The sequence below is a fragment of the Nicotiana attenuata genome, unplaced genomic scaffold, assembly GCF_001879085.1.
Source record: "Nicotiana attenuata strain UT unplaced genomic scaffold, NIATTr2, whole genome shotgun sequence".
Classification (NCBI taxonomy): domain Eukaryota; kingdom Viridiplantae; phylum Streptophyta; class Magnoliopsida; order Solanales; family Solanaceae; genus Nicotiana; species Nicotiana attenuata.
Window position 1 is genome coordinate 1 of NW_017671672.1, and position 58,504 is coordinate 58,504.

General features: G+C 42.1%; 2 protein-coding genes across 2 annotated transcripts in view; one reads left to right on the plus strand and one right to left on the minus strand.

Moving 5' to 3' along the window:
• Nucleotides 1–8,997: 8,997 nt before the first annotated feature.
• On the plus strand, nucleotides 8,998–12,377 carry LOC109209614 ((-)-germacrene D synthase-like). Its single transcript, XM_019372919.1, has 7 exons — nucleotides 8,998–9,170; nucleotides 9,638–9,917; nucleotides 10,001–10,373; nucleotides 10,457–10,678; nucleotides 10,796–10,937; nucleotides 11,238–11,486; nucleotides 11,824–12,377. The coding sequence occupies exons 1-7, from the start codon at nucleotides 9,078–9,080 to the stop codon at nucleotides 12,112–12,114; spliced, it is 1,650 nt and encodes a 549-aa protein (XP_019228464.1). The 5' UTR covers nucleotides 8,998–9,077; the 3' UTR covers nucleotides 12,115–12,377.
• Nucleotides 12,378–42,881: 30,504 nt separating this feature from the next.
• LOC109209615 overlaps nucleotides 42,882–58,504 on the minus strand; it is a 23,212-nt gene continuing 7,589 nt past the window's right edge. The window contains exon 4 of the mRNA XM_019372921.1: nucleotides 42,882–43,035. Coding sequence (XP_019228466.1) covers nucleotides 42,882–43,035 — 154 coding nt within the window. The remainder of the gene's footprint in view (nucleotides 43,036–58,504) is intronic.

The following is a 58,504-nucleotide window of genomic DNA, read 5'->3' on the forward strand; positions in this document are numbered from 1 at the left end:
TGGTACTTGTGCATGTTCACTCCCTTTGTAGCTTGTTTTGTACCAATTGTCACCTTTGGTACCAAACCCTGCAAACAAGTACAACATGTAAGCCTTTGGGACTATTTGTACACATTTTATTCAAAACTCAAGTAAGAAGGAGTGTAAATTGAACCATAATCCCTAGTTATCACCGCATTCGGAGGGAATGGCTTTTGTATGAACTTTTTGGCATCCAAACCTTTCAATACCGGGGGTGCTCCTAGTATTTGATCAACACGGGAGTTATAAGTCTCAACTTTCTTGTCATTATCTTCAATCTTCTTCTCCCCGGACTCGATTCTCTTGGTGAGTTCCTCGAGCATCCTCATAATCGTGGGGTCAGTCCCCGAGCCATTATCGTTTGATTTTTCTGGTATCGGCTCAATACGTCGAGTGCTTTCTGGTTTGACTACACTTGGAGTTTTGTGCTGACTTTGAAGCTGAGCGATAGCGACCTGTTGAGCTTGTGGCATTTCGAATATTACTTAGAGGTTGACTCCCCCGTCTCCTATACCCTGTGTTCCTTGGCCCCCAGATCGAGCTTTCCTACATACACTTCCTCTAGGGTCTGCGCTTATATCCGCATCCGAAGCAATGTGCGAACTAATATTGACTGGTTCCCTATTTGGCGCTTCCCTAGGGTTAATTGGTGGCACACCGACCCCTATATTATTATTTTTTTCCATGAAATCCAAGACCATCATCGCCGTGTACGGGTGCGTTTTGCGAGTTTGACATGTTTTATCCTGAGAACAAAAATTCTTGACAAGAACAAGTGTGAAAATAACGTGTGTTATCAGAATCAGTACTGAAATAATCACGATTATCTTTAGCCCCACGGTGGGCGCCAAATAGTTTACCTCGAAAATACAAGTAACAATTAATTTGATTTACGGTATTAAAGATATGTGATTTAGTTCAATACTAATTAATAACCAAGAAAACTAGCGTGTAAATGAAGGAAATAAGTAGAATCAAACCATCCGTGCGAGACAGTCTCGACCTCGAGCTAAGGTGGCCTCGAGGTTGGTTAAGAAAAATAAAGCAAGAACAATTAGGTAAAGAGATGATTCTGACGAAATATGAGCCAAAAAGTAAGAGAGTATATTCTTTGCCAAATGATTGATGGTCTTTACAAATGATTGGGTCCCCTTTATATAATGGGGGGAACCCTAAATAAGGTACATTTTTACTTACAGTAAAGAATCCTATTGGGACAACTATCTAACCGCCTAGTACGGATTCGTACAAGTAAACTCCGGAGTTTACGCCATGATCTTGGGGACGTGGCACGAATCTTGCTCATTCTGTTACAAACTTATAATGGCATCATCTTGAGGCTGGTCACGTTCAGCCTCGACATTCACCGGTCACTTTGGTCTTCGAACTTCGAACTCTGCCATCGGTCTCGAACCCACCAAACCAAGCATAGTTGATTTTGACCGTATATAATGGGGCTAGGGCGATGCGGTGCGAGGTAGTGGGTTGGGGTATTGGTAATAGGAAGAAGACAATCAGCGTGGAATATCATGTATGAAATTTAATTTGATTTCCCTACTTTCATCAAGAAAGTCATTTTTTAATTTAAGGAACATATTTCCTTTGTTCAAAATATTTTGATCAACCAAACATGGAAACTAAAAATATTTTCCATACCAACTGTAGCATTTCTGAAAATTTCAATAAGTTTTAAATACTTTACAACGCTCTAACACTGTTAAAATTATCGTTTTTGCATGCCAGGTAAAGTTATGAAGTATATAACAATGCTTGGAATTAAGTATAAATTATCCTATATAAGAATGTTTTGACTAAAATGAATACTTTTATACTAACAGAAGGTTCGATAGAATGGGAGCTGCCAGATATTTTGATGAAATGGATATCTTAGTTCCAAAGTGGAACTACATGTCATTTATATACAATCCATGTACAACCGGGTCAACGCAAATATAAAATACTAAACTGAAACTAAACATACATCATAACACTACAAATAATTTAAATACATGGCTCAATACTAGTCAAACACCCCCCCCCCCCCTCTCAAGTAGGAGGGTGATTAGCCACACCCAACTTGCCCAAAATAAACTTGTGAGTCATACTAGATAGGGGCTTGGTAAGCATATCTGCCAATTGCAACTTGCTGGGAACATAGGACAATGAGATTAGCCCATCATGAAGTTTTTCACGGACGAAATGACAATCTAGCTCGATATGTTTGATACGCTCGTGAAAGACAGGATTCCGTGCAATGTAAATGGTAGACTGAATATCGCAATGAACAAAAACTGGAACAATAGAAGTGACAGAAAGTTCATGAAGTAGGCTGGTAAGCCAGGCAAGCTCAGCTACCACTCTTCTCATGGATCGGTATTCAGCCTCAGCCAAAGATAAAGCAACAGTATGCTGTTTTTCGACTTCCAGGTAAGAAGAGAGCCACCAAGTAATACCAAATAACCACTCACAGACTTTCTAAAACTCGGACAAGCAGCCCAATCCGAGTCACAGTAGGCTTGGAGAGAAACATTAGAATCAGCATTCATGAAAATTCTTTGACCCAATATTCCTCTAACATACTTAAGAACATGATAAGCAGCAGATAGATGAGCCGAGGTGGGAGCATGCATGAATTGACTAAGGTATTGAACAGAAAAAGCCAAATCAAGTCTAGTATTAGTGAGAAAATTTAATTTTCCAACCAATTTCCGATAAAGAGCAGGATCTGATAGGGGCTCCCCAGCCTCTACTAAAGATGTCAGATTAGTGTCCAAAGGGCCGGTGACGGACTTGCAATCCAGGTGATCAAATTCAGACAAAAGATCCAGTGCAAACTTCCTTTGGCAAACTATGACACCACCAGATTCAGCCAGAATTTCCAGACCCAAAAAATAATGCAAGTGTCGTAAGTCTTTAATTTTAAACTGTTCATCTAGAAACAGTTTAAGGGCAGCCATTTCCTTATCATCATTTCCAGTTAAAAGAATATCGTCAACATAAACAGCAACAATCGTAAGATGACCAACATCAGATTTAATGAACAATGAGTAGTCATTTTTAGAGACTGTGTAGCCCAAAGAAATAAGAGAATTACTTAACTTGGAGTACCACTGTCTTGAGGCCTGTTTGAGGCCATATAAGGACTTTCTTAACTTGCAAACCATGTTATTCCCAGCCACCAGCATACCTTGAGGTATTTTCATGTACGCCTCCTCATCTAAATTCCCATGCAAAAAAGCATTATTAACATCTAATTGAAACATGTACCAACCTTTTTTGATTGCCACAGCTATAATAGATCTAATAGTCGTCATCTTAACAACCTGGGAGAAATTTTCATTATAGTCTATACGTTCGTGTTGTGTATCACCTCTTACAACTAACCGAGCTTTAAATCTGTCAATGATACCATCGGCCTTATGTTTTATTTTATACACCCATTTACAACCGATCGGTTTCTTCCTGGGGGTATAGGAACCACATCCCAAGTCCCATTAGCCTCAAGAGCCTCAAATTCTTTCAACATTGCCTCCTGCCAGGCTGGCTGCAAGGCTGCCTATTGATAAGTTAATGGCTCAAGTACAGTATCTAAGGTGTGAACTAAACTCTGATTACGTGAACTTAAGGTGCTGAAGCATACAGATCTTGGAGGCGGGGATAGAAGTTAAAGTGGGAGGAAAAGAAGAGGAAAAACTACAAAGGTAATCGTTCAAATATGTAGGAGGATGATGAATTCTGGAGGGATATCAAGTTGTTGGGACAGGAGAAGGGGAAGGGCCAGGTGAAACAGGTGAAAGATGAGATTCAGAAGAAGTAGAGGAAGGAGAAAGAGTAGAAGACGGTATAATAGAATCCTGAGGTGAAGAAGATGAACTGGAGGGAGGAAGAGAAGAATCTGAATCTATGTAAGGTGGCAGAGTTGGAAATAAAATTGTGGGAGTAGATGAAGCTGAATAAGGAAAGTTGTCCTCATGGAAGACGACATCGCTGGAAATAAGAATCTTTTTACCTGAAAGTTGTAGTAATTCATAAGCTTTCTTTCCAGGGGGGATAGCCTAATAATATGCAAGCACTAGATCTTGGTGAAAATTTATTTCTTAGGGATTTGGGAACCACTGCATAGCACAAGCAACCGAAACTTCTCAAATGACTGTAGGAAGGTTTTTGACCGAAAAGAAGCTCAAATGGGGTCTTCCCAGATAACACTGAACGGGGAAATCTATTGATCAAATATGTTGCAGTGAAAATACAATCACCCCAGAAATGAATGGGAAGTTTGGACTGATACAATAGGGCTCTTGCTGTTCCCAGCAAATGTTTGTGCTTTCTTTCGACAATGTCATTTTGTTGAGGTGTATAGGGACAAGAATTTTGGTGCATCACACCTTTGGAGAGGAAATATGTTGTGGCTTCACGACTGGTTCCATGTTCCAAGGCATTATCTGTTCTTATGGTTTTAATTTTGATGTTAAACTAGGTTTCAATCGTGCAAAAGAAAGATTTTAGGACAGACAATGCATTACTTTTGTGACTAAGAAGATGTGTCCATGTATATCTACTATAATCATCCACAATTGTCAGGAAATATTTATATGATTTTTGTGTTGCAGTATGATATGGTCCCCAAACATCCACATGAATAAGATCAAATAAACGAGAAGAATAAGATTCACTGTGAGAAAAAAGAAGTCTTTGTTGTCTAGCAAGAGGACAAATTTCACAAAGGAAAGGTTGTCTATTACATGTAGGAACATTCAGACATTCTATTCTCTGCAATTTTGAAAATGGAAGATGTCCCAATCTATGGTGCCGCAAAACATGGGACTTATTTACATTTATTATATTTACATGAACAGATATAGGAACATGAATAAAAGTTGAGGGAGAATATGATTCTGCAGTAGAAGAAGTTGAAGAAATTCTGGGATTGATCAAGTAGAGCCCTTCAGCCATCTTACCAAGTTCCAATGGCTTCTTCGGAGAAGGGCCCTGTAAGTAACATGCAAATTGTGTAAAATATACTAGAGAAGAAGTATTAATTAAAAGTTTGTGAACTGAAATAAGATTATACTTGAAAGTAGGCACATATAGAACTTTGGACAAAGTAACATGGGAATTGACTTGGACAGTGCCAATAGATGTGACTTTCACTTTATAGCCATTAGGTAAAGTGACAAGATATGAGATAGATAGGTTAGTTAAATTGGTGAGTAATGATTTGTTGGAGGTCATGTGATCTGATGCTCCAGAATCTAAAATTCAAGTATCAGAATTTAGCACACTACTTAAACAAGCATAACTCCTGTAGATTGAGAGAGAATAATAGGCAGGTATACCTGTAAAATTAGCTGCACTAGAGACGGACTGATTCTGATTCTGTGGATCATCAACCTGAACATTTTGAAAAATATTCATGATCTGCTTGTATTGTTCTGGAGTAATTGTATTTGGGGAAAGAGCAGTGTCAGGACCGCCATCAGATGTTGGATCAGCAGAAGAAAGCACATTAGCAACAATCCGCACATTCTTATTTCCAAACTTGAAATTTTGAGGAAAACCATGAAGTTTGTAGCATTTTCTATCACATGCCCATTTTTCTTGCAATACATGCAAAACAGCTTCTTAGGATCAACATAACCCTTTTGATTATTGAAATTCTGAGTAGTAGGATTGTTGAAATTCTGAGTTGTGCGGTTGTTGAAATTGTATCTCTGATTAGGATTGACAGATTGTGGTGCTTTTTGATTGTAGCTTGTCCCAACAGATAATGAGACAGAGTCAGATTGGAAAATAGGCACATTATTTATACCCCTTTGCTTCTCATCCTGAATAATCAGTGAGTAAGCTTTACTGATGTCTGGAAGAGACTCCATCATAAGAATGTTTCCCCGAGCATTACTCTATGCTTCATTTAAACTTTACTGATGTCTGGAAGAGACTCCATCATAAGAATGTTTCCCCGAGCATTACTCTATGCTTCATTTAAACCCATCAAACTGCATTAGTTTTTGATTTATATCCTAGGTTTTTTTTTTTTTTTTTGTGATTCCTCTGAAACATAGAAAATCAGAGAAATGAAGCTATGAAAACACAAAATCTATGCCGGATCATTAATAGAAAGCCCTGATACCATGTTGGATTTGATGAGATAATTGGAAATCATACATGAACAAGAGAGAACAGAAGGTTCGATAGAATGGGAGCTGCCAGATATTTTGATGAAATGGGTATCTTAGTTCCAAAGTGGAACTACATGTCATTTATATACAATTCATGTATAACCGGGTCAACCCAAATAGAAAATACTAAACTGAAACTAAACATACATCATGACACTACAAATAATTTAAATACATGGCTCAATACTAGTCCAACAATATTTTCAGAAGAAACGTTGTAGTACTAGATATATTTCGGCTAGGACCTAGAAAAATAAAAGGAGGAAAAAAGAAGATAAAGGAGGTCTCATCAGTCTCATGGTGAGACAAGAAGAGAAGATAATAATTTGACAATAACAAAAATGACGCTAAGGGATCAATTAGTTGCTCTTTATAATTGATATCTTGATGAAAGTAGACCGTAGAAGAACGTAAAAATAGCACGGCGTAGTCAGTTTTCGTATTGGTGATTCAAAAATAGCCAGCGTTTAAAAAATTATTGAAAAATACTCACTATTTTGCTGCAACACGGAAAATTCCAGCATAATATACTGGAGATGGGTGCACCTGTGTATGAACTTCCAGCATATTATGCTGGAACTCCAACACGCGGAAAAGTTCCAGTATAATATACTGGAGATTGGAGCACCGGTACTCCATTCTCCAGTATATTATGCTGGACCGGTATATTATACTGCAACTCCAGTATATTATACTGGAACTCCAGTATATTATACTTAAACTCCAATATATTATACTGGAGTATTTTTTCGGATTTTGAACAGTTTTTTCGTTCAGATTTATTTTTACGTAAAAAATAGCAAAATTTCGATTATTTTTCAAACTGTGACTATTTTTTAAATAACCACTTATAAATCTAACTATTTTTGAATTTTTACCTACGTGAAAAATAGCTAAATTTCGATTGTTTTTCAAACTGTGACTATTTTTTAAATAACCACTTATAAATCTAACTATTTTTGAATTTCTACCTAGAAGAACGGTTGGTTCGTATTTCTTTGTTTTGCATTGTGGGCCTGTTCTATTCTCACCTAGTACTTACTAAAATTAAAGGCATGCTGATAGGACAGGTGAACCAATTGCAATAGAAAAACGTGATATTTTGTCTATTTGAATAGTGCCGCTAAATAAGTAAAGGCAATCCCAATATATCATACTATATTAAAAGTAGGAACATTGTAAGTCAAAAATTAATTTATAAATTCACCCATAAAAAATTGAGTGATAATTTTGCCCATACAATCAAATACTATTTCAACAATACTTTTTCATTGCGCCATAAGTAAGGTAATGTATGTGCTCTAGGGTGTTTGCTTTTCTTTGGAACCCTAGCTTGCTACACTACTAAAGAAGGTTTCATGCTTGTAACTCTACTTTATCTTATTTTATTTCTTGAATCGTTTCCTTTAACATTAATCTTAAACCAGAACCAACTGAGCTTTGCCAATCGGATAGCCTTACCAGCAAAATCTCCCTAAACTAACGTTTTGAAATGTTTTAATAATATCGATGCATTTTAATATTAACAAATCATCACATTTTGAGCTTGTACGTTTCTCCTTCAAATCTCATTTTAACCTTCACACACATATTTTAAATTACCTAAATACCTATTTCATTAAACTAAATATCTTATATAATAAAAAATAAAATAAAATATGATTATGCGAAGGAAAGCCAACGCTTCAGCCTTCAAATGCAATTGTCAAAACGCTTCACATAAGAAACAATTTGTATCTTATAAAATCAAAAATAAGAAACAAAATTACATGTATCTAATTACACTTTGATTATTCATCTTCGTAGGTTAAAACAATATCCAATCATCTTGATCAAAACAAGTATCATGTGATAATCCACATGATAATTCAAAGAAACTTGAACATTATCCTTTTATGTGTAATTAATTATTTACTCAAAGTTTTATTTCTATTAACAACATTGTTTACTACAAGACTAAACATACATTCACAACGCACATGCCGAGAAACTAGTTAATATGATAAGTATCGATCGTAATCTAATCTGATATTTGAATAGTGCCACTAAATATAGGATATTTGAAAAATCTTTTTAGATTCGCAAATATTTAACCTTTTTATTAATTTAAATGCATCTCAATAAAAAGAGGAAGATTTTTAAAATTTGGCACCTTAAAAATACGGTAGCATTTGTGTGACTATAAAAGCTTCCATTAAAAAAAATAAGAATGTGCAATCTTTTTTAAACGATCTAATAAAAAAATAGCGGCAATCTTTTTAAGAAGGGATTACATATTTTTACAATAGAGGGATCAAGCGGCTGGACGCTAAATTGTCACCATAACTATTTAAAAGCTTTATAAATAGACCCATGTCTCTGTATACTACACAGTACTCGTACTTGAACAGAATTTCTTTGAGTAGTTCACTTCTTTTAGTTTCAACTACTGTTAGCAAAATACGACGAAAAATGGATATGGAGTTTAAGAAAGTGAGACAGACATTTGGATCTATAAGTTTAAATTATAAATGTGTGTAATGTGCTAAAATTATTCTTTGAAATTTGTGGTCTTTAATATTCATTTTATTCATATAAGAAAATTTTAAGAATTTTAGAATTAAAAATTTACCAAATATAAAAGTACCTTTCTTTTTTAACAAATAAAAAAATGAAGGTAAAAACACATAACGTGAAACATAAGGACCACTAATATTTTACATTAGACGATCACTCAACTGGCCCTTAAATTGTCATCACTAGTAGGAGTACAATTTTTAAAGCTTTATAAATAGACTCATGTCTATGTGAACTTCTAACTTGGACAGAATTTCTTAAAATTCACTTCTCTTAATTTCTAGTTTTCTAGCCAAGAACTCCGTTAAAAGAAGAAGAAAAATGGATAGGAATGCTGGAGAAGTTAAACGGCGGTGTGACGATCATCATCCTACTGTTTGGGGAGACCATTTTGTTGCCTATGCTCATCTCTCGGTAAATTTGTATTTTAAGAACTTCTTTTTTTTTTTTTTGCGCATATTCTTCTTGTTTTTAACACACTAGTAGCTATGTCTTTGCTCATTTATTTTCAGTTGACGCAATTCTATTGATCCATCTGTTTGTAAATGTTGAAGTATGTGACTAAATATTTCATCAAATACTTTAAACTGTTAGAGAGGGCATATTTTTATTTATTTAATTGTGTTTCAACATGCCCCTCAGGTGCGGTTTGATTCTTTTTCTTAGACCAAGAACGTGAAAATTCTTTTTCGTTAATGGATGTCAGTGAGACTTCAACTCAAGATGTCTCACTGTTATGATACCATGTTAAAATGTATAACCATCTCATCTAAAATCTTATACTGTTAGAGCGTTTACTTTTATTTACTTAATTGTGTCTCAACAATAAATAATTGAGAGCACAAAGATATAAAAAGTGTTATATTTATTTACTCGCACAGGGAGCCAATGAAGGGGAAAAGAAACAGCATGAGCACCTTAAGGAAGAAGTAAGAAAAATGCTAGTGATGGCTCCTTCCAAATCATTGCAAAACCTGAACCTGATAAACGCAATCCAATGTCTCGGAGTAGCGTACCATTTTGAACATGAGATTCAGGAGTCACTGGCCTGTATCTATAGCTGTTATGAAGAATTGAATGGTGAAGCTGATGAAACTGACCTTCATCTTGTTGCTCTGCGGTTTCGATTACTTAGGCAACACGGTTATTATGTCTCATCTGGTATGCAATAGTTACTCGAGTTTTTGTTGAAAAGAGTTTAAGTTCTAGACACTGACCTCATAAAATATGATGAATTGAATCAGATGCTTTTAGGAAGTTCACTGACGATCAAGGATATTACAAGAAAGCATTGGTTAGTGACGTGCAAGGATTGTTGAGCTTGTTTGAGGCAGCACAATTCAGAGTACACGGTGAAGAAATATTGGACGAAGCAGATAATTTCACCACCACTCATTTGAAGCTATTGTTGCCTACATTGAGCAATTCTCTCGCGACGCAAGTCAGGAATGCACTAAAGTATCCAATCAACTATACTATGGTGATAGTAGCAGCGAGGAAATACATATCGTTATACCAAGAAGATAAATCATGTGATGAAGTGTTACTAAATTTCGCAAAGTTGGACTTCAACATATTGCAGAAAATGCATAAAAGGGAACTATGTGATATCACAAGGTAATTTACTAATTAACATCACAACATTGAATTATTTCTAAAAGAATACATCAATTTTCAGATCAAACTTCACATTTTTTTAGGTGGTGGAAAGAATTGGACTTGGCAAAAGCATTACCTTTTGCAAGAGACAGAATAGTCGAGTTGTACGTCTGGAGTTTGGGTGTGTACAGCTTTGAGCCCCAGTATAGGGTTGGCAGAAACATACTTACCAAAATGTTATGCTTCGTTTCTATTACTGACGATATCTATGACACCTATGGAACACTAGATGAGCTTACTCTCCTCACGAATTCAATAGAAAGGTAGTACAATCTTTATTTTTATTTTTTTTTGTAACTTACTGCTTTAGTTTGCCATGTAATAACTTGTACAGTAATTAAGTATTTTACTAATAACCTCACCTTCCGATGTAAACGTAGGTGGAACATCGATGCTGCAGAACAGTTACCCTCATATATGAAGATTTTTTACCGTGCACTTCTAGATGTTTACAGTGAAGTGGAGAAAGAGTTGGCAAGTGATCATAACAAGTCATTTCGAGTCAACTATTCTATAACTGCGGTAATTAAGTGGCGAATAGCTAATAAGTAAATTAAACTTTTTAAGGATGATTCATGCAGGGCGTACACAGAAATTTTAATAAGCAATGTCTCAGTTAATTGATGCATGGCCAATGACCCAAAGGAGTTTGGGGAGATGGTGAAAATGAAAAGCCGAGTACAGTAGCATAAATAAAAATTGTAAATTCAAGAAGAGGGTTTTTCTTGATTGAGCGTTTATAAGATGTTAAATAAAATTGTTGTTGCCTTTTCCACCGTTCGATCTACGTTGTTCATGAGTTTTTACTCTTGTACCTTTCAGAAGAAAAAGTTGGCAAGGGCTTATTTTCAAGAAGCCGAATGGTATCATGGGAATAATGTCCCAACAATGGAACAGTATGTGAAGAATGGAATTCGAACTAGCACTGTCCCATGTCTTGCGACTCTCTCTTGGTTAGGCATTGGAAATGAAGCAACGAAGGAGGCATACGATTGGATTGCAAGTGAACCTCCAGTTCTCCTTGCTTCCTCTATCATTGGTAGATTATCGAATGATATTGTTTCCCATGAGGTATACTATATAAGTAGATTTTTTAATTCAACCTTAAATATTGGAATAACAAGCATAGTAGGAAATAATGTTTTCTAGTTTTTTTAGTTCAACCCTAAATATTAACAAATATATACTTATTCCTTGTAGTAGTACTTATGAGTTCATACTTCGAGGTTCACACTCTAATGGGTTTTGCACAAATAAATATAGGTCTAGACTAAAATATATGAGTTCAATTGAACGCACACCTATAATATTAGATACGACCCTTAAATCATAGTTCATACCATTTAGTTTACACAGCAATTTTAGCTCTTGTGTTCTAATAATTGTTGCTCTTTATATGGATATGCAGAGAGAAGTAGAAAGAGGAGATGTAACAGGTGTCGAGTGTTACATGAACGAATATGGTGTCACAAAGGAAGAAGCATGCAGGGAGATTAGGAAAATACTGAAGAATAAATGGAAGGATTTGAATCGAGGATGCCTAGAACCTACCGATGTACCAAAAGTTCTGCTAATGCCACTGCTCAACCTTGCTAGGATGTGTGAGTTCGTATATAAAGATGAAGATGCTTATACTGTTTCCAAAAATAACTTCAAAGACATCGTTTCTCTGGTGCTAGTTGATCCCATTACAATATGAGAACTTGAAAAGGAAAAACATAAAGAAAATGAAGGAAAAAAAAAACACTAAAATTGCAACTCTAGAATGCTTTTATATATATGTGTGTGCGCGCAAAAAGATTTGGGTTGCTGGTTCCAGGGCAAACAGACAATGCTTATATTTGGATAAGCTAAATGTACGTATTGGAATGAATATCATTTGGTTTCGTGTAATTTGTTTAGTTGTTGGAGTTGCTCTTTTGTAATACTTATAATAAGTTATATACATGACATCTTATCAAATTTTGGACTTTGTACTGTTTTACTATTTTTAATGTTTTTAGTATTAGGTTGGGATTGGGTGGGGGGTGTCACGACCCGGAATTTCCACCGTCAGGATCGTGATGGCGCCTAACATTTTCACTTGCTAGGCAAGCCAATATTAGAAAATTATTAAGCCAAACCTTAACCAATTCAGTAAACAACAGTAAATAGCTAAAGTGAAATAAAGCGAGTGCGGAATAATAAAATAACCTCATTATTTACTACTACCCGGATCTGGTGTCACAATTTCACGAACATTCTAGGATTTTCTAGAAGTAAAATTCTGAAAGAAATACAACTGTTTGAATGAAAGAAACAGTAAAACAAAAGAGATAGATGGGGACTTCAAGGTCTGTGAACGCCGACAGATCTACCTTTAGTCTCCGGTGGTCCGGTCCGAGCTGCTATGCCTCTCGATCAACAGGGACCAATGCGAAGATCTGCACAGAAGTGCAGTGTAGTATCAGTACAACCGACCTCATGTACTGGTAATTGTCGAACCTAACCTCGACAAAATAGTGACGAGGCTAAGGCAAGACACATGCATAATAAACTTGTGCAATTTAACAGTATATGTACAAAATAACGGCAAGTACAAGATAGACAGATAATACCGGGAGGAGGACATGGTGAGGGGATTATGAGATAGAAAATCACAGCAGTAATGAGAACCTGATGAACCGATATACCTTGAACAAATAAACAAGTAAGCCACTAAAAGAAAATGCACGGCATCATCCTTCGTGCTTTTACTCTCGACCTCACCATATGAATCAATAGAAACGACATCGCATCACCCTTCGTGCATTAACTCTCTCATAAAATGGCACGGCATCACTATTCGTGCATTAACACTCACAATATGGCACATCATCACCCTTCATGCATTAACACTCACAAAACATGGCACGGCATCGCCCTTGCATTATCACTCTCCCTCACATGCATTATCCCGTCTAAGTCAAGTTTTACTACCTGCAGATGTCGCAAATGCAGCCTGGGCTTTGCAAATGCGATGCCCGCAAATGCGAAGGAGCCATCGCAAATGCGAAGCCCTTCACACTTCTACTGCATTCGCAAATGCGAAGATAAGTTCGCAAATGCACACTTGAACTTCTACAAATGCGACTCAATGATCGCATTTGCGATCACTGCCCTCCCAGACTCACTTCGCAAATGCAAAGTATTTCTCGCAATTGCGATGACTGTATGGCCTAGCTACTCTTCGCATTTGCGATGAGTAGCTTGCAAATGAGAGACTGTCATGCTCGCAAATGCGAACTGTGATCTTGCAAATGCGAGATCAGAGGCCAGTTCCCAGAAACTGCAGACACCAGCAAAAAATATTCTAAGTCCAATTTCACCACGTAGCCTATCTGAAACTCACCCGAGCCCTCGGGGCTGTAAACCAAAAGTGCACACAACACTAAAAATATCATACGAACTTCCCCGCGCAATCAAATCGCCAAAATAACACCTAGAACTACGAATTGAACACCAAATCAAATGAAATTTTCAAGGAAACTTTGAAACTTCTATTTTCACAACTGGACGTCCGAATCACGTCAAACCAACTCTGTTTCTCACCAAATTTAACAGACAAGTCATAAATGTGATATTCGACCTATAACGGGTTCTGGAACCAAAATACGGACCCGATATCCAAAAAGTCAAACCTCGGTCAAACATTTCCATTTCATTAAATCTTTAACTTTCAAATTTTGACAAACTCCGATATCTCGGGCTAGGGACTTCCGATTTCGATTTCGGGCACCCTCAAGTCCCAAATCACAATACGGACCCATCGAGACCATCAAAACATGTATCAGGGTCCGTATATCAAAAATGTTAACCGAAGTCAGCTCAAATGAAGTTTTTAGGCAAAATTTCTTATTTTTATCAACTTTTAACATAAAAGCTTTCCGAAAACACGCCGGGAGAGTGCACGCAAATCGAGGAGGGTAAAAATGAGATTTTAAGGCTTAAAAGCGCAGAATTGAGTTCTAAAATATAAGATGACCTTTCGGGTCATCACATTCTCCACCTCTAAGATAACCGTTCGTCCTCGAACGGACATAGAAAAGTACCTGAACGGGTGAAAAGGTGGGGATATCTACTCCGCATGTTCGACTCGGACTCCCAAGTAGTTGCCTCGACGGGCTGACTCCTCCACTGCACTCGAACTGAAGGATAACTCTTTGATCTCAACTGATGAACCTGCTGGGCTAGAATAGCCACCAGCTCCTCCTCATAGGTCAAATCCTTGTCCAACTAGACAGAGCTGGAATATAACACGTGGGACGGATCATCGTGATACTTCCGAAGTATGGACACATGGAACACTAGATGGACCGCTCATAAACCAGGTGACAACGCAAGTCTGTAAGCCACTTCTCCCACTCGCTCAAGAATCTCAAAAGGTCCGATGTATCTAGGGCTCAACTTTCCCTTCTTTCCAAACCTCATTACACCCTTCATGAGTGACACACGGAGCAACACTCTCTCTCCGACCATGAATGCAACATCACGGACTTAAGTCGGCATAACTCTTCTGCCTGGACTGAGTTGTGCGAAGTCTATCCCGAATGATCTTAACCTTATCCAAGGCATCCTGTACCCAATAACCGAGCCTCCCCCGGCTCAAACTTTCTAACCGGCGATCGACACCGCCTACCATATAATGCCTCACAGGGAGCCATCTGGATGCTCGATTGATAGCTATTATTGTAGGCAAACCCCGCTAGTGGAAAGAACTGATTCCACGAACCTCCGAAGTCTATAACATAAGCGCGAAACATATCCTCTAATATCCGAATAGTGCGCTCGGACTGTCCGTCCATCTGAGGATGAATGCTGTGCTCAACTCGACCTCCGTGCCCAACTCACGCTGCACTGCCTTCCAGAAATGGGAGGTGAACTACGTACCTCGATTAGAAATGATAGACACGGGCACACTATTGAGACGAACGATCTCGCGGATATAAATCTCTGCCAACCGCTCTGAAGAATAGGTAACTGCCATAGGAATGAAATGCGTTGACTAGGTCAGTCTATCCACAATGACCTAAACTGCATCTAACTTCCTCTAAGTCCGTGGGAGTCTAACAACAAAATCCATAGTAATACTCTGCCAGTTCCACTCAGGAATGTCTATCTTCTGAAGTAAACCACCAGGTTTCCTATGTTCGTACTTTACTTGCTGACATTTTAGACACCGAGCTACATCTGCCACTATATCCTTCTTTATTCTCCTCCACCATTAATGCTGCCGCAAGTCCTGATACATCTTGGTGGCGCCCGGATGGATAGAATACCGGGAACTGTGGGCCTCCTCCAGAATCAACTCACGATGTCCATCCACATTAGGTACACAAATACGACCCTGCATCCTCAAAACTCCATCATCTTCAACTGTAACCTGCTTGGAATTACCGTGCCGCACTGTGTCTGTAAGGCCCCGTGAAATTTGTACTCAAGGCATAACACTTCGTCGAATCAAAATTTCCGTATATGTGTTGAGAATATGTAATATTTTACTGATTTTGCACTTAAAAACCGAGAGTCAAAATTTTCCAGAAAATTGCCATTATGCAGTCTAGAATGATGTCGCAGATCAGTTATGCGGACAGCATTTCTGCCGCAGAGTGAAACAGAAGAATTTTCAATATTGATGTTGAAGATGCGGTCCATTATGCGATCGCATAACCAATATGCGGACCGCAGAATCGTCGCATAAATTCCTCAAGGATTTGTGGAGGCCAGTTCTGCGGTGCAAAATGCAACCGCATAACAGGAATGCGGACCGCATTCCTGTCGCAGACCCAAACAGACCCTTCGGAGTTTTGGGGGCACTTCTACGGTCCAATTTGCGGACCGCATTTCGATTCTGTGATCGCAGAATGCGACCGCATATCTTGCTCGGGCTCCTATTTTTTCTAAATTTTAAAACCCGACCCCTTTGTAATAAAACACCCCAACCCCTCATTTTTAACATTCTTCTGAACAAAAATAAGAGAGAGGAAGAGAGGGTTCTTGAGAAATTTGGTTCTTCAAAACTATCCGGGCCGGGAAAATTCAAAGTAATTGTCCTCATCTCCATCCTTACAGGTAAAATTCCTAACCTTTTTCCTTGATTTTCAGGTTTAATCTAGGGGGGGGGAGTCTCATGCATTAATTCTTGAAAGTTATGGTTGAAATTGTGCATGCATGTCTATTAGAACCTAAAATCTAGTAGGAATAATTGGGTGGGAGCAAAGACTTGTGCGAAGAAGGGGTTAATAACCTAAATATGTTCTGGTAGTGATTGTGAACCTTGAATTCTAAGTTATGTGTATTAATTTGTGCACTATATTGACGTTGCTAGATAATTTGGTGAATTGGAAGTAGAAATTAAAAAGGAATTCAGCTCCAGGTATGTATGGCTAACCTTGACCTTGTAAAATCGCCTTGTTGGTGTTCAAATGTTTAGTATGTGGCATCTACGTGGGTAAATTGTGAAATTCATGTGATTGACATGATTGCGAATATAATATGTGGTATTAGCTGAGAAACAAATGACAGAAGGAAATTGTAAGTGATGTAACTGGAATAATTGTGATAGTAACATCTATGGCTTATCGTGGACAAGTATTGTTGTAACGTAAAACACTTGTGAATTGTTGAATATGACGGAAATAGTATTAACGGTTATGGGGATACTTGTAAATTGTTGTTGCTACTTCTTAAGGAGTGTTGTTGTGATCTTCGTGAATTATTCATTGTTGTTGTTGTGATTGTTTGTGAAATGAAACTGTACGGTGGGATCGGGTTGCGCGCCGCAACGCGAAGTAATAAGGTGTGGGTTGTGGTGATAAGGGTGGCCGAGGTAATAAGGGTGGAAAGTGATCGAAATCACTGTTGAAATGAAAATATGAGCAAAAATGCGAAATTTATTGATGTGGAAATGTGGAAGGGGAAACAGGAGAGTTTGTAAAACTTGTTTGGCTTGATTGTTCCTTCTTATGGATTTGATTGTTGTTTCTATTACTGTTACTTACTTGTCTATGGCTTGATGTTTACTTGGCGCAAAGTTTGTTCATACATACCAGTACGATTCCAGTGTACTGACGCCCCTTTTGCCGGGGGCGCTACTTTCGTGTTATGATTGTAGGTGGATCCATAGCAGGTACTCCAGTCCACCGACCGTAGCTCCTCATCACTTTCCATCTGCTGAATTGGTGAGCCCCTTTCCTTTCGGGGCCCTGTGTGGCTCATGCCGCCTTCGTTTTGGGATCTTGTTTTGATATTTGTATAAGGTATAGCCGGAGCCTTGTTACCGGCAAGTACTGTATCATCCTTTTTCAATGTTAGAGGCTCCGTAGACAGAAAATGTGGGTCACGAACTAAAGTCATATGTATCTTGTATGTTGGGCTATGTAAAATGTAAACCACGCTAAGAAATCGCGTACCGTGTGTATGCTTTGTAATAAAAAGGTGTTTTCTAATTGTAAATGGTTATTTCTTTTGGCCAATAAGTAATGAAAGAATGCGGAGTAGCATGTGGGGTAGGAAAGGCACCCAGGTCCATTTGACTGGGGCTACCCGGTCGAGCGCCGGTCATGTCCCTCGAATTTGGGGCGTGACAAACTTGGTGTCAGAGCGAGGTTTTAAAGGAGTCCTAGGGTGTCTCGGAGCCGTGTATGGTAGAGCCCTACTTATCGGTGTGAAGTCGACCACATCTATAAGTGGGGGGCTGCATGGACATTTAGGAAATTTCCCACTTCTTTGTCATTCTGTATCGTGCGGTGAAGTGAAATGTGAAAGTATCTATGTCTAACTCGTGCTTTGTTCCAAAATCTTTTCAGTAATGGCACCTAAGAAGAGAGATAGACTCGGCCTTGGGGCCAATGCCACCCCGAGTGAGGCTGTGAATCATGTACCTGATGTCGTGGGTGAGAGTGACTCCCCGGCCTTGAATCTTCCCGATCCATCTATTCCAGATCAAATCATTCCTGTTTCGGTTGCGGCAGAGGGTGCCACCATCCCTCCCGCCGATATTCCTGATTCTGATGCAGTTCCAGCTTCCGGTCCCGAGGTTTCTAATGGGGACCTTAGAGGAGCCATCCGTATGTTGACCCAGGCCTAGAGATCTCATGATGCCCCTGTGTCCTCCAGCGGACAGGGAGATTCTGCCAGCTCCAAAGTCCACCAGTTTCTACGATTGGCCCCTCCAGAATTCTCAGGCACAGACCCAGAGGCCGATCCGCAGGATTTCCTTGATGAGATGTATAAGACCCTTCGAGTGATGAAGGCTACAGAGATAGAGGGGGTTGAGTTGGCTTCATACAAGTTGAGGGGAGCAGCGCGTTCGTGGTTTGAGATGCGGGAGGATTCCCGTGAGGAGGGAAGACCTCCGGCTAGATGGGACGAGTTTGTAGATGCCTTTATGGACCATTTCTTGCCTGCCGAGGCAATGGCAGCCCGTGCCTCTGAGTTCGAGGTTCTCAAACAGGGCAGCATGAGTGTTTGGGAGTACCACATGGAGTTTGTGAGGTTGTCCAAGTATGCTCCTCAGTTAGTGTCGACCATGGATGCTCGAGTTCGGCGCTTCGTTCAGGGTCTTAGTCCTTTGGTGGTGAATGAGGCTGCTACAGCGGCCTTGCACTCAGATATGAATTATGGAAAGATTGTAGGATTCGCTCAGGCCACAGAGGCTAGAAAGTTGAAGATTCGGGCAGAAAGGGAGAGTAGCAGCAGGGCCCGGTCAATGGGCCACTCAGGGAGACCAGTTCCGGGGAGAGGGTCATCAGGGCCATCCCAGTCTTATGCTCAGTCCTCAGCGAGTGCACCGCCATCTATGCACAGTTATCAGCAGGGCAGTCATTCGAGACCAGGTTCAGACAGTAGGAGGTCCCGTCAGTCCGGTCGTCCAGGAGTGGGGTCTCAGCAGTAGGGGGGAACTACATGCCCCAAATGTGGGAGATTCCATACAGAGACTTGCTATTTGGATATTCCGGTATGTTATAGGTGCGGGGTGAGAGGTCACATCCAGCGGGACTGCCGTGCGCCCAGTCAGGGTATGGGTAGGGGATCTGCCCAGTCATCCAGTTCTTCAGTTGCTACATCATCAGTGTGTCCTCCAGCTCCAGCAGGGCGCGGTGCAGCTAGGGATGGAGCTCGTGGTAGGGGTGGACCTAGCCGGTTCTATGCTTTGAGTGGTTGTCAGAGTGCTGAGGCTTCTCCAGATGTTGTTACAGGTATCTTGTCCGTTCAGGCTATTGATTGCTCTTATTGATCCGGGGTCCTCTTTATCTTATGTCACCCCATTCATTGCTTCAAGTTTTGGGACAGAACCCGAACAGCTTCATGAGCTGTTCTCTATATCGACTCCGGTTGGTGATTCTATTACAGCCTCGCGAGTTTATAGGAATTGTGTTGTTACGGTGTGTGGTCGTGTTACCACGGCCGATCTTATTGAGCTTGGAATGGTAGATTTTGATGTAATAATGGGGATGGACTGGCTTTATTCGTGCTTTGCAAAACATGACTGCCGGACAAGAGTCATGAGACTCGAGTTCCCTAACGAGCCGGTTATCGAGTGGAAAGGAAATGGTGTGGTGCCAAAGGGTAGGTTTATTTCTTACCTTAAGACTTCGAAGATGATAAAGAAGGGGTGTATCTATCACTTGGTCCGGGTGGCAGACACCACCTCAGGAGTGTCTGCCCCCGAGTCCGTGCCAGTTGTGAATGAGTTTCTTGAAGTGTTTCCGGATGAGCTTCTAGGGATTCCGCCAGATAGGGAGATTGATTTCGGGATTGATGTATTGCCAGATACTCAGCCAATATCCATTCCACCATATAGAATGGCGCCAACAGAGTTAAGGGAGTTAAAGGAGCAGCTGAAGGATTTATTGGAGAAGGGGTTCATACGACCGAGTGTGTCGCCGTGGGGTGCTCCGGTTCTTTTTGTCAGAAAGAAGGATGGGTCGCTTTGGATGTGCATTGATTATCGGCAGCTTAACAAAGTCACCATCAAGAATAAATATCCTTTGCCTCGGAGGCATAATACTTCGTCAAGTCAAAATTTCCGTATATCTGTTGAGAATATGTAATATTTTACTGATTTTGCACTTAAAAACCAAGAGTCAAAATTTTCCAGAAAATTGCCATTATGCGGTCCAGAATGCGGTCGTAGATCAGTTATGCGGACCGCATTTCTGCTGCAGAGTGAAACAGAAGAATTGTCAAAATTGATGTTGAAGATGCGGTCCATTATGCGATCGCATAACCAATATGCGGACCGCATAATCGTCGCATAAATTCCTCAAGGATTTGTGGAGGTCAGTTCTGCGGTGCAAAATGCGACCGCATAACAGGAATGCGGACCGCATTCCTGTCGCAAACCCAAACAGACCCTTCAGAGTTTTGGTGCCACTTCTGCGGTCCAATTTGCGGACCTCATTTCGATTCTGCGATCGTAGAATGCGACCGCAGATCATGCTCGGGCTCCTATTTTTTCTAAATTTTAAAACCCGACCCCTTTGTAATAAAACACCCCAATCCCTCATTTTTAACATTCTTCTGAACAAAAATAAGAGAGAGGAAGAGAGGGTTCTTGAGAGAGAAAGCAATTTCCATCAATTTGGTTCTTCAAAACTATCCGGGCCGGGAAAATTCAAAGTAATTGTCCTCATCCCCATCCTTACAGGTAAAATCCCTAACCTTTTTCCTTGATTTTCAGGTTTAATCTGGGGGGGGGGGGGGAGTCTCATGCATTAATTCTTGAAAGTTATGGTTGAAATTGTGCATGCATGTCTATTAGAACCTAAAATCTAGTAGGAATAATTGGGTGGGAGCAAAGACTTGTGCAAAGAAGGGGTTAATAACGTAAATATGTGCGGGTAGTGATTGTGAACCTTGAATTCTAAGTTATGTGTATTAATTTGTGCACTATATTGACGTTGCTAGATTATTTGGTGAATTGGAAGTAGAAATTAAAAAGGAATTCAGCTCCAGGTATGTATGGCTAACCTTGACCTTGTAAAATCGCCTTGTTGGTGTTCAAATGTTTGGTATGTGGCATCTACGTGGGTAAATTGTGAAATTCGTGTTATTGGCATCATTGCGACTATGATTTGTGGTATTAGCTGAGAAACAAATGACGGAAGGAAATTGTAAGTGATGCAACTGGAATAATTGTAATAGTAACATCTATGGCTTATCGTGGACAAGTATTGTTGTAACGTAAAACACTTGTGAATTGTTGAATATGACGGAAATAGTATTAACGGTTATGGGGATACTTGTAAATGATTGTTGCTACTTCTTAAGAAGTGTTGTTGTGATCTTCGTGAATTGTTCATTGTTGTTGTTGTGATTTTTTGTGAAATGAAAGTGTACGGTGGGATCGGGTTGCGCGCCGCAACACGAAGTAATAAGGTGTGGGTTTTGGTGATAAGGGTGGCCGAGGTAATAAGGGTGGCCGAGGTAATAAGGGTGGAAAGTGATCGAAATCACTGTTGAAATGAAAATATGAGCAAAAATGCGAAATTTATTGATGTGGAAATGTGGAAGGGGAAACAGGAGAGTTTGTAAAACTTGTTTGGCTTGATTGTTCCTTCTTATGGATTTGATTGTTGTTTCTATTACTGTTACTTACTTGTCTATGGCTTGATGTTTACTTGGCACAAAGTTTGTTCATACATACCTGTACAATTCGAGTGTACTGACGCCCCTTTTGCCGGGGGCGCTACATTCGTGTTATGATTGTAGGTGGATCCATAGCAGGTACTCCAGTCCACCGACCGTAGCTCCTCATCACTTTCCACTGACCGTGGCCCTGTGTGGCTCATGCCGCCTTCGTTTTGGGATCTTGTCTTGATATTTGTATAAGGTATAGCCGGAGCCTTGTTACCGGCAAGTACTGTATCATCCTTTTTCAATGTTAGAGGCTCCGTAGACAGAAAATGTGGGTCACGAACTAAAGTGATATGTATCTTGTATGTTGGGCTATGTAAAATGTAAACCACGCTAAGAAATCACGTACCGTGTGTATGCTTTGTAATAAAAAGGTGCTTTTTAATTGTATATGGTTATTTCTTTCGTCCAATAAGTAATGAAAGAATGCGGGGTAGCATGTGGGGTAGGAAAGGCACCCAGGTCCGCTTGACTGGGGCTACCCGGTCGAGCGCCGGTCATGTCCCTCGAATTTGGGGCGTGACAGTGTCCCTAAGGACAAGCAAATAAGCGTCAACATACTGCCGCTCCCTGATGCGATCAAACAATGAAGACCGAGTGACCGTACAAGCTAGAACACGACTAGGCTCCGAAACATCCAACTCCACGAACTGATTGGCCAAGGCCTGAACATCTAATGCAGGCAGTCTCTCACTGACTGGAATGTACGCAAGGTTGCCCATACTAGCTGACTTCCTACTCAAAGCATCGTCCACCACATTGGCCTTCCCGGAATGATACAAGATGGTGATATCATAGTTTTTCAATAGTTCCAGCCACCTCCTCTACCTCAAATTGAGCTTCTTTTGTTTGAACAAATACTGCAAACTCCGACGATACGTGTATACCTCACACTACACGCCGTAAAGATAGTGCCTCCAAATCTTCACCGCATGAATAATGGCTGCCAACTCTAAGTCATGAACATGGTAATTCTTCTCATGAACCTTCAGCTGCCGCGAAGCATATGCAATTACCTTGCCACCCAGCATCAATACTGCACCAAGTCCAATACGAGATGCATCACAATATACTGTATAAGGCCCTGAACCTGTGGTCAACACCAACATCGGCGCCGTAGTCAAAGTAGTCTTGAGCTTCTGAAAACTCGCCTTACACTCGTCTGACCATCTGAACGAGGCACCTTTCTGGGTCGACCTGGTCAACGAGGCTGCTATAGATGAGAACCCCTCCACAAACTGACGGTAATAACCCGCCAATCTCAAGAAACTCCGGATCTTTATAGCTGAAGTGGGTCTAGTCCAGTTCTTGACTGCCTCAATCTTCTTAGGATCCACCTGAGTACCCTCTGCTGACACAACATTCCTTAAGAAATCGACTAAGCTCAACCAAAACTCGTATTTTGAAAACTTAGCATATAACTGGTTGTCTTTCAGATTTTGAAGAACGATCCGAAGGTGCTGCTCATGCTCCTCTCGACTGCGGGAATAGATCAAGATATCATCAATATACACAATCACAAAGGAATCCAAATAGGGCATGAACACTCGGTTCATCAAATCCATAAATGTTGTTGGGGCATTTGTCTGCCCAAATGACATCACTAGAAACTCATAATGCCCATACCAAGTCCGAAAAGCTGTCTTAGGGACATCGGATGCCCTAATCCTCAACTGATGGTAGCCAGACCTCAAGTCAATATTTGAAAAAACATTGGCACCGCAAGCTGATCAAATAAGTCATCAATCCTTGGCAACAGATACTTGTTCTTGATGGTGACTTTGTTCAACTGCCGATAATCTATGCACATCCTCATCGATCCATCATTCTTCTTCACAACCAACACGGGCGCACCCCAAGGGGAGACACTAGGTCTAATAAAGCCCTTATCAAGCAAATCTTGCAACTGCTCCTTCAATTCTTTCAACTCTAGCGGGGCCATACGGTATGGCAGAATAGAAATAGGCTGAGTGCCCGGGGCTAAATCGATACAGAAGTCGATATCTCTGTCGGGTGGCATCCCTGGTAGGTTTGCAGGAAACACCTCTGGAAACTCATGAACGACACATACTGAATCCATGAAAGGAACCTCCACACTCGAATCGCGAACATAAGCAAATTAAGCTAAACAGTCATTCTCGACCATATGCCGAGCCTTCACGGGAGAGATAACCTTGCTGGTAGAGTGGCTTGGAGTCCCTCTCCACTCCAATCGAGGCAACCCCGGCAAGGCTAAGGTCACCGTCTTGGTGTGACAATCTAATATAGCATGATAGGGTGAAAGCCAGTCCATACCAAAAATGATATCAAAATCGACCATATCGAGAAGTAGGAGATCTACACGAGTCCCAAGACTCCCAACGGTAACCACACACAATTGATAAACACGATCTACAATGATAGCATCTCCTACAGGGGTGGACACATGCACAGGGGAACTCAAGGAATCACGAGGCACAACCAAATGTGAAGCAAAATAGGATGACACATAGGAATAAGTAGAACCCAGATCAAATAGTACTGAGGCATCTCTACTGCAAACTGAAATCGTACTTGTGATAACCACGTCAGATGACTCAGCCTCAGGCTTGGCTGGAAAAGCATAGCATCGGGGCTGGGCCCCACCACTCTGAACTACATCTCGAGGACGAGCCCTGACTGGCTGGTCTCCACCTCAAGCGGCTGACCTCAACCTCTAATGCCCTGAATTCACCTCTAGCTACCTGACCCCTACCCCTAGATGGCTGAGAGGGCGGTGAAGTACCCGATGCCGGAACCATGGCATGAGAACCCTGATGCTGAGAACTTCTCGATGCTCGAGGGCAAAACCTAGCAATGTGCCTCAGATCACCACAAGTATAACAAGACCTCAGTTGTTGCGACTGCTGACCCGAAAACTGGCCCTGTCGGCCTGAGTAACCACCTCGAAAACTCTGGAGAGGAGGTGCACTAATAGGAGCTAGTGGTGCACTGTAGGCCAACTGATCGGAATAATGTATATGATAGCCACGACCACCAAAAGCACCGTGCGATGCCTGGAGTGCTGAATGAAACGGCCTGGGAGGATGGCCTCTACCAAAAGTACCCCTTCCTCCAGATGAGGCACCACTGGATCCACCAGAATAACGAGGTCTCTTGTCAGATCCCTGAACACTCCCTAAGCTAGTACCATCTCGACTCGCCTAGCAATATTGGCAGCTGTCTGAAAAGAAATCTCACTCCCAGTCTCCTTAGCCATCTGCAATCTGATAGGTTGAGCAATTCCCTCAATAGACCTCCTCTCTCTCTCTCTCTCTCTCTCTCTCTCTCTCTCGGTAGAAAGCAGAAAAATAGCATGACGGGCCAAATCCAAAAATCGGGTCTCGTACTGAGTGACAGACATAGAGCCCTGCTGAAGTCGCTTGAACTGCCTCCGATAGTCCTCTCTCAATGTGATAGGAAGGAACTTCTAAAGGAATAACTAAGAGAACTGGTCCCAAGTGAGAGACGGCGACCCAGCTGGTCTGGTCAACATATAATCCCTCCACCATTTTTTGGCGGAACCCGACAAGTGGACAACAGAATCAACCCTATGGATCTGCACTATGCCCATGTTCCGTAACACCTCATGATAGCTGTCTAGATAGTCCAGGGGGTCCTCTGAATATGCACCGCTGAAGTGAACTGGGAAAACCTTAGTTAACCTATCCAATCTCCATAAGGCCTCGGAGGACATAGCTGATCCATCACAGGTCTGTACCGCAACACCCGGGTGAACTACCCCAACTGGCTGGGTTGCTGGAATCCAAAACTTGGGAGCCATCTACTCCGGAGTGTGAATAGCTGGAGTTTGTGCTCCTTCCCAGCCTGAGAGACGACTGGTGCTATAGGAAATGTGCCGGCCTGCTGCACACTCTCCATGAGGCCCACTAAACGGACCAATGTATCCTAAAGCACTGGGGTGGCAATGAACCCCTCCGGGACCTGAGCTGGTCCTGCTGGAACAGTCTGGGTTGGAGCCTTCTCATCAAACTGCACCTGAGGCTCAGTCGCTGGTGCTGCTGCTCGGGCTCTAGGCTGAGCCCTGCCCCTGCCTCGACCTATGGCACGACCTCCGCCTCGACCCTTGCCCCTCGTAGGAGCTTCCACTAGGGGCTCTCACCGCCGCTCAGTTGAAGATGCGGTACGTGTTCTCGCCATCTGCAAGAGATTAAGAGTAGAAGAGTTCAATTAACAATAAGAGATCCAAAATCGCACGACAGAGAAGAATAGAAGTGAAATTTGTTCCTAAACTTTATAGACTTTGTGAGATAAGTTCAGACGTCTCCGTACAGATCCTCCACACTCTACTAAGCCTGCTCGTGAATTGTGAGACCTAGGCCCCCGGAATTCCCACTGTCGGGACCGTGATGGCGCCTAACATTTCCACTTGCTAGGCAAGCCAACGTTAGAAAATTATTAAGCCAAACCTTAACCAATTCAGTAAACAACAGTAAATAGCTAATGTGAAATACAACGAATAATATAATAACCTCATCATTTACTACTACCCGGATCTGGTGTCACAATTTCACGAACATTCTAGGATTTTCTACAAGTAAAAGTGAGAAAAAAATAGAACTGTTTGAACTAAAGAAATAGTAAAACAAAAGAGATAGACGGGGATTTCAAGGTCTGTGATCACTCAGATCTACCTTGAGTCTCCGGTGGTCCGGTCCAAAATCAGCACAGAAGTGCAATGTAGTATCAGTACAACCGACCCCATGTACTGGTAAGTGTCGAGCCTAACCTCGACGAAGTAGTGACGAGACTAAGACAAGACACATACATAATAAACCTGTGCAATTTAACAGTATATGTACAAAATGGCAAGTAAATGATAGACAGGTAATACTGGGAGGGGGACATGCTGAGGCGATTACGAGATAGAAAATCATAGCAGTAATGAGAAATTGATCAACTGATATACCTTGAACATAAACATGTAAGCCCGGTTAAAGAAAATGCACGGCATCACCCTTCGTGCTTTTACTCTCGAACTCACCATATGAATCAATAGAAACGGTACGGTATCACCCTTAGTGCATTACCTCTCTCATAACATGGCACGTCATCACCCTTCTTGCATTAACACTCACACAACATGACACGGCATCGCCCTTCGTGCATTATCACTCCCATTCACCAAAACAATAAATAATAACAACAGGGAGAAAGAAATAACAAGAACAATTCTTACTTCAATACTTGGTTCCACAATACCAACTGTTTACCTTGAAAATGGTAAGTTCAATTTGATTTGATTTTGTGGTTTTAAAAATACATGATTTATTTTTATGCTAGTTGTTAAGCAATGGATGCTAAGTGTGTGACTAGAAAATAGGTTAAGAGCTTGAATATAACGTATTAAGCAAACCGAATGGCTGGGAATCGGGGCCTCGAGCTGGCTAATACGGGACCTCGAGGTCGAGCTATACGTTAGGCTGTGGACAGTCGGCGGCGAATTAACAGTTCTAAAGGCCTTGATGAGGGATCTTTTATGATCAATGATGAGCAATAAATGAAGAACAATCAATGAAATACAATGAATGTAAGCAATAAATGTAAATAATAAGATCAAAGGAGAATATGTTTAAGTTAGAGAGCAAAAAATGTTCTTGTTCTTGTATTGAATGTAGAGTGTTGTATATTGTATATGTTACAAAATAACAAGGATCCCCTTTGTATATGAGGGAAAATCCCAACATGGTACAGATGCATTTATTACAAAGAAATATAGCTGGTATAGCTATTCGCTAGTTTGGTACAGACTAGTGCTTCTCTAGCAGGTTTTGTCAGCTTTGATCATGCGCCTTGGGAACTTCCTGCTCTCCCATGATAATCGTCGATTTGCACTGCCTCGAGGTCAAATGTTAGGAACCCTCGGGGTTAAACCTCGATCAATGCCTCGAGCTTTTGGAGACGCGCTTGCGAAGCGTTACAACGGCCATATAATCGGGCCTTCTGATTTTTACTGTATACATATAGTCCCCGCGTTTCTTAGAATGAAAATGATAAGAAATGGTCCCGACTCTTGACTTTCTTGAACATCTTGTGATGGCGTCATGCTTGTGACGTCAGTGCTCCAGGCGACTAGAAACATCCTGTCAATCCATCTTCAGAGGCATTCGTTACATTGCCGGTTTATTCTCCCCAAAGGCGGACATATCGCCGCCGATTCATTTCCCTAAAAGCATTGATTGCGCCTAGAGGTACATTTCCAAAGGCATTGATTGCGCCGTTGGTTATGCTAGTGCCCTTCCCTAAATAGGAGGTTTCTTGAATCAAACTCCATCCTGTCATTCTTCAATATCTTTTAACTCCTTTCTTCTCTTCATCCTCAACCAAACTTTATTTTTCATGATTCGAGCCCATGACCGTAATGTTACACGACAGCGGTTTTGCCAGTTATGCCATGGCTCCCTTTCAGAGCTCTTCCTCTCTGAGTGGGATCGTACTGGTTTGTTGTTTTTGTTGTTGTTGTTGGCCCGAAATGATGAGAAAGGGGCTTCAAATTGTTCCCGCATCAGAGGATATGTGGTCCTTGAACTGCTGCTCATCTCTCTTAACTTCACCCTGGTGTGGCACTTCACTCTCTTTACTTTCTCCGAAGTGAAGTGGCCTCATCTACTAACTGTTGCATCCTACACCGGTGCAATATCTCAAGAAGTGGCTTCATAATAGTAGTGCTGGCAAGACCCATACTAGCCAAATTTTTCACCAATCCACAATTTTCCCGTCCTGTTAAGAGCTTTTGCTCGGTGGCGAGCTATGACCTCTTCGTCATCTTTTCTGCTTCTTCATCTTTTTCTGCTTTGGAGGAGGTTCTCGAAGACGTCGTTTGGAAGTTTGAAATGGGGTCCCCGAAGGAATGGTTCTCATAGATATTGCTTCCGAGGATGTGCCTCCGAGAGTAGATTAGACTTTAGCTGTTATTTTTTGCGTCTTTGTTTCTGTGTAAGGACCCTTCGTGGACTTTTGTAATCATCGTTTATTAATACAAAAATGTTTCTTCAATTTGTCTTTGATTTGTGCTAGATTTCCCTTTGCCTACGTTTGTAAAGAATTTGAGCATGTGACTCTATCGATTGGTCCGATTACCGGGCCTGGGCATAAGAATTTCCTTGGTTCTTGATTGGCAAATATGATATTCTCTAAAACCCTTTGCCGTTCCTCGGACCAAGTTCGGATTGACTTGATACAAACTTAGGCCGCCGGAACTGGCGACTTTGAATTGAGTAGGAGTGGGGCCTCGAATTTAAGAACAAAACCTAACTCTCATAGTCCCCGTTGACAGTCCTCGAGAAATGGAGTTGTTTGACCACCTGAAAATAAAGACAACACTCGGGCCTTTTTGAATAGTCCTCGAGTGAGAGTTTATCTGAACTCTGGCGACCTCGAAAACTTGCTTTGAAAAATGAAGACAGCCCTAAGGCGTCATAGATAGACACCGGATGAGGATACGCTTGGACTCGGATGGCCCCGAGGCTAAAGTAGCCGAGATAGTAATTAAATTGATCTGAAGGTGAAGATAGCCCTGAGGCATTATTAACAAATCTCGAGAGAGAACCGTCTTGGGCTCAGGTAGTTCGAGGGCCAAGGAATTCGGGTGAATGACCCGCGCTTGCAATTGCGAAGGTCCTCGAGATTGGGTACCATCTCAAGGCTTAGGTTGACCCCCATATAGAGTCCGTTCTGTAATACCAAAGGTCCTCGAAATCGAGCACCATCTCAAGGCTAAATTGGTGTCGATAGCTCCTAAGAGCTTATATCCGCTTTGACGGAGATCCTTGAGGTCTGGCACCACCTCGAGGCTTAGATCCATATTGATGGCTCCTTAGAGCCTATAATTACGGTAGCAGAGATCATCGAGATTGGGAACCATTTTGAGGCTGGATCGATACGGGAATCTCTGACTCCTTGAACGTTGTACGACAGCTTCGCTTGTATGGCATGGCCAAGAAGCGTCCGGGATGGTCCCGTCGGTACACTATTCCGAAAGTGATAATGGCCTAGTCGGAATTAGTTGGCCTCTATAGTAGGCAGACAGTAGCCGCTTGCTCTATATATGAGTTTGTTTCCTCCCTTTTTGAAGATTCTGTTATTTTGAGCCGCTATCCCTTTTCGTAGAGTTCTTCTTCCTTGCGTCAGCCTTTCCATCATTTTAATTCAAAGTTTTTGCCCGAGTTTCCATTTTCCTTCTCTTGTTTTATCATAGCCATGGCTGCTACGCCCAAATCAGTTCACCAAGAAGAGGAGGTTTCCGCCTCTTCTTCTCACTCAATCGATGGTACACCGCAGGCGTCTGGCGAGCCAACCTCAAGATGCATTGCCTCGAGGAGGGACCTTTCATTAGAGAGACCTCCCAATATCGAGAGCCATTAGGATCATGCATCAAGGTTCACATCATGAATAGGAGAGGGGCACCTCGAGGGAGTGAGGAGAGGCTGCGGATGGGGAGAAAAGGTGGTACTGCAGGTAGTTTCCCCGGAAGAGAACATCACGGCTTATACAGAAGGGTTTTTGAACGCATACACGTACCCCTATACGTTGGTCCCCCTTGATAGGGTTATGCTCGAATTCTGTCGAAGATATCGTGCTACCTTGGCACAGGTTCATCCGTCGTTCTGGAGGATAGTGCTGATGATGAGGTTCTTTGCGAAAGAAGCCGGGCTCGAGTTTACCCTTAGCCATCTCATCAAATTGTACCGACCATTTCATTGCCGAGGCTTGATAGCTTTGCGATGCCGATCCACCAGGCCCTTTTTTCGATGATGAAGAAGATGGGGACCGAGGGTGGATGAATCGATTCGTTCGAGTAAGGACTATCGATGTTATCCCCGCAGAGTTCTTGCCATTTCCTGAGAAATGGAATTTCACACGTATGTGGTACACTCGTGTTATTAATATTGTTGTCTATGGTAGAGGCAGGCTCCGTAAAGACGTTTTCTTTTTATTCTCTTCACCAATCCCGTGGCTGCCATGCGAGGTTCCCGACTTGGCAGATTGGTCTCAGAAGCTTGCAGCCTGTTCGACTCATGATGAGCGTAAGTAGCGAGACCTGTCTAAGGGTAGATGGGAGGCAAAACATCACGGTACGTGCTGTGTGGCTTGTTTTCTTAGAAAGGTACTTTCTTTTGTGTGTACTAACTCCTTCACCGCAGGCATCAGTGAATTTTTCGAGATGAGATCGTGTCCCCTCGGGGAGGAGGAAAGACCATTGGCTTTGAGGCAGAAGGTTGATAACAAATGGAAGGGGTCCTCGATGAACGAGGGTGTTCATAGTGAGCCAATCCCTACTTGGAGGCTCAAAGAAGATGTATCAATTGTGCCCGCGGTATCTGAGGCTTCTAGCTTTGGAAAAATGGTTCCTCCTCTACCGCCGTCTTCCTTTCTCGTCGAAGGTACTTCGAGGGATAAAGATTTTCTGCCACCTCCTTCTTCTCCCGCCGAAGGTACTTCGAGGGAAATTCGAGGCCAGGGGCCGCCCAAATCGGTCGGGGTACCGAACGACCGTGTTCCCATCGGGAGCGGTTCTTTTGGGGCCGATGAGACCAGGCCAGTAGGAGCGCGCTCCACCTTTGATGAGGCTCAGCAGCTCTGTTCTATGGTGAGTTTTGGTCGACCGTATTGGCTTTTCAGCTTTGTGCTCTCATTTTCTTATCGAGCTTCCTTTTAATAGTCCTTTGACTAACTCAAGTCTGAGCTGCTCCGCCGTGAAGCCAGGTTGCAAAAAGCCTTAGAAGAGGGGAAATCCCTCAGGCTTCTTTGCAATAAAAGGGAAAGTGAGCTGGTATACCTGCGGTACGAGGCGAGTCGAAGTCGGAACTACGAAAGCTACCTCGAAAGACAAGTAACCTTTGTTTTGGGGAGATGTACATCTCTTCTCTTTTCTTCGGAGATTAACATTTTGATACTTCAGTTGCAGAGGAAGATGGAAAGCCTGGAACGCCTTTGGGGTGAAGTTGGTCAGGCCAAGCATGAGTGTACTGAGCTAAAGGCTCAGGAAGATGCCCAAGTCGTGGCCAAGAAAAATGCTTTGGCCAAGGCTTCCGCCTTTGTGGTGCAACTCCGAAATGCTCATGAAAACAGCTCGGTCCAAGCGAGCATGATTGCAAGGCTCGAGTCTAAGCTTCTGAAGATGAAGGCCGAGGTCGCGGACGCCCGAGCTGAAGCTGAAGAGATCCTAATCAAGGTAGACAAGAAAGTGGCCGTCTATTTAAAGGATGCTGCCGATGCCTGGGCTGAGCTGAGAGAGGCCTCTGATCGGGAGAGCAGAAGCAACGAGTATGCTCGGTGCAAATCTCAGAAGGAAACTCTCGAAGAGATTCATGCTAGAGGTTTCGATCTCTCGGAGGAGATAGAGCAGGTGAAGGCGGATGAATACAACGCCAAATTCCTCTTATCTGATGCCAAATATAATGAGGAAGGGGCCGAGGGGGCGCAGTCCCTAAGGGGAGCGTAGACTAGCCTTGCTTTCTTGATTCTTTGTATAGTGTTCTTGGAGAATTTTGTAAATGGAGCTTTGTACATATGTATGAAAGGAAGCCTTTTGGCTTCACCTTACGTGTATTTTCCTCCGTTTGCGTACGTCTCTTTTGTTTTGGATTCATATGTCTGTCGCTATTTTTGGCCAGGTGAACTGGACTTTGAGGTAAAAAAACCCTCAGGTTTATAAATCGGCCCTGAGGCTCGTAAGCTCTTACGCATTTGCCCTTAGGCATTTTTTAGTTAACTGTTTCGGGCTCTGTCTCCGAGTCGGATTTCGACTCGAGCTTATTGACCCTCATGTTTTCGAAGTTTTAAGTTGGTGTCTGGGCTCCTACGCGTTGGGTCGGTACGACCTTTAATATGGGCTGGCGATAGTGGCTCTTACGCGTAGGGTCTGTACGACCTCTAGTATAGGCTTATTTTTCCCTCATTGAAGTTTTTTGTGTTCGTCCGACTCTTTAACGATTCGATAAGAACCTCGATTGTGAGCCGTTATGTAACGATGGGCGAGCACCTCGGGAGGTTTCACTCGATGGCTGAATGTTTCGAAGCCTGTTGTTCGGAGCTGACATGGTCGAAGCTCTTTTTCTTATGCCGAGGGTAGCCTGATTAACCAGTTCTTTTCGAAGTTTTTCGAAGTAATTGAAGGCCTGTGATTTTATAGCGATGGTCGGGCAACCCCGAATCGCGTGAGTTTGGCCGGAGCCTTGTGACCGTAGTCATCGTGTTTAGACGTAGCCATTCAGTCCCCGAGTGAAGTAGTTTCGGTGTTTATATCGAGGGTTTGCCTTTATAGGGGTCTTACAAGTTCGAATATATAGCCTTAACTTTAATATCGGGATGATGCCTTTTTGTGAGGTCTTACAAATTTTAACATGCCTTACTTGAGGACTTACAGATTTGGTTACTTGGTACAATTATAATTCATGCTTGCTTGAGGTCTTACAGATTTGGATTACTTGGTACAAGTATAATTCATGCCTTACTTGAGGTCTTATGAGCTCGAGGTTGCCCGTAGGGGGTCTTATAGCCTCGGGTTGACAAATCGATGGGATGACTGAGACATCGAGGGTTTCTTGGCTCTGTAGACGTTTTGTGTAAACTTGGATTTGCCTCATTGAGGGCTTACTAGTTTGAAGTTTCCGACCCGGAGGTCATGTGACTTCGAGTTTTTGACGTCAGTCCCTGAGTGTTCGGGGAATTTCTGGCTCTTGAGCTGTTTCTTGAAAAAATAGCGGATTTATTCAAAGCGCAAAGTGTTTTGATGGAAAAAATATTCCTTGATTACTTGGCACAAGAATACATATTTTGTCGTCCAGGGTTCAACTATTCTGTGCGGACACGGTTCATTTGACTGTTTGGCCTGATACATCATTTTCCTACTGAGACCCTTTTTGGCTTATCTTCACTTCTTCGGGGGGATGATCTCCCGGGGGGATGCCCCCCAGTATTCGAGGTTGATTGAAGAGAAGCCTTGAATACTTGATAAGTTCTCCTCAGGTAGCATATCGATGTTGCCTCGTTAAAAACCTTGCCGGTAAAACCCTTCTTGGGATAAAACCTGATCGAAGGAAAAGAGTGCAACACATGCTTTAAAACCTGAGGTCTTCAAGCTGGAAAGCGCTTCGGTTGTTCCGATCGGACACCTGTACATAGGTTAGTGTAAGATGTGAAATAAAAGGGTAAAAGATCATACCTTAGTGGTGATGGCGCTTCGAGCCTCGATGTGCTTCAATCATTTGCTCCGGGGATGCTGTACGGTCCTTACTCGTCTATTCGGGTGTATCCGAGAATGCATCTCGTGGTTGGTACTTCCCTATTTGTTTGTCCTTTAGCTCCTTTGATGTTGAAGGCGTCGCTGCCGGCACCACGTTGTGTACCGCGAACATTTCTTTTGCTGCATGTTGTTCACCGTACACGGTTTTTATTCCGCCCTTTGTCAGAAATTTCATCATTTGATAAAGAGTTGATGGTACTGCTCTCTGCAGTGTATCCATGGCCTTCCGAGTAAGGCATTGTATCTCATGTCTCCTTCGATGACATGAAACTTGGCACTTTGGGTTGTGCCGGCCACATTGATCGGGAGGGTGACTTCTCCTTTTGTTGTCTTGCTCACCATGTTGAATCCGTTGAGGACTCGAGAGGCGGGCACGATCTGGTCGAGCAGTCCGAGCTGCTCCAATACCCTCGACTTGATAATGTTGGCCGAGCTACCTGGATCCACAAGTACACGTTTAACATGAAATGTATTTACAAGAAAAGAGATTACCAGTGCGTCATTATGAGGCTAAGACAGGGTCTCGATGTCCTCGTCGCTAAACTTGAGAGCGTCCTCGGGTATGTACCCCGAGTTCGCTTTTCCCTAGTGATGGATATTTTTGTTCGTTTGATGATGGGTTCTTGTGGGATGTCGACTCCTCCAACAATCATGTGGATGACATGTTGTGGTTCTTCTGTTTCATTTTTTCTGTTCGCCTCTCTTTCCCGAAATTGATTTTTGGCTCGGTCGCTGAGGAACTCTCGGAGGTGCCCTTTGCTGAGTAGTCGGGCTACTTCCTCTTGGAGCTGTCTGCAGTCTTCGATCCTATAGCCGTGCGTGCCGTGAAACTCGCACACCAGGTTGGGGTTACTTTGTGACGGGTCTGATTGTACGGGTTTTGGCCACCTGGTTTCTCTAATTTTACCGATGGCAGAGACGATGTCTGAAACATCAATGTTGAAGTTGTATTCGGACAATCGGGGTGCCTCCATCGGTTCTGTGTGTCTGTCGAATTCGTCTCTGCTTACGAGTCCCCGAGGATTCTAACCTCGATCTATCCTTCGATCATTTTGGGGTATGTTATGCCTTGGGGCATTTCTTCTATCTTCAGTGTATGGTTGGTACCTTTCCTTGTTTGGTTTTGGCTCCTTTTCTAGAAGCCTGCTAGGATATACTAAGTCCTAGGGGGCTCCTAGTTGGTCGTCCTCAACCCTGATCTTCGATTGGTATCGGTTGTGAGCATCCGACCAGGTCACGGCGGGATATTCAACCAAGTTCTGCTTCAGCTGCTTCGTAGCTACCGAGCTTTGCTCGTTCAAACCTTGAGTGAAGGCCTGCACGGCCCAGTCGTCGGAGACTGGTGGTAATTCCATTCGCTCCATTTGAAAGCGAGACACAAACTCCCGCAACATCTCGTTTTCTCTTTGTTTGATTTTGAAGACGCCGGTTTCCTTTTAGCCACCTTGATGGCAGCGGCATGTGCCTTTATGAAAGAATCTGCCAGCATGGGAAATGAGTCTATTGAATTCGGGGCAAGGATATGGTGCCACATCATGCCCCCATTCGAAAGTGTTTCTCCGAACTTTTTTAGTAGGACAGGCTCAATCCCGTTGTCCTTTAGGTCGTTTCCCTTCACTGCACAAGTGTAAGCGGTGACGTGCTCGTTGGGGTTCGAGGTTCCGTTGTATTTCGGAAGATCGGGCATTCTGAACTTCTTCGGGATGGGTTTTTGAGCAGCATCTTGTGGGAATGGCTTTTGTACGAACTTCTTCGAATCTTCACCCTTCAGGATTGGGGGTGCGCCCCGAATTTGATCGACCCTAGAATTATAAGTCTCCACCTTTTTGTCATTGGCTTCAATCTTCTTCTCGTCCGATTCAATCCTCTTGGTGAGGTCCTCGAGCATCTTTATGATAGCAGGGTCAGTTGCTTGATCTTTCCGGTTCAAATCGCCAAAATAACTCTTAGAACTACCAATTGAACACCAAATCAAAATAAATTTTCAAGGAAACTTTAAAACTTCTATTTTCACAACCGGACGTCCGAATCACGTCAAAGCAACTCCTTTTCTCACCAAATTTTACTAAAAAGTCATAAATGTGATATTGGACCTATAGCGGGTTCCGGAACCAAAATACGAACCCGATATCCAAAAGGTCAAACCATGGTCAAATATTTCCATTTCATTAAGTCTTTAATTTTCAAATTTCGATAAAGTCCGATATCTCGGGCTAGGGACTTCCTATTTTGATTCCAGGCATACGCCCTATTCCCAAATCACAATACGGACCCACCGCGAGCGTCAAAATACGAATGCGTGTCCGTTTACCAAAAATGTTGACCGAAGTCAACTCAAATGTAGTTTTTAGGAAAAATTTCTTATTTTTATCAACTTTTAATATAAAAGCTTTTTCGAAACACGCCCGGACCGCGCACGCAAATCGGGGAGGATACAAATGAGATTTTTAAGGCTTAAAAGTGCAAAATGGAGTTCTCAAATATAAAATGACCTTTCGAGTCATCACGAGGGGTAATTGCTATAGTATTAACATTAGTCTAAAGTATCTGTGAACCGTAAAGTATCCTAACCACTTACAAGTTACAAGTATGCAAATATCTAACACGTTTCCATGGTAAAATTTCAGTGTAAATACTTTCGATTGTTGTGACAAAAATACCCTCCTATAAAAAGGCATACAATGAGTAAAAAATGAAGAATAAAAGAGGAATTTTCATAAATCATTATTGTTTAGAGTCTAATAGCCATAGTTTACCTAATTACCATTTGTAGCTACTATTTAATTGTTACTAACTTGTATCACTTGTATTCAAATGTGCAACGAATACAACACGTATCAGATGTATTTGTTCCAGCAACGTGCATCAGCTGTATTCGTTCGCGCAAACAATATGTATCAACTGTAACCAAGGTGAAATACAAGGGTATATACAAAGGATATGTATACAAAGGACACAACATGTATCGACTGTATTTGTTCGCGCAACGAATACAACTAAGGCGAGATACAAAATACAGAAAAATAAAATATTTTTGTTGAGATTCAAACTCAAGACCTCGGCTAACTAAGCATGCACTCTAACCAACTGAGCTACGATAACTTGTTGCTCTCTTGTTTCAGTTCAAAATACTTAATCTTCTATTTCATGGATTTGCTATAAAATTCAAATATAGCTACAAATGGTAAATTTGTTGAAGTATTACTACGAATGATAAATACAGTATAAATGTTTGTTGTGTCGCGTAATTTTTTAATAAAATAAAGTAAAATTTGAAGTTGAAAACATTGGCTTGGGGAGGGAGATCAATTATAAAATGCAGAAATTTTCATAAAGCACTATCTTTTAGTAGTAATTAGCCATTAACAGATACCATTTGCTATATTACGGATTATAGATACATTTTACGTGGTTATAAGATGTATTTTATGTATTTAAGCTATTGTATTCATGAATACAGTAGCAAAAATAGGCGTGAATCAGGAAGTCCAGCTAATCAGTTGTTGTATTCGAGTGTATTTGAATGTATTCATGGAGTGAAACATGGGATTACGGCTGGACAGATTATTGTATTCGACTGTATTCGACTGTATTCATGGCGTGAAATAGGGGATTACACTGTTTTAAAATGGAAAGTGAATCAATTAACATAATAGACTCCTAATATAACTCAACAAACTCAATTATCACACAGAAATTTTGTATTTTCAGTTATAAAAAAGATTCTCAACCGAAAAATACCCCAAAAACATAGCAATCTTCAGAGAAATTATATAATACATCTGAATACATAAATTATATTAATTAAAAAAACTTATGAATACATTCATGGCATATAGCGAGACAGTGAATACAATAAAATACGTAGAATACAGCGGGATACATTGAAATACAATGAGAAAAAAAGACAGTGAATACAATGAAATACATGGAATACAACGAGATATATTGAATTACAATGGAGAAAAAGACAATGATTTTAGTTATGTGGCCCAATGAAACAACCCAATTAGCTGAATACAGGAAGTCGATGATTCTAGAATCTAGATTGCGTTCCGAAGTCTGACGACGACTCTCTCTCTCTCTCTCTCTCAACTGTTAAAAAATTCTAGTCTGAATGAATATATAAAAGGATTGTGAAAAAATGGCATTTTTGAGGTCCATTGTGACTGCAAAAACAACCGCCATTGCTGCTGTTATTCCAGCTGCTGCTTTTGCTGTTTCTTCCATTTCCTCTTCCTCCTCTCTTCTTCGTACTTCGAACGCCTTTCAAAGAATCTAAAATTTGGCTCAATACTCAAGCAAAGATTCTTTCCCTTCCGCAATCGGAAATTTTAATGGGATGGGGGAAGAGAATGGGGTGTATCAAAGTAGAGAGAGAAAGAAAAAAATGTAAATGATTAGCGTGTTTAGTGGCTTAGGGCTAGGAGGTAACCATATTTAAATATTTTGCTATAAACCTTAAAAGGTATCTATAGAATATAATTTTTTAAATGGTATTTATTTAAAATAAATAAGGTGTTAACCTTTGCTATAGGAGGTAAAAATTCCAATCAGTAAATCTCGTTAGGATTATGGTCTTGCAATAAACTGCACCTTACTTTATTTTAGGTTCGCTATTGTGATGTACCAAAATAGGCCCAACAAAACTGAGTTGTCCCAGAGCGGGAAAAATTAGGGCTTTTGCATCTATATCCGGCTTTGGAGTCACAGTTGAACCTATACCCACTTTGCAAAAATATTGCAAGCGTACCCATTTTACGATCAACTTCAAACTTATCAGGTCTAAAGTTAAAAAAATTAGTGTGAAGTGAAAAAATTATACTTCAGATACACTTAAGGCCATATAAGTCTGAAGTGCAACCAATGGTTTCATGCACTTAAGGCCAATAAGTGTAAAGTAAAAAATTGCACTTTAGATGCACTTAAGGCCAAAAAGTCTTAAGTGCAACAAACGTTTTCCTTCACTTAAGGCCAATAAGTCTGAAGTGAAAAATTGCACTTCAGATGCACATAACGCCAAATAGGTCAGAAGTATAACCAATGGTTTCATGCACTTAAGGCAAATAAGCCTGAAGTGAAAAATTGCACTTCAGATGCACTTAAGGCCAAAAGGTCTGAAGTGCAACAAACGTTTTGCTACACTTAAGGCCAAATTGCACTTCAGATGCACTTAAGGCCAAAAGGTCTGAAGTGCAACAAACATTTTGCTACACTTAAGGCCAATAAGTCTTAAGTGAAAAATTGCACTTCAGATGCACTTAAAGCCAAAAGGTCTGAAGTGCAACATACGTTTTGCTACACTTAAGGCCAAATTGCACTTCAGATGCACTTAAGGCCAAAAGGTCTGAAGTGCAACAAACGTTTTGCTACACTTAAGGCCAATAAGTCTGAAGTAAAAATTGCACTTCAGATGCACTTAAGGCCAAAAGGTTTGAAGTGCAACAAACGCTTTGCAACACTTAAGGCTAATAAGTCTGAAGTGAAAAATTGCACTTCAGGTGCACTTAAGGCAAAAAGGTCTGAAGTGCAACTAACGTTTTCAAGCGCTTAAGGCCAAATAGGCCTGAAGTGCAAATTGCCCAAGGACAGAAATTTATTCTTCTAATTATAATAATCAAATATACGATTTAATACCTAAATCTACTCCAAATGAGCTCAAATTTGAAACATAGCCTCCAAATATCAACAGGAACAAACCCCAATCATTAATTTCTAGAAACAACAATAAATCTAAAGAACCCATTTTGCAATTAAGAAAAAGAAGAAGAAGAAACCCTAAGCAATAGAGTAAAAATAAAGCGTCATAACAGCTCACCACTGTAAAACATCATAAACTACCTTAAAATATGTTCACAAACACCATATAAAATCACTGTCACCCGAAGATAAAGGAGGAGGAGGAGGAGGGGTGGAGGAGGAGGGGGAGGGGAGGAGGGGGAGGGGGAGGGGGAGGGGGAGGAGAAAGAGGCCTAAAGTTGTTTAAAAAGTCGGGTACAAGTTAAAAAAATTTTAAAAAGTGAGTATATGTTCAATGGGGAGCGACCCAAAATAGGGCGCCCACTTTTTTTTTTTGGGAAAAATTCAAGCAATAGCCACTTTTCATCTCCTATAGTTGAAAATTGAAAATGAAACTGTATAGTCCCACTAAAAATAATAACCGAAAAATGTAATAAAATTTGTATATTTTTTGTATATAACATACAATATATATATATATATATTGTATGTTATATACAAAAATTATACAAATTTTATTCACTTTTTCAGCTACCAGACGTAAATAGTTTCTGACGCGGGCCAAAAGTGATAATACCCCTTGAAAATTAGTCATTATTTTAAAATTTCAAATTCTACGAGTGAAGTTCCAAGAGTTTCACTAGTAAAATTTAAAACTCCACGATAATGGCTATTTTTCATAGATAGAGCCAAAAAGCCGCTAGCGGATGCTATTTCTATATAAAAGAACTGCAAGGCAGTATTTCTAAGGAAGAAACATGGAATCGGGAAAAGAGGAGCAAAGATAGTGCTATTTCAATATTTGATATCTTTTGAAATGATTAATTCTGTAAATCTTAGTAGTTAATGTCAAGTATTTGGTGTTCCTAACTTGAGAGATAGTAGAGTTAGAGTATTGCAAGTGGGTCATTATTATCCATTTTTCATGTACATAAATTTTCCTCGTAGTTAGGTGTAAAATTGAGATATAGCCCACAAAAGCATTTAGACAATTATGCAGGAAGTAAAAGTCTCCTCTTCAGATTCACTTCTTCCCCTCTTTTTCTCTAATGAACTTACGTAGATAGATAGCTAGTCGATATTGACAAGATTGTGATCGAGACTAGCTTAGTGGAGATCAACCTCAGCTCCAATGGCTGAATCTGGAAGCTTCTGAAGAGTCCTTGTGAGAGAGAGAGGAAGAAGATGAAAGCAGAAGAAGAATGCTTTGATGAAGAATGAAGCTCGATTGTATTGAATCTATACAATAACATATATACACGCAGAGAGGGTGACAGTTGTACACCTTGACCAGTAACTGCTGCTAGTTGTATCCTAACTAACTAACCAACTAAAAAATGAATAGAAAAGAATAAATACAATCTCAATACTCCCCCTCGCCCCTCAAGTTGGAGGTGGGAAAGCACAACCAACTTGTTCAAAATAGTAGAGTGTTTGATGCCTGTGAGTGCCTCGGTACGAATGTCTGCAAGCTGGTCGTTGGTGGCAATGTAATGTAAGGAAACCAGACCTTCCTGTAGCTGCTTTCGAACAAAGTGATAATCTACTTCGATATATTTTGTGCGTTCATGAAAAACACCGGGTTCCTTGCTATGTGTAAAGCTGACTCATTATCACAAAATACTCTAATAGGAGCAAGAGAGGGGACTGTCAGTTCATCAAGTAATCTTTTCAACCAAACTAACTCCCTAACCACTTTTCTCAAGGATCTGTATTCAGCTTCTGCTGAAGACAATGAAATTGTCTCTTGCTTCTTAGATTTCCAGCTGATAGGATTACTTCCCAACAATACAATATAACCACTGATAAATTTCCTTGAGTCTGGGCAAGCTACCCAATCAGAATCACTAGGCTTTGATGGACCAGTCTGGATCATTAGGCATAAACACACCCAGAGTAGGATCACCTTTGAGGTATCTCAACAGATGGAAAGCAGCTTTCAAATGGGGTTCTGTAGGGTCCTGCATAAACTGGATAAGGTGGTGCACACTAAAAGCAATGTCCAATCTTGTGTTTGTGACGAAGTTCAGCTTTCCAACTAGCTTTCAGTAGTAAGTATGGTCCGTTAAAGGCATCCCCTCTTTTGCTCTTAGTTTTACATTGGGATCAAGAGGTGAAGTGAGAGTACTGCACTCCACGCAATGATACTCCTTTAGTAAGTCAAGAACAAACTTCCTTTGGGAGATAATAACACCATCTGCCTTGTACAAAACCTCCAAATCTAATAAATAGTGTAACTTCCCCAAATCCTTGATCTTGAACGTATTGTGTAGGAAAGTTTTTAGCTGGTCGATTTCTGATTGGTCTATACCTGTAAGTAGAACATCATCAACATAAACTGCTACGTATACAACTGAGTCCCCTTTCCTCTTCGAAAATAATGAGTAATCATTCATAGAATGTTCATATCCCATTGAACACAATGCCTCAGTTAATTTTTCATTCCATTGTCTGCTTGCCTGTTTCAAGCCATACAGAGATTTATTCAATTTACAGACCAAACCTTGTCTATCCACCATAAGTCCTGGTGGGACTTCCATGTACACCTCTTCATGCAAGTCACCATGAAGGAATGTGTTGTTTACATCCAATTGGAATATGTTCCACCCACTCTTTACTACAATTGCAATAAGTGTCCTAACTATAGTCATCTTTACCACCGGGGAAAAAGTTTCTGTGTAATCCACTCCTACTTGTTGTGTGTAGCCTTTCACTACTAACCTAGCCTTGAACCATACCATTCAATGGTTCCATCTGCTTTGTGCTTTACTTTATAAACCCATCTACATCCTATTGCCTTTCTTTCCGGGAGGCATAGGTCCTAGATCCCAAGTATTATTAGCATGAAGGGCTTCAAACTCCTGAGCCATAGCTGCTTTCCAAACAGGGTTGATAGCAGCTTCCTCAAATGAAGATGGTTCACTATCATTGTATATGCTACATACCAAAGATTGACTATCATGAACCAAGTATAATGACCCGGCCGGTCGTCGTGAGAGTTGTAGCCCTATTCCCCCATTTACTGCACATTTTGTGCTTTATAAATTTTATGTGACTTGCCGAGGTAGTCGGTTCGGGTCCGGAGAGATTTCGGAATGAATTGAGACACTTAGTCTCAAGGTTAGAAGCTTAAGTTGAAAAGGTTGACTGGATGTTGACTTACGGTTAAACGTCTCCAGAATAGAGTTTTCATAGTTCTGTTAGCTCTTTTGGGTGATTTTGGACTTGGGAGCGTTCTGGATTGTGATTTGGAGATCCGTAGTGGAATTGGGCTTGAAATGGCGAAAGTTGGATTTTTGAAAAGTTTGATCGGGAGTGGACTTGTTGATATCGGGGTCGGATTCCTATTCCAGAAGTTGGGGTAGGTCGGTGGTGTCATTTGTGACTTCTGTGCAAAATTTGAGGTCAATCGGACGTGATTTGATAGGTTTCAGCATCATTTGTTGAAGTTTGAAATTCCTTAGTTTCAATAGGCTTTAATTGGGGTACGATTTGTGTTTCTTATGTTGTTTGAGGTGATTTGAGGGCTTGAATAAATTCGTATCGTGATTTAAGACTTGTTGGTATGTTTGGTTGAGTTTCCGAGGGCCTCGGGTTGATTCCGTATGTTTAACAGATCAAAAGTTGAAGTTGAGGGACTGTTGTTGCTGAAGCTTTCTGATGCAATCGTACCTACGGATCATTGGTTGCAGGTGCGAGATGGGGATGCACAAAAGCGGAGTTTGGACGGGTGGACTGTGGAGCGTAGATGCGGAAGGACTTCCGTAGGTGCGGACTCGCACCTGCGCTTGGGGATGCATAGAAGCGGAAGTAGGAGTGATGAGCTGGTCCGCAAAAGTGGCTTCGTGTGCGCAGATGCGTGCCCGCAGAAGTGAGGCTTAGACCGCAGAAGCGATGGTCTGCTTAGTGGTTTTCACGGATGCGGATGTTAGACCGCAAAACCGGTGCCGCAGAAGAAGCGAAATGACTGGGCAGAACATATAAATTCAAGGGTACATGATTTTTCTTCATTTTGGACATTTCAAGCTCGGTCTAAGGCAATTTTTCAAAGGGTTTTTGAAGAATTATTGAGGTAAGTTCACTTCAGCTCTTTTTTATTCAATAATCTTGTTTCCCCATTGGTTTTCCCACCTAGATTGTGTGGTTTTGAGGTGAAATTTGGGGGTCTGAGGCTAGGGATTTGGAGAGTTTGATTTGAGGATTTGAGTTGCGTTTTAGTGTCTGATTTTGGTAAAATTGGTATGTTTAGACTCGTGGTTGAATGGTCTTTTCGGTTTTGTGACTTTTGTCGGATTTCGAGACGTGGGCCCAGGGGCTGGCATTGAGTCGCTTTTTGACTTTTGATGTATAACTTCGTATTTCCTAATGGAATTGTTTTCTTTAGCGTGTGTTGAATATATCGTACTGTTTATGGCTAGATTCGGGACATCTGGAGGCCGATTTGCGAGGCAAATGTGTGTTGGAGTAGAGATTTGCTCGGATTGAGGTAAGTAATAGTTCTAAATCTGGTTCTGAGGGTATGGAACCCCGTATTATATATCATATGACTAGATTGGAAGTGACACACATGCTAGATGACGGGCGTGTGGGTGTGCACCGTAGGAATTGTGACTTGGTGAAATTCCATGGAACCATATAGTTAAAATTTTGTTTTATCCGTATATTCTCCATGTGTTATAACAAATGAACTGCAAACCATGTTAGAAATCATGTTTAGACTATGTGCTGGTACTGTAGGGACCCACAGAGTCCATGTTACATGTTAAACTGTCTGCTAAATTGCTATTGTACTCAATCTCCGTTTCACTTGCATATCATACCTTAATCTCTTCTGTTCCTTGTTGATACATTACGTCATTTCTGTTTGGGTTGATTCCCATGATTTCTGAGAGCCAAAGAGACTGGAGAGGTTGGTGACTGGGTTGGGGCTTGAGTGCCGAGCTGTGAGTGATATATGCATATATGTGGATTAGTTGCACGCCGCCATAATCCTTATGGTTGTATATATGTGGATCGGGTTGTACGCCCCAACGAGCCTTATGGCTATATATATTTATTAGATTGGGCTTCACGCCAAAACACGTTCTATTGATTTATGCCATGATTTTCTTGATATAGCGCTTGGGCCGAAGGAGCCCCTCCGGAGTCTGTACACACCCCCAATGGGTGCAGGTACCTACGGAGTGCGAGTGCTGAGTGTTGATTGAAAGGGAGGGTTGAGTGACTATGGCCTTGAGAGGATGCCTTCGATTTTATTATTGTTGCACTTAGCTGTCATGTATCATGTCATGAAATTTCTGAAGATATTACATTTTGTTTCACTTAAACCTATCTTGAAGTAGCTATTTTGACCTAATTTATCGAACTTGAAAGCATGCCTACCTTCCAATGTTGAAATCTCTGTAATTGAACTATAAATGTGAATCTCGTTACTTTCAGTTCTTTATTTAGTCTTGTTACTTACTGAGTTGGTTGTACTCACGCTACACCCTGCACTTCGTGTGCAGATCTAGGTGTTTCCGGACACGGTGGGTGTTGATTCTCTGCGCAGTTGATCCTATTTTTTGGAGATAGCTGCCCGGCATCCACAGTCCTTGTTTCTCCTTCCCTATCTTTTCACTTATTGTATTTAGTTTCAGACTATCATAGATAGTATATCTCAAACTTGTGAAATTTAGATGCTCATGTACTCTATGACACCCCGATGCTGGGAACTTCCGTGTCGTGTTTTGGGTTTTCTATCCCATTATAAGAACTTATATTATTTAAAACCGCTTTAACTCATTCTCTGCTAAAAGTGTTAGAATTATTTTGAATGTTGGCTTGCCTAGTACCATGTTAGGCACCATCATGACAGGTTAGGATTTTTTGGTCGTGACAAGTTTGTATCAAAGCCTAGGTTGCAGAGGTCTCACGAGTCATGAGCAGGTTTAGTAGAGTCTTGCGGATCGGTACGGAGACGTCTGTACTTATCTTCGAGAGGCTGCCAAACCCTAAGGAAACTTCACTTTCTTGTATTCTTGTCGTGCGAATCTGTTGATTCCGGTTACTAAACTTCTGTTATTCCATTCTCTCACAGATGGTGAGGACACGTGCTACCGGACAGGATGGACAACCACCAGTATAACTAGTTAGGGCCGCGAGAGGGCGAGGTCGTGGTAGGGGTCACGTTAGGGGCAGAGGTGCAGCTCGTACAGTAGCTAGAGCAGCACCCGCATACCCACCAGTCGCTCCAGCTCAAGAGCAGGTACCAGATACATTGAGCCAGTGGGGCCAGCTCGGGCACCAACTGTGCCTATCGTGATTCTAGGCCTTCAGGAGGCTTTGGCTCAGATTCTGACTGTGTGCACTAGCCTTGCTCAGGCGGTCTCGATTCTGACCGCAGCAACCACTTCTCAGATCGGGGGAGGCACTGTCACGCCCCGAACCTGGGGGGCGAGACCGACACCCAGTGCCTCACCTATCCTTGTGTACCAACTTGAGACTAAGGGACTCTGAACATATAATGTTCTACTTTGGCCATGGGGCCACATTGCAATACAATTTGCGAAGCAAAGTATAAAATTGAACGGAAACTACCGCTGACTAAACATCAATATAAAGCTGGGTCGACAAGGCCGTCATAACTACTACAGCTGACAAACCAACAAAATATACATACAAGGCCTATAAGCCCAACATACTGCACTAACTGACAAGATATGTCTACAAGCCTCTACTGCTGGATGTACTGTGATCGGAACAGGGCCTCGACCTACCCATAAAATAACTGAAAGCTGAAACTGAACTGATTCTATAATGGCTTAAAGTAACTGGGAGTAAAACATAATCTGAAGATATGCTTACTTGCTGATACTGACTTAACTCTCTTAATATAGTAAGTAAAATAGCTGTCCGGCCCTATAATGCTCGGTATATGTATATATCTGCTCTACCGTAGTAGGCTCGCTCATACGACCTCATCCATACTAGGCTCTGTATCTCAGCCAACTGCTCGCTCATCGGCGCTCGGTCACAGTAGGCTCGGTATATGACTTACCATCTGATCAGAGGTTGCCCAATAGGGGCCTACCCACCAATTATATCACGACCCAAACCGATGGGCCGCGACGGGTGCCTGAGTCCTGCCTGTCAAACACTCCTAAGCATGTGTCTAAGGATATGAACCTATATAACATCTATTGAATTACGAAGATAGCATACATAAAGGAAATCTACCAACAAGGCATATGTACGTATACATGCAGAATACAGTGGGCGAGCCGGCAAGGCTGCTATAGACAACTATACATCCAATAACTGAAAGCCGACAAGGCTACATACAACCCAAGTAGACATACTGTCTACAGACCTCAAATGAAAATATAACTGTACAAAGACGGGACTGAGCATTTTTAAAAAATTAAACTAATTAACTAATTACAAAAATTATAAAAACTACTTAATCCTGAATTAAAAGAGAAAGATCAATAAAAGGAAAAAGTGTAAAAAATAAAGCATTTTTTTGTGATTTCGATTTTCATAAAACAAGTGGTTATGATTAATCCTAAAAAATATAAAAATAAAGCCTAAATGTCATGCGTGATATTTTTTGGTATTTTTTATTATTTAAATAAAAATTAAACATGCAAGAAAAATGTAAACAATTAAAAAATCTATGAAATTTCCTAAAATGGTAAATAATTAAGAAAAATCTATTTTCTTGGATTTTGTAGGAGTATTTCGTATAGGGCAAAAATCACGTGCTTACAGCTGCCCCTCTTTGCTCGAAGACACGAAGGGTTTTCGGGCAAAGATAAATGAGCACCATGAAGGATTTTTGCCTGCCCAGCACTCCATGAGAAGCATTTTGAAAACCGTGTGACCGAACCTTGCTTCAAAGGTTGCCTACATATCCTTGGCTATAAAGGAATCAGGTCAGTGTAGTTCTGGAAAGTTTGGTAGCTGGGACTACCAGGAGATGTGAATTTCACTGTTGTTGCTGCTGCTACTGCTTGCTGACCTCCTTATTACACCAAGAGAAAATCAAAAGCTAAGCTAGCTAGGCCTATCAACTATGAGTTACAAGATTCCTATCTATAGTTTCTTGAGACTTGATCTTGAGTCTAAGCTGATTTTGCTGTGGACTTCGATCTGAATCTTGATGCTCACAAGCTGCAGGTATTTACTTCTTCATGCAGCATTGGGTCAAAACGGGATCGGCGGAGCCTATGACTTTACTCAAATTTGAGCAATCCGCACCTTTGTTTGCTTCAGCATTTGAATTCATTTCTTTTTGTTCTTTTCTTCTTTTCTTGATTCTGGATTGAGATTTATTCCATTGGTCATCTCACACCTTGTGTCTTGAGGTCGACCTGCTTAAGATACCCAAACAAACAAACGAACGAAATTTTCTGCCCCAGTTTTTACTAGGAAAATTTCGTGAGTTAGTTGTGACACATATCTAAGCGATCAAATCAGGATTGTGTAGGGAGAGCCTCGGTTTTTGGCCGGGATGGTCCACGGTTTTTTTTTGGCCGGGAGATCCTCAGTTTTTTGGCCGGGATTTGGAAAGAAAAAAGCTCCACGGTTTGGCCGGAGATCCTCGGGTTTTGGCCGGGATTTGGAAAGAAAAGGCTCCAACAGTTTTTTGGCCGGGAGATCCTCGTTTTTGGCCGGGATTTGGAAAGAAAATGCTCCGCGATTTTTTGGCCAGGAGATCCTCGATTTTTTTGTCGGGATTTGGAAAGAAAAGGCTCCACGGTTTTTGGCCGGGAGATCCTCGGTTTTTTGGCGGATTTGGAAAGAAAAAAGCTCCCACGGTTTTTTGGCCGGGAGATCCTCGGTTTTGGCCGGGATTTGGAAAGAAAAGGCTCCTCGGTTTTGGCGGGAGATCCTCGTTTTTGGCCGGGATTCGGAAAGAAAAGGCTCCAAACGGTTTTTTGGGCGGGAGATCCTGCGGTTTTTTGGCCGGGATTTGGAAAGAAAAATGCTCCACGGTTTTTTGGCCGGGAGAATCCCGGTTTTTTGGCCGGGTTTTGGAAAGAAAAAGGCTCCACGGTTTTTTGGCTGGGAGATCCTCGGTTCTTTTGGCCGGGATTTGGAAAGAAAGGCTCCACGATTTTTGGCCGGGAGATCCTCAGTTTTTTGGCCGGATTTGGAAAGAAAAGCTCCCACGGTTTTTTTGGCCGGGAGATCCTCGGTTTTTTTGGAGAGATATTGAAAAGAAAAGCTCCACAATTTTTTTTGGCCGGGAGATCCTCGGTTTTTTGGCCGGGATTTGGAAAGAAAAAGCTCCACGATATTTTGGCCGGGAGATCCTCGGTTTTTTGGCCGGGATTTTAAGGAATGGGATCCTATGCTACCATGATTTGTTTTTCTTTTAGGATTTTCAACTTTATTTCCTTTCTTCTTTCTTCTTCTTCTTTTGTTTTCCTCTTTTTATTTTAGCAAAACACATGAAAGAACTTGGGGAGGGGAAACTTCCTTTTTGGTCGTTTTCCTGCTGCAAAGCTGTTTCAGCGCTTGCGCATTTCATTTCCTTTTGGACTGCACCTGCTTCTTGCACGGTTGTTTTGAATTAGACCTGTTTTCAACAAAGAACAATTTGTTAGTTTGAAACGGTGGTTGGTTTTTGTGGCCTTGATCATCCCAATTGCTTGATCCCGGCCCCTTTTCGTTGAGAACTTTGCTGCTTGTTGGCCTTGAGGGCCAATCTCTTTTCAAAACGACTGGATTCAACTCTCAGGATTCCATTATGACTCGCCCGTGTGGGCTCTGGCCTTTTTACTTTATTCTGCTCTTAAGACCTTTGTTTTTGACTTTCTTTCCTTTCCACTGTCTTTGCCTTGAAGCATCAACCACCATGATCAGTCCGGATTGGACTGACGCACCCGCTGAGGCTGGGTATTTTCTTCGGCTTTTGCCAGGCGGAGCCCTATAGAACCAGTCCTGCCACCTTTTCTTTGTAATAGTTACGGAATCAGAGTTAAACCGAAAGGGATTCAAAGAAAAGCGTATGAGTTTAAAGAGAAGCGTCCCTTTCGGGGGAAAAGAAGGACTTATCTGGGGTGCATGCTGGCTTCAAATGAACATGACATGCTTTTTGGACTGGACGCCCGACCCATACAAACTTTCCAGCTTCTCGTGAACCCATTGATCCGCATTTCAAAACCAGGGAACCTTGCCAGGACTCTTTTAGTGGTGAGATGTCTTCTTTTCGGCCGACAACGCCCTTTGCGGGTTTTTGCCAATCGACCTCTCTCGTTTCTCTTCTCACCGTCGTCCGATAGTGCTTTTTGCGAGTTTTCACTAAGCGGACTCTCTCATTTTCATTTTCTCTACTCACCATCGCCTTACGGTGCCCGAAGGTTTTCACCGGTAAGACTCTCTCATTTTATTTCTCTCAATTTGAATTATGTCAGATTCCAACAATGACGTTTTCATTTCCCTGCCTTTGCCAATTGATCGGAAGGAGTTGAACAAGGTCTTTTGGGTAAAAAGGATTTTGGGCGGGACTACAACTTTGGAACCGTTTCGGCGGATTCATAGCCGAACCATCATATCATCTACCCCAGTTTCAATTTTGGGGGAAATTGGGATTTTTGTTTTGGTGTGACTGAACCTCAGGGAGAGGCTGCCTACGTATCCTTTCGGAATCAAGTCAAACGTAGTTCAGACAAATAATTTTTGTTTTTGTTTTTGCTTTTGTTTTGGTTTTTGTTTTCTTTTTGTTTTCTTTTTCTTTTTCTTTTTTTTTCTTTTGCTCTTTTTTTTTTCTTTTTCTTTTCTTTCCTTTTTCTTTTCTTTTCTTTTCTTCTTCTTTTCCGCTGGTACTTCCGGGTTCCAAATAAGGTGATCAAAGAAGAGTAACCGGCTCAAAGGGTTTACAAAGGATTGATAGTGTTTGGGTAGCGGGAAGGAAAGCCTTCGTCATCTCAATTGCACAAAAGTTATCGCTGCATGAGGGTTAGACGTAGTACCTTTTTACTGCATCTGCTGTTTCAAGATCATTTCTTTCGATGTCTCCCAAATATCATGCTCCTCTTAGCAGTATTCTTCTGATGATGTAAGGACCTTTCCAATTAGGAGCAAATTTTCCTTTTGCTTCCTGGTGATGAGGGAGAATACCAGTTGTCCTATTTCAAGATTCTTGGGCCGCACTTTCTTGTTGTAAGAATGGGCCATTCTTTGTTGGTACGACTGCCCGGATATTCCCTGAGTACAGCACACTCTCTTGTTGTAATGTGCAAACCAATTTTCCTTCAGTTATTCCAATTCTTTACTTTATTTCGTCAAAATTACCTTCTTCGCATTTTGACTCTTGATTCATTATGTCGAAATCTGACAGCGTTTTGGGATCTAGGCATGAAGTCCGCAAGCATGTCATGTTATTTAAAGCTGCAGTATTAGAACTAAAGAGAAGAAAATAAAGGCGAAAAATAGCAAAATCAGAAAGAAAAATGAACGATGAAATATTGATTTCATTTTTTTGAATTTTGAAGATAACAGGGTCCCCATTCCGGAATTTAAAGACAAGAAACTACAGGAAACATCCGAGTTACACCCTGAAATAACTCGAGATGCAGAAAAAGTGGCAGGGCTAGTTTACTGGGACTCCCGCCTGATCAGGAATGGCGTAGCCTTCCAGTTCTGGAGTTTAGCATCTGGTCCCATGTAGAGCACCTCAGTGGCGCTAGTACCTTCCCCCGGCTGAACCATGTGGGTGCCCTCCTCTACATTTGAATATTTCTCAACAGGGAGGTTTTCTAGTAGCTCTCCCAAGATTCCTTTTCCCTCGTATGTGACCCCCATCTGCTGATAATTCCATGGTACCGCAGCAGGGTTGGTTATCGGCTTCTGTGGTACGCGTCCAATAGCCACTGGCTCATTCAGCCGAGACGGCTTAATTGTCCCCCGTACCACATAGGCCTGCTTGGGTACGTACATTTGTGTTCCTTGTTTCAAATCAGCTTTCTTTTCTGGTTCTGTCTCAGTGATTTTTCTCTTCTCTTGCTTCGGGTCCACCTCGGGCTTTCTTTCTGCATCGGCAATAGCAATTATAGCTTTTAAGGCTGGATCGAATTCTCTGTCCTCGCAGATCATCCTGATTACTTGCCCGTTGTTGTGCGCGGGCAGCGGATTATTGGTCACATTTGGGACATCCTCATCCCTCAACACAATTTTCCCTTGCTCTATTAAGTTCTCCACCGCTTGTTTCAAAGTCCAACAGTCATTTGTATGATGGCCCTCTGCCCCTGAATGGTATGCACACCTGACACCAGCTCTGTAGGCAGGCGATGCCGGGTTTTGTCTGTTCTGAGGAACCGGCTGCAGTAGACCCATTTGGACAAGTTTCGGGAATAGACTGGAGTAAGATTCACCAATTGGGGTAAAGTTTGGTCTCCCAGGTGGTTCCCGAGGGCGGAAGTTATCTTGTGGAGGCCGGGGATTATAGTGATTTTGGTGAGGAGGCTGATTTCTTTGGAATGGAGGTTGATTTCTGTTGGCTTGTGGCTGCGGTCGGGCGAAAGGTTGAGCATTCATGACCGCATAAGGTGGGGAAGCATAAGCCATATCAGGATGAGGATAGTAGTGTTGAGGGGTTCTTTCAGAGAACACAGGTCTCGGAGCCCGATATCTTATACCCCCTGATGCTATCATAACTGTTTCTTCTTTCATTTTACCCTTGGCCACTCCTCCAGACCCGCCTTGGATGGCTTGGGAGGTTGCTCTTATGGCCGATTGACTCAAAATCCTGCCCGTTTTCAAACCATTCTCTACCATTTCGCCGATTTTAATTGCCTCTGCAAAAGGCTTGCCCATGGCCGACATCATGTTTTGGAAGTAATCTGCTTCCTGAGCCTGGAGGAAGACAGTGACCATTTCTACCTCGTCCATGGGAGGTTTCACCCTTGATGCCTGTTCGCGCGACTTAATAGCATATTCTCTGAAACTTTCCGAGGGTTTCTCTTCAATTGGCCAGGGAGTTCCTGTCTNAAAGCTCCTCGGTTTTTGGCCGGGAGATCCTCGGTTTTTTGGCCGGGATTTGGAAAGAAAAGGCTCCTCGGTTTTTTGGCCGGGAGATCCTCGGTTTTTTGGCCGGGATTTGGAAAGAAAAGGCTCCTCGGTTTTTGGCCGGGAGATCCTCGGTTTTTGGCCGGGATTTGAAAAGAAAGAGCTCCTCAGTTTTTTGGCCGGGATTTGGAAAGAAAAGGCTCCTCGGTTTTTTGGCCGGGAGATCCTCGGTTTTTTGGCCGGGATTTGGAAAGAAAAGGCTCCTCAGTTTTTGGCCGGGAGATCCTCGGTTTTTTGGCCGGGATTTGGAAAGAAAAGGCTCCTCGGTTTTTTGGCCGGGAGATCCTCGATTTTTTGGCCGGGATTTGGAAAGAAAAGGCTCCTCGATTTTTTGGCCGGGAGATCCTCGGTTTTTTGGCCGGGATTTGGAAAGAAAAGGCTCCTCGGTTTTTTGGCCCGGGAGATCCTCGGTTTTTTGGCCGGGATTTGGAAAGAAAAAGCTCATCGGTTTTTTGGCCAGGAGATCCTCGATTTTTGGCCGGGATATTTAAGAAATGGGATCCTATGCTACCATGATTTGTTTTTCTTTTGGGATTTTCATTTTTATTTCTTTTCTTCTTTCTTTTTCTTTTGTTTTCCTCTTTTATATGTTTTCCTATTTATTTAGCAAAACGCATGAAAGAATTTGGGGAGGAACTTCCTTTTGGTCGTTTTCCTGCTGCAAAGCTGTTTCAGTGCTTGCGCATTTCATTTCTTTTGGGTTGCACCTGCTTCTTGAACGGTTGCTCTGAATAAGACCCGTTTCCAACAAAGGACAATTTATTAGTTTGAAACGGTGGTTGGTTTTGTGGCCTTGATCATCCCAATTGCTTGATCCTGGCCCCATTTCCGTTGAGAAGTTTGCTGCTTGTTGGCCTTGAGGGTGAATCTCTTTTCGAACCAACCGGGTTCAACTCTCAGGGTTTCATTATGACTCGCCCGTGTGGGCTCTAGCCTTTTCACTTTATTATGCCCTTGGGACCTTTGCCTTTGCCTTCCTTTCTTTTTCCAATGTTTTTGCTTTGAAAGCATCAACCCCCATGGTCAGTCGGGATTGGCCTGACGCACTCGCTGAGGCTGGGTATTTTCTTCGACTCTGACCAGGCGGAGCCCTGTGAAGCCGGTCTTGCCACCTTTTCTTTGTAGTAATTCGGAATTAATGTTAAATCGAAAGGGACTCAAAAAGAAGTATGCAAAAAGGCAAACATATGAGTTTGAAGAGAAGCGTCCCTTTCGGGGGAAAAGAAGGACTTATCTGGGGTGCATACTGGCTTCAAATGAACATGACATGCTTCTTGGACTGGACGCCCGACCCATACAAACTTTCCAGCTTCTCGTGAACCCATTGATCCGTATTTCAAAACCAGGAAACCTTGCCAGGACTCTTTTAGTGGTGAGATGTCTTCTTTTCGGCCGACAGCGCCCGTTGCGGGTTTTCGCCAATCGACCTCTCTCATTTCTTTTCTCACCATCGCCCGATAGTGCTCTTTGCGAGTTTTCACTAAGCAGACTCTCTCATTTTCAGTTTCTCTACTTACCATCGCCTTATGGTGCCCGAAGGTTTTCACCGATAAGACTCTCTCATTTTATATTTCTCAATTTGTACTATACCAGCTTCCAACAATGTTGCTTTTCAATTCCCACGCCTTTGTCAATTGATCGGAAGGACTTGGACGAGGTCTTTGGGGTAAAAGGAATTTTGGGCGGAACTACAACTTTGGAACCATTTCGGCGGATTCATGGCCGAACCATTATATCATCTTTCCTAGTTTCATCTTTTGGGGAAATTGGGATTTTTGTTTTGGTGTGACTGAACCTCAGGGAGAGGCTGCCTACGTATCCTTTCGGAATCAAGTCAGACGTAGTTCAAGAAAATAATTTTGTCTTTTTTTTTGTTTTTTCATCATATCATATTTTCTTTTTTTTTCTTTTTTTTTTCTCTTTTTTTTCTTTTTCTCTTTTTCCATCATATTTTCTTTTCCTTTTCTTCTTCTTCTTTTTTTTCTTTTTCTCTTTTTTTTTTCTTTTTCTTTTCTTTTTCTTTTCTTTTCTTTTCTTCTTCTTTTCCGCTGGTACTTCCGGGTTCCAAAGAGGGTGACCAAAGAAGCGTAACCGACTCAAAGGGTTTACGAAGGGTTGATAGTGTTTGGGGTAGCGGAAAAGAAAGCCTTCGTCATCTCAATTACACAAACGCCATCGCCATGGGAGGTCTAGACATAGTACCTTTTCACTGCATCTGCATTGACTGCTGTCTCAGGATCATTCCCTTCGATGTCTCCCAGATACAGTGCTCCTCTTGGCAATATCTTCCGGATTATGTATGGACCCTTCCAATTAAGAACAAGTTTTCCTTTTGCTTCCTGATGATGAGGAAGAATGCGTCTTAACACCAGTTGTCCTGTTTCAAGATTCCTGGGCCGCACTTTCTTGTTGTAAGAACGGACCGTTCTTTGTTGGTACAACTGCCCGGATATTCCCTTAGTACAGCACACTCTCTTATTGTAATGTGCGAACCAATTTTCCTTCAGTTTTTCCAATTCTTTGTTTTATTTCCTCAAAGTTACCTTTTTCGTATTTTGACTCTTGATTCATTATTTCGAAATCTGACAGCGTTTCGGGATCTAGGCATGAAGTCCGCAAGCATGTCATGTTATTTAAAGCTGCATTATTAGAACTAAAGAGAAGAAAATAAAGGAGAAAAATAGCAAAATCAGAAAGAAAAATGAACGATGAAATATTGATTTCATTTTTGGAATTTTGAAGATAACAGGGTCCACATTCCGGAATTTAAAGACAAGAAACTACAGGAAACATCCGAGTTACACCCTGAAATAACTCGAGATGCAGAAAAAGTGGCAGGGCTAGTTTACTGGGACTCCCGCCTGATCAGGAATGGCGTAGCCTTCCAGTTCTGGAGTTTAGCATCTGGTCCCATGTAGAGCACCTCAGCGGCGCTAGTACCTTCCCCTGGCTGAACCATGTGGGTGCCCTCCTCTACATTTGAATATTTCTCAACAGGGAGGTTTTCTAGCAGCTCTCCCAATATTCCTTTTCCCTTGTATGTGACCCCCGTCTGCTGATAATTCCATGGTACCGCAGCAGGGTTGGTCATCGGCTTCTGTGGTAAGCGTCCAATAACCACTGGCTCATTCAGCCGAGACGGCTTAATTGTCCCCCGTACCACATAGGCCTGCTTGGGTACGTACATTTGTGTTCCTTGTTTCAAATCAGCTTTCTTTTCTGGTTCTGTCTTAGTGATTTTGCTCTTCTCTTGCTTCGGGTCCACCTCGGTCTTTCTTTCTGCATCGGCAATAGCAATTATAGCTTTTAATGCTGGATCAAATTCTTTGCCTTCACAGATCATCCTGATTACTGGCCCGTTGTTGTGAGCGGGCAGCGGATTATTATTCACACTTAGGACATCCTCATCCCTCAACACAATTTTCCCTTGCTCTATTAAGTTCTCCACCGCTTGTTTTAGAATCCAACAGTCATTTGTATGATGGCCCTCCGCCCCTGAATGGTATGCACACCTGACACCAGCTCTGTAGGCAGGCGATGCCGGGTTTTGTCTGTTCTGAGGAACCGGCTGCAGTAGACCCATTTGGACAAGTTTAGGGAATAGACTGGAGTAAGATTCACCAATTGGGGTAAAGTTTGGTCTCCTGGGTGGTTCCGGAGGACGAAAGTTATTCTGCGGAGGATGGGGGTTATAGTGATTTTGCTGAGGAGGCTGATATCTTTGAAATGGAACTTGGTTTTCTATTGGCACGTGACTGCAGCCGAGCAAAGGGTTGAGCATTCATGACCGCATACGGTTGAGGAGCATAAGCCATGTCATGGTGAGGGTAGTGATGTTGAGGGGTTCTTTCAGAGAAGATGGGTCTAGGGACCCGGTGTTTTCTTGCCCCTGATGCAGCCATAACCGTTTCTTCTTTCTGTTTACCCTTGGCCATCCCTCCGGACTCGCCTTGGATGGCTTGGGAGGTTGCTCTGATGGCCGATTGACTCAGAATCCGGCCCGTTTTCAAGCCATTCTCCACCATTTCTCCGATCTTGATTGCCTCTGCAAAAGGTTTGCCCATGGCCGACATCATGTTTTGGAAGTAATCTGCTTCCTGAGCCTGGAGGAAGACAGTGACCATTTCTACTTCGTCCATGGGAGGTTTCACCCTTGATGCCTGTTCGCGCCACTTAATAGCATATTCTCTGAAACTTTCCGAGGGCTTTTTCTTGAGATTCGCCAAAGAGTTCCTGTCTGGCGCGATGTCTATGTTGTACTGAAATTGTCGAACAAAGTCTCGGGCCAGATCATCCCAAATATGCCAACGCGAGACATCTTGGTCCATATACCACTCTGAAGCGATGTCAATTAAGCTTTCCCCGAAATATGCCATCAACAATTCTTCTTTGCCACCGGCTCCCCGTAACTGATTGCAATACTTCTTCAGGTGAGCAATGGGGTCACCGTGTCCGTCATACTTCTCAAATGTTGGTGTTTTGAACCCTGACGGCAAATGTACATGTGGGAACATACATAGGTCTGTATAGGAGACACTCTTTTGCCCGCTCAAGCCTTGCATATTTTTTAAACTCTGTTCAAGGCTTCTCATTCTCTTTGCCATCTCATCCTGCTCTGGGGCTTTGGGAGTTTGATCTTGTCCTGGCGTAAGCTCAAATGGTGGTGGCTGAGAGTAATTATATGTGGGATATTGAGGAGGATCCACTGGAAAGACAGGGTTTTGGAAGGTGAAAGCTGAGGGATCAAAGGCAGGCCTTGGCAGTGAAAGTTGTGTTGTAGCAGAGCATGGTGGAGCAGTGAAGATGTTAGGAGCTGCTCCTGCTGGGAACACCTGGGGGCGGACCTCAGAAGGTGTTCCGACGAAGTGAGCGGTCATGGTAGGCTGTCCCAAAGGAGTATGAGGGTGGCTGATAGGGATATTGGAGGTACCCCCAGATCTAGGGAATAGTTCAGGAAATCCAGGGATGGCGCTTGGAGGCTCCCTTCCATTGGTCCAGGCGTCCCACATCTCCATGAGTCGGAGACGTAGTATTCGGTTCTCTTCAGCTGTGACAGACTCAGATGTCGGGATCCCCGAGATGGGGCTGTCCTCAGAGATGGGAACTGCGGGCAAAGTCATTTCTGGACATTTCCACACTTCCTTTTGATCTGGTGAAGTATTGATGCGATGCCAGCTTACCACAACCAACCACCGTTTCTAAAGCTAAGTTGGAAATTAGAAGCAACACACGGTTAGTTTGAGACAAGTAACAGATAGGTAATCGCACATTGGGGTGTGATGCACCTATACAGTTAAACGGATGTCTATATGTTTGCACTGGTTTCATGCGTCATCCCGGCTTTTCTTTT

Bases quoted from the DNA above. Each gene is read 5' to 3' on its own strand.
- LOC109209614 (XM_019372919.1), top strand. From the start codon at position 9,078: ATGGATAGGAATGCTGGAGAAGTTAAACGGCGGTGTGACGATCATCAT. The intron at 9,918-10,000 runs GTATGCAATAGT...GAATTGAATCAG, and splicing joins CGGTTATTATGTCTCATCTG to ATGCTTTTAGGAAGTTCACT. The intron at 10,679-10,795 runs GTAGTACAATCT...ATGTAAACGTAG, and splicing joins CTCACGAATTCAATAGAAAG to GTGGAACATCGATGCTGCAG.